Genomic DNA, 72089 nt, shown 5'->3' on the forward strand with positions numbered 1-72089 from the left:
TGGTGTTCGGAGAGATCTTCATGTTCTCCAATGTTTTCAGGAAGGCCGAATGGGATTCCTGACTTTGAGAGGGTGGTCTGTAAGATGCTATAAACTGAAAAGCAGTCTTGCCCACTGTTAGTTGCACATGGATGGTCTCCGATACTTCTTGCAATGCCACTAACCTGGAGGTGTGGATATCCTTGATAAATATGGAAACTCCCCCTCCTTTTGTGGTTCGGTCCGGGTTTTGGGGCCGAAAAGCATGATACGAGGTATAGCCTGGTAGTGCTGGGGTGCTCTCTGGAGCCTTGAACCAGATTTCTGTCACCGCACAGATATCGATGTTCTCCATACTGAGGAGAGCTTCGAGTGCATGCATCTTGAGGTTAAGACTTCTGGCGTTTAGCAGCATTACCCTTAGTTTCTTGTTCCTTGTGCTGTCTATGGGGGTGGGTTTGACTTTTGAGCCTTGCCTCACTCACCAGACTGGATAAGAAAACGATAACAGTCTGTTGCTTATCTGAAGCCAGGATCTGCTGGAATATACTTGAGCTCAAGTCACTACACCACAAGTACCAGTATGATTCTATTATACTCCATGTGAGTGTAAATGACCTGAGATGTACCTCACTGGACTATATGAAGACAGACATTATGGATCTCACTGAATATTTATCTCAGGCAGGAATGTGCCTTGCACTAAGCAACATTCTACCTCCACCAAGGATGATGCCACAGTATGCATGAAAAAATGATTGACTTTAACAACTGGCTTTGTTTCTGGAGTTATTCCAAGGAGATTCAATATTTGTCAGCATGGGAGGCAAAGTTAGTAGACTACAATGCTTTGCCATGGATACGTGCTAAAACTTTATCCACTCCCTTAGAGCCTTTTTTAAGCAATGCCACATTGACGAAACTACAAATGTAGTAAATAAAATCCAAAGAGAAAAGGTGTCACTGCTCAACACTAGGAATCTAAACAAGAAACTCCACACCCTACAAGCTCTCCTCTCTTTGGAGAATATCGACATCTGTGTCATTACTGAGACATGGTTTAAAACCACAGGAAGTACCCTGGCAGTGCAAGACTTCAGTGCCTTCCACACATTTAGACCGTCAGTCGTTCAGACAGGTATAAAAATGGAGGAATCTCAGTCTACATTAGCAACAAGTATAGTTCTAGATTGGTTTAACAGGATGATGGCCTGGAGCTCATCTACATGCAAATTACTATAGATAAAGTCCCTTACCATCTATGCACTAAGAATCCCATATAAGACAGCATCTATGCACTAAGAATCCCATAACTCATACCTAGACCTACTGGAGGCACTCACCAGCCAACCAAATACCCTATTCATGGGAGACTTCATCTACCTTTCTACAGACTGGGAAACATACATTTTGCCTCCAACTTGCAGGCACAGCATTTCCTGGACTTTATTAACACAATATCCCTTGACCAGTTAATGCACACCCCCACCAGACATTCAAACATACTGGACCTAGTACTCAGTAATATAGGAGAGTGCTGCACCCCCCCCCCCCACCATGTCACATTCTCACTGGTTAAGTCAGATCACAAAGTTGTCTCCTTTGAAATAAAAATTAACTTGGAAAACCAAGCAAAACCTGTAACAGTTTGGAACTATTCTAAAGCAGGCTACCTCCTATTAAGTGACAGTTTGCCAAAATTCAATGCCTCTCTGAACCCCAAGTTCACAACATCCTGTATGGACTTGTTCACAGAAACCCTATATAACCATATAAATGGCTGCATAGAGGCTGCTGTACCTAACTGACAGAAGTAAGCCCAAAACAAGCCCCAAAAACAAACCACTCTTATGGGATCTAACCTTAGCAGGGTATATAACCAAAAGAAAACAGTCATGGCCAAAATCAGAATGCATTCCATAATGACAAGAGCTCATTAAATATACTAAACAGGAAACTAATAGGACTAATTAAATCCAACAAGGCCAATTACAAGGTCAAGACACCCTCTCAGGTTAAAGAGAACCACAAGACCTTCTACAGTTATGTTCAAAACCTTAAAAGTAACACACTGTAGTGTCCTAACTGGGGGTAAATGGTACCACCTTCACTGAGAAAAGTGACATAGTGAATCTGCTGGTTGACAAATTCAGCTGTAATCCCCCCCACTTGCCTTCTGCCACCTGCTGTGAAATACCTACTAGCACAACCACCCAAAGTATTAGCAGGGAACAGGTCATGGCAGTGCTTGCTAAAGCCAAAAGCACATTATCAATGAGCCTAGATAATATCCCAGGTTACCTCCTAAATAAAGATTGAAGCATGGGTGATGTGGACCACTTGAGTCACTTTTCAACTACAGCCTCAAAAACAGGCTATGTACCAACAGAATAGTGGAATGCAATTGTTATCTTGTTTCACAAGTGTGGACTAGCAACCGAACCTGAAAATACAGACCCCATTAGTCTGACTAGTCTTATATCCAAAACCATGAAATGAATTATTATGGAACTGATCAACAAAGATAATGGTAACCTATAGAAACTCAGCCCATCCATATTTGGTTTTGTCAAATAAAACTCATGCCTACTTAACCTGGTAGACTTCTTTGAGAGGGTCACCAAGGCAATGGATGAGGGTAAAACAGTGCGTACTGCCTAGCTAGTCCTGACTAAGGTGATAAATACAACACCCCACTCAGGTATTGTTGACAAACTCACTAAACTAGGCATACATCCCTACATATCTCACTTACCAGCAGGCTCATAGATAGGACCCAAGACGTCAAGACTGGTGAGACCACCTCCACCAAGATTATAGTTATCAGCAGAGTACTTCAAGGCTCAGTGCTAGGCCCACTCCTGTTTGGCATCTACTTTTCTGTGGTCAAGGCTAATGTCAAGTGCCCCTGGCTCACAAAGTTTGCAGATGGCTGCAAATTGGGAGCTACCATAGATTTCCCCCATGGCACTAGCATCCTGCAAGAGGGTCTAATACAAAACAAATGTCTGGTACCAAAGCTTAAGATTAAAATTTAGTGCATTATACTGCTTTCTGCGAAAACATTCACCCAGGTAAATTATTCCATCTGTAAAACACACCTAAGACATGGCCTGGTAGTTATGGATCTGGGAACATATGTAGACAGCAATCTGGCCTTTGACCAAAGCATAGGAAGCAAAAAAAAAATGTATATTGCCCAGCTTACAAGTAAGAGTATAGTATCCAACTCCAAAGGAGTTACAGCACCACTTTACTTGGCCCTTGTCACAGCCATCATTGAGTACAATGCCCCCTTTGACATGTTCCTCACCAGGAAAACCCAGGTTATTAACACATTCTCCTATACAGGTTGCCTGAAAGCCCTGTCTCTATACTCAGTCCCCACAGATTACTGAGAGCAAACTATGCTTGGCATATAAGGCATCCTCTGATCCAGCCCTGATGGCCCTTTTACACATCCTTGAAATGAATGGCACCAGAAACATTAGATCCAAGGATTTAAACTTTGCTTTTTACATAAATGGAACATACTGATGAGACAGATGTGTGCCTCAAAGGAACCCCATGCTGTGGAATAGTCTCTCCATCCATGTGAAGAAAAGTCCATCCCTAACCCTATTTAAATTAAATGACCATTGGATGGGAAATCAAAAATTCACACCAGGTCTGGCCCCCGTGTCTCTGATAGACAGAGGCCAATAGTAAATATTCCTTAACTAACATACCCCCCCCCCCACCATTAAACCTTTAGCATCCTCCTAACAAACATATCCCTCTAAACAGACTCCCATATTCCATGAGGAAATAATTGTGTTTGGTTGTGGGGCTAGGTTTATAAAGGTCCTGGTGGTCATGAACCTATGATGCACACCCTGTAATGTGCCGAATGGGGAAAAGGAATTTTTACACATTCTAAGTAATAACACAGCTGAGAAACAAGAAACACAACGACAAAAAGTTAGAACGGATAAAGAAACAAAAATTGTGGAAAAACTGAAATATGTAGAAACACATTGTGCATACTTGATAACATCAATTTATTATGTTTTAACTTGAGTTATGAGTGCAGAAATTGTGCAAACAAAATCTACATCAGGTTTGAAATACAATTCAGCTTCTTAAACGTTACAGTCTGATGTTTTAACAAGACTGCCATCTGCATTCATTAGATGACTGTGTCCACCCAGTTCCAGTTCTTCGTCTCAGAGGTAGGTTAAAGTACAAAAATACATGACTGTCCCTGTAGTTTCATTGTCAGGAAATAGCTGCAACAAGGGCAACAACACCAAGACCACAGCTTTGAGGACAAAAGGCTGGGTCAGCAGGTCCAGCAGGTACAGATGAGGAGTCTGATGAAGAACCAGCAACTGTGGATGATCCTGGCAGATGTAGGTATGCACAATATGCCATTGTTCTAGCTAAGAGACAAAGGATAGCACAGATATTCACTACCAAAGTGAAAACCTAGAAGTTAAACACATCCAGATATTAAAAGTGATGCCTGAAAAATTCTTCAACCTTTATTTATCCATGTAATGGTTGTGTTCTTTGAGCATCAGACAGAGTCAAACCCCTGAAGATGCATCTTGTAGCAGGAATATTAACCAAGGTGAGTGCTAAACCTGTGAAAAAAGAGATATATAAATGAGTGCGCTCATATATGTCACTAAGATGAAACATGGCTCATCTCTACAGTAATGTCAGCAGTAACTCATGACTGGTATATGCTTTATACATTTTCATAGATTTATAGACTGTTACTAGGCTAATGACCTGGGGGGGCCTATTAAGCCTAGCCAAGTTTTCTTGAAAGAATAATGATGTCCTGCATCCAAACAGAACATTAAGGGTCAGGCATTTATAAGATACCTCTGTCCATAAGGAACATGGGTACCAGGCCTGGTATAAATTTCATATTCACCCTCCTCTTGTCTAGGTTCTGCTTAAACTGGGTAATAGGCAAACTCAGCTTCACATGGATGGTAAGCCGGTTCCATAGGAGGGGCAATCACTGGAACACATATCTGGCTCTCCATCATGTTACAAGACAACATTCAGGTCCCTAGGCTTTGTATTTCTGGTACTCTTTGACTTAAGAATATGTATGAGATTCATAAGTGTGGGGTTTGTGGAAAGCCAACCATAAATCACCCCTTAGCAATCTATAGGAGACTGAGTAGAGGGAAAGAGCTTTAAGGTGCTCTTCATAAGGCAGGTTTATTATGCCTTGTATTCTTTTTGTAAGGAACCTCTAAAGTCACGAAATCTGCTGCATATCCCTGGTCAGGTACATGCCAAAGGGAGCATTGTACTCTATAATTGGTCTGATAAGGGTGGAATACAGTGGAATTATGACCTCACTGGACCTAGATGCCATGCCCTTACTTATAAGTTGCACAGCATAAAAGGACTTCATTGTGACCATGTGGTTGTTGAAGGTAAGTCTGCTGTATGTGTGCATACCCAGATCCCTGACCAATGGGTCGACTCTTAGGGGTGTATTACCAACATGGTAATTAGCCAGGATGGTTGATTTCCCAAAGGGTATGCATTTCACTAGAAGTCATATATTTCATATATGATTCTGTCCAGTACTATGCCTCATGCATTACAGTTGTCCACTGTAGATATCCCACTGACCAGGGCAATTTTAGTATCATTTGTATAAGTTTATGAACAAGCCATAATTACTAAGTTGTAGGACCGCATTATTAAATTTGCAGTACAAATACAATGATGATCAAGAAGTGCATGCAAAATCATTTACAAGTGATCAGAAAAAGGACAATAAAAAAAGTTTCTGTAATATATTCCATTAAAGCAAGCATTAGCTTTCCACTCTGTGCATCAGACATAGGCAACCATAAGTCACTAAAAATGTGCAAAGGACAGGGCACAGTCATCATCAATTGCACAGGGTGAGAGGTGGAATGACAGGTAGCCAAACCTGACACCAAATTAGTGAGTGTGAGTGAATGAAAAAACAGTTAATCAGCAAGTATCCATTGTTAGGGACAGTAACAACTCATTTATATTATTCACATTTGATGTTTTTGTACACGTGTGTTTGTGTGTGTGTGTATGTGTGTGCGTGTGTGTGTGTGTGTGTGTGTGTGTGTGTGTGTGTGTGTGTGTGTGTGTGTGTGTGTGTGTGTGTGTGTGTGTATGTGGTGGCAAAATCAAGTTGATTTTTACCGTGTGTGGGTTGACATGAACACAATCAAAGCACTTGTGCTAGTACTCCATCCTAGCATCTCAGACCAGTGTGTCTGGCATGATAGAGTAGTCAGTTCACAATGGCAACCCCTGACCACAAGAACTTCCTCTGCCAGGAGTTGCACAGCTAATTCCATGGCCCTCGGTAGAAGTCAGGGTGCTACCTGAACATGAACAATGTCTTCTGGATGAGCTCTCATCATGGCAACATTTATAACCCATGATTACGTTACCTACCACATCTGGGTGTGAACACCTCTGTCACTGGTAGAGCAGTGCAAGTACTGCCACTGTGGAACAGGTATTTGCCATAGCCATGTCAGTTAACACTGAATGATGTAGCTGCTGTCTGGCAACATGGATGCTGAACCTCTCCCTGTAGATGCTCCATTACAGACACTGCATAATCTAGTGTGCAATTCATTCTGCCCAGGGACTCACCCTCAGATGTCAGAATACAGAACATGCAGCAGTCAGACTATCTCTTCCTAGGCCCTGGTGGAACATATTTGTGTTTCCATGATAACCTTACACATTCTTTGCATGGCAACTACTGACACACCAACAATGTGGAAGGGTGAACAGCAGGCCTTCTTTGAGAACGTCTACCAACAGTCCTGTGTGGTACTTCACCATCACAATGGCTACGAGGAGACTCAGCCAGCTCTGGAACTGGAATAATCACACTACCCTGTCCAGCCATGTCACCCTCAACCTATCCTATCTCTGATATCTCCGTGTCATGGATATGCATTGTCGGGTATATATTACCATGTCGAAAGATGTGTTCGCCGAACATGTCTTAATCGACACAGAACTATTGACCTGTTAAAATCCCAAATAGCCACTTCAGCGAATTTTTCCCAAGGGAAAAAAAATCACTCGGCTGTACACAAAAAAAAAAAAAAAAACTTTCAAACCCTACATGGGGGAGGGGGCTGTGCCCCCTATACCTCCCTAACTAAATATATCAACTCTGAGATTGCACTACAATGGGGAAAAGGGCAAATCCCTGATGACGGCAAACAATTTTTTCCCCTTGGAAAAAATACACTGAAATGGACGTTCGGGATTTTAAAGGGTTGATATTTCCATGTTGATTAAGACGTGTTTGGAAAACACATCTTTTGACATGGTAATATAGACCCTGCATTGACATACTGACAGTGATGGGAGTAATGTATTACAATAAGTAATATATTACTGTAATATATTACAATTTCTAGTAACTAGTAATATAACTAGTTACTTTTTCAAAATAGTAACTAACTACTTTTTTTAGTAACTAGTAACTTAAATGTGAGTTACTTTTCAGTTACTTTTGTTTAAACCAGTGGTTCTCAACGTGGGTGATATAGCCTCCTAAAGAGTGATGTAACTTACGGGGTCCCTAAATAGTATGGATAGTACTCAGATGTTAGGAGGTAATAGACACTTTGAAGTGGCAATTTGGATAAAAGATTACAGCATAATGTTGGCACAAACTCATAGCATTCATAATAGATCATTAGAATTAGTCTGGAGCAAAATTTACTGCATTTTTTTAGCACTGCAAGGAGGGGAAAGCTAATGATGAGCAGACTCCAGCCCCGCCCCGGTACTGTGGGACTCTCACCCACTAAAACATCCCCTAACACTAAGACAATTCTAGCCTGCTAGAGATCATATCCTTACCTTGCAGTATAATAAATGGCATTGGTTCTTCATACCACCATCAGTCGGAATCAAACTCATCAGTTGAACACCCGATGCCCCAACCAACTGCACTAAACAGGACTCTTCAGGTGGATCTATGATCAACCAACTTTTGTGTTGAGAATATTTTATGTTCTATTTAAAATTCTTTTTAGGTGCGATTTTTAGTTGCTGAAAATAGACAAAATGTGATAGGTTTTTATAGGTCTTGTGCTGCTGGCTGATTTGATTTAATTATTATCTGTGACTCTCTAGCTATAAAGACTAGTTGTCATCTTCTCCTTTCGGCTGTGCCCATTAGGGATCACCACGGTGGATCATCAGTCTGCAGAACATGTAGCAGTGGCATTTTACATTGTTGAGTTGCCAGCCCAGCACTTTTACATTATTGAGTTGCCAGCCCAGCACTCAACCTTTTTCAGAAGGCATACACATGCACACACTCACACCTAAAGCCAATTTAGAATGTCTAATCCACCTGCAGCATGTCATGGGAATGTTGGAGGAAACTAGAACACCCTGAGGAAACCCACTTGAATACAGGGAGTGTAGATCATATTGTGTGTGTTATACTTTTAAAGCCATTGTAGTTCATGGGCACATGCATAAAAAGTACTGATCATGTGCAAGCAGAGTGCCACTCTGTGTAAGCAGCTAGAGTGAAAGCATGTATGTGTGTAGCAGTCAGTCAGTTATCTAGTCTAAGTTTTATGTTCCAGTCATCCATCCTGATGTGTTTGTGTGTAATAAATATTTTAAATGAGCACCCAAGCCTTATCTTCTTATTTGAATACAAAAGACGAGTGACGTTGTCAGAATGGGATCCGGAGTCAAAACTTCTAAAAAAAATGTGCAGTCAGAAATGGAGGCATATACAAGAGTGGCTCAAACAACTCGCAAACGACTCATAAACAGGTCAGAAAATATTTCCAGGTTCTTAAACTCATTTAAATGATTTTCCCTCAATGAATATAATGCAAAGCATTCCAAACTAATTACTGAATAAACAAAATGTTCAAAATTGCAATGTTGAAAAAAGTACGTGAAATAATTTTGAAAAAATTTGAAATAATATCCGAATCATATAAAATGTTCAAAAAAGAGAAAACAACTGTATTTTTTCACAATCTACTATTTTTTTGCATTAACTAAAGCTATTCAAAGTATCTAAAGTATGCAAAGTGTTGGCAGTGTGTGCATTATCGCAGTACAGTCTTTTCAAAGAGTACAGTTATTTCAAAGAGTCTGTTGTACAGCTGAATATAATTACAAGTACCTGGTGTGTGCTTCACACTTAATTGGCATGGCAGAGGGATTTCACAGACCTGATCCTCTTGTTAATAATATTGCTGAAAACTGGAGAGTGTTTGAGCAAGAATATGATATTTTCATACAGGCTGCTTTTTCTGATAAAGACGCACATACAAAAGTATTTATTCTGCTCAATTTAGCTGGGCCAGAAGCCACTGAGAGAGAACATTCATTTGTGTATGCACCTCCTGTTATGCACAGAAGGGGGAAGATTGAAACATTGTGGTACAGGCTGAAACGCAAGAAGACTCTGACTGCTTAAAATGTAAATTTAGAGAAATGTGCAACCCTCAAATGAACATTACAGTGGAAAGGCACTATTTTACACAAAAAATCAAAAGTCTGGTGAAATGTTTGCAGCATATATAACTGACTTGAGAAACAAGTCAAAAATGTGCAGATCTGATGATCAGAGAGGTGAGTTGATAAAAGACAAACTTGTGTGTGATGTTAATGATGCAGTGAGAAAGATTTTGCTTTGAGACAGTGACTTAACTTTAAGCAAAACCACAGAGATTTGGCAGATATATGATCTTATAGAAACATACAGCTTCTTCCAGCATGAATGTTGATAGTATGCAGCACACTACGGCTGACATTTGGACCCATCAGAATCTTAGTTTCTTTGGTGTCACCGCCCACTGGATCGACTGTGACACACTTCAAAGAAAGTCAGCTGCTTTGTTATGCCGCAGATTACAGGAAAGACATACATACGATCTCATAGCATCAATTCTTGAGAGCATTCTCATAAAGTACAACATAGATCAAAAGGTGTGTGCAACAATTACTGACAATGGCAGTAATTTTATAAAGCCTTTCACTGTCTTCTCAGAATGTGAGAGATCGGAGACTACAAGCATTCTGTCCCACAATGAGGTTGATGATGCTGAAGTGATTTACAAGAGCATGACAACTGTGCTAAGTCAGTCAAGGCAAAGCGAGAACATCTATTCACTGCCTCCCCATCTGAGATGTGCAGCACACACATTGAATCTAGTTGCCATGCAAGATGCTGAATCTGCTTGTAATGATGCACAGTATAAAAAGATCATGCGAAGCACCATGGCCAAATGCTATGTTGCTTGGAACAAGGCTAGTCACAGCACCCAAGCTGCTGAGGTGGCTTGAAATAAGTATGATCTGGCACTGATTATTCCCAATGTGACACGATGGAATTCCACTTTCTACCCGATAGAGAAAATTCACCTCATTGCAACTCAGGGTGAAGGCTTGCTGAATGAGATATATGAAGAGATTGCAATTGCCATCTTCAGGCCTGCTGAAATTACTTTGTTGCTGAGTTTGTGCAAGCAATGCAGCTCCTGGCAATGGCTCTGGACATCCTGCAGTCAGACCTGAAAAGCTTCATAGGAATCCTGATCCCCACCATTATATGCCTGAAAAACAAGTTGCCTGAAGTCAGGCAGTCTGTGAAGTTTGTTGTGCTGCTAGTTGATGCTCTTCTTAAAGGCATTGAGGCTCAGTTCAATCACCTTCTGAAGCATGATGAGCTCATTCAGGCTAGCATAGTGCATCCACAGTTCCATTTACGATGGATGGACACTGAAGAGCAGAAACTCAGAGGCAAGGATCTGCACCTTGATGCCATGCAGAAACTGGATGAACCTGCATATTGGTCATCTGAAGCTTTTGCATTAACTGCCAAAGACAGCTTCTTCAGCTTCAGAATCAATGCCAGCCCATGTCAGCATATCTTCTCAGATGGACATGTATCTGTCTGACCCTTCCAGACAAATATCTTCTCTCAACAGTTACCCTATAATCAAGAAGATATTTCTGAACACTAATACAGCTCTGCCATCTAGTGCACCTGTTGAATACCTGTTCAGTCTAGGTGGACAAGTGCTGACTGCAAGAAAAAACAGACTCACCGATGAACACTTTGAAAAATTGCTCCTTTTTCAAGCCAACAGAAATGTGCAGTCATTGTGTAGTCATTGTGAATAGTTATATAAAGTGATATTTTGGTTGACATTGTGTTAACAGTCTTGTTAGACCTATATGACATTTTCTGTAAGCATTTTTGCATCCTTAGCATTAGTTTTAGCAGATTAGCCTAATCTACATTGTTGAATATTTGATGGGTTGTAACTTGTTATGGGTCTTGTGTTGCTGGCTGTGTGTACTTTGGTTTAAGTATTAAATTGTGACTCTTTGACTATAAAGACTAGCCTGTGGAACTTTGTAAACTGCAAAATGCTATTCATCATTATTGTAACACTGTGTATACAACCTTAATACACTCGTATTCATGTACAGTAAGCATGTATTCCTCACACACAAGTGCTATGTGGGTAAATCTGAACATGAGAATTGATAGACTATACTTATGTAAAATTAACTCAATAGTAAGTAGTTACTTTAGTTAGTAACTAGTAATAGTAATATATTACTTTTTTAGAAAAGTAATAAGTAACAGTAACATATTACTTTCACTTAAAAGTAACTAGTAATAGTAACTTATTACTTTTATAAGTAACTAGCACAACACTGCATACTGACTGTGTCCAAAATATGGGCAGGGGATTAGGGAACCACAGCTTCAGTGTCAGACTGAACCTCTGCATTCCCTTATTGTTCTTATTCATTGATGCCACCATCATCAGAATATATCCAGTACTCACACATCAGGAGGTAGGAGTTCCACAATGCTGGTGGCAGCCTCACTTGTGATAACAAGTAATTAACACAACAAAGAGAGAAACAGAATAAAAAACTGATCCAACTAATGGTATGCAAACCTGAACTTAAGCAATAATAGATGCAAGTTCAATTAAAAAAAGAATCAATGCAGACATAAATCAACTTTCTATACAGTAATAGAAAAAAAAAAAGTTATGGACATAGCATTTGCAGGTGGTCATGGAAACTAAGTACCAGATGTGCTTAGACAAATAAAATGGAGAAAAAAGAGAGACAATAAGCATTATAATGCAAGTGACTCAGTAAACAGCAACATCAACAACATCTGCATATTAAGAAAGATCTTATTCACATTCTTTTCTCCACTTTCATTCTCTTCCCCTTAGCTTTCTCTCTCTATCTCATTCTATCTTTCCCACTCCCTTCTCTCTTGTGTATCCATCTCTCTCTCTGTCTATATATGTATATATATATATATATATATATATATATATATATATATATATATATATATATATTTCTATATACATACATATAAGTATCTATTTATATGATAATTATGAATATATTACTAATATGGCATACCTGGAACTTCACCATTAGACATTATTTGCCATTGTCCACCTCAGCACCTATGTCAACCACTATTCTGGAACCTCCTGATGAATTGTTTGGATCCTTTAACAGTGTTCAGGAACTCCTTCATTTCATTCTGTGGTGGCTCAGTGGCACAACCACCACCAGTATCTTCTATTCCAGCACTTTAGCAGCAGCTCTGTTTTTAGCTTTGGTGATCATGTCACTGGCCTGATGTCTAATGGTGCCATAATCACGGCCATGGCTACCCACAGTGTTGACATCATTGACCAACTGCAGCCAGATACAGTCACGGAAGGACTTGTTTGCTTTGACTCTCTCTCTAATATGTGGGATCCATATTGACAGTCTGCCTGCTTTATAACCTTATTCTCATCATTTGAGAATAGCAGTTTACATGTACCAGATACTTTGGGAGCTATATCACTGTATGTGATGAAAAATAAGACAAACAAATATATGTGTCAGAAAAATCAAACAAAATGAGTGACAACAAAAGAAATACGGATGTATACAGGTATCATGAACAGAAATTAGGACTGCACAAAGTTAATACACAACTAACCCCCTTGTCAAAATAAATAAATTAAATAAATAAATAAAAGCAATGGTAAAACTCTTTAAGGATGACAAGAATGTATAAGTCCATAATTCATGGCAGCATTATCAAAATCTAAATAACAGAATAACAAAACCACAGTCTGTGGGACAGACTCCCCATCCACATAAAACAAAATTCATCCCTGTCCATTTTTAGGCACAGTTTAAATCCTAGAGCTATGGATGGGAAATAGAACATTTACCTCAGTACTGACCCCTGTACTACTAATGGACAGAGGCAGCTCCTAAATACTTTATCACATGTATGGGTCCCCTCAACTCATCTATGGTATGATCCCAGTTATTTTCATTAGGGGTAATATATAATTATCAGCCATGGGTTGGATAAGGCCAGTCTATAACCAAACAGGATAGGTTATTTTGAGCAAAAAAGGAGAAATTGGTTAGGCTTAAAATGGCATGCAAGGACAGCTAGCCTAGCACTTACCTCTGAATATATGAACCTATAAAATATATGAATTAAAATGTAGGAAGTTAAATGTTTACCATTTGGGATAACCTGTTCATGTCAGGCATATATCATAGGCTTAACACATTTGTTGGACTATAATGTAACTTTGCCATTGCTACTAGTCATATAACAATTTTTATAACATGTGTTCACATTCTCAGAGAAATGTTGTTATAAAGGCAGGCAACATTATTTAAGTTTACTTGAAAGAAAAAAAAATGCTATACATGTTATAACAATGCCAACAGATAAACTGCAGACAACACTCAATGCTACAAGAAATGTAAGACATCACAAATGTTTAAAAAAACAATTTGAAACTAAACATCACATACCTTTATAGAATCTGTGTGAATGTACCCAAATAATTGCAATTACAGCAATGAAACAACAGTATCGAAGTCTTTGGATCCAAACAGTTTGCCCTACTATGATACAAGTGCCTTACCAACATGAAGAGCTAATATAGTGTTGATTCACCCCATGAGCAGTGTGAATGTGCAAATCAGGTGTCAGTTCATTATCATTCATGAATCATTAAATCTGTATGAAGTGCTGGGCAGGCAAACATGGTGTGAGAACATGCATGATCCCATGTTTACGCCTTAGCGGTACAAAAATGAGTCCTGAGAAGTGTTGCTTGTTAACAGCTTATAAGTGTGAATGATTAGTATTGCTGCAGGAATAATTGTGTCTCACTCTCCTGCCACTTTGAGTGCATCAGGGAGAATAGTTACCACAAAGTTGTGATTATATTGACTGAATTAGGAGATTTTTATTATTAAATGCTTATGACATAACTGAGCCTCTGAATAAAAAGGTATCTGCAATTCATATGAAGTACATAACAGTTAAATATGCAAATACATATCAAAATAAATCCAAATGACATTGCATTCATGTTAGAGAAGTATAAAGAAGAGAAATAATGCTCAGAAATGAAAGGGAAGAAAATAGCTGCAATATTGCAAACATTTGATACTATTGTTATAGGAAAGATTAGCTTAACTGTTGCATATATCCCATTCATCTACACATCTACTGAGAATTTAGAAAGGACAGATATGAAAAAAATGCTTATCTTGGACTTTTAGTGTAAAGTGATACAATGTCACATCTTGAGTATATGTAATCTACTTTCTCATTGTCATAATATGTATGTGGCACGTAGTGAAAATAATCTCAAATGTGTTATGTTAATGTCATGTTTTTTATGTTCAAATCTAGTGAGGGTGCTATTTTTTTGAAAAATAGTGATATTTAATATGCATATTTTCATGTTATAAAACAACAAAGGTTAAAAAACATCACATAGAAACGGTTTTAAATAAACTTTCTTTCTTTTTGGCTTCATCCTTTGCATGCTGCTTGACATTGTGCATCGGGGGCTGTCAGCACTCACTAGGAGTGAATGATGTTTCACTTCCCAAGACAAAGACTTTAATTTTGGAATGGCATCAGTAGAGTGAAAAAGCCTGGAACCATTGCACTCTGGACAGTACTGAGTGAAGAAACTGCACCTCTCAACTAGCTATCTCTGTGGCACAAGCTGTAAATGTATTTAGTTGGAAGCAACAGCAGAGGAAATGGTGGGTTCAAATCTAAACTACTGATACTTTTATTTAATTGGAATTGAACACCCTAAGTTTGTGTGATAAATACTAAATATGTTACCTATAGTACTTTCAAATTGTTGTTACAAATGTGCTTAATGGAAATTGAACAGCCTACGTATGTGTGATAAATACTAAATATGTTACTTATAGTACTTGCAAATTGTTGTTACAAATGTTGGGTTGTTGAAACTTCAGCTATTCTTGTGATTAATAGCAACATTTAATATGCATGATATAAAAATGACAGTTTGTAAACTGTGATAACAGAAAATCAGTAACTTGAGTAGTATGAAACTATGCATAACATATGTTAGATTACTTAACCATATCTCCTAAGTAGTAATCATGACTGTGATACACTTCCTTTACAAGTATGTCATCATTACTTGTATCTGCTGTATCACAAATGAACTAAAATAATCTGCTGTATATCCCTTTTCAATATTTGACATTACCTTAAGGCATGATGATGATGATGTGTGACAGAAATGCAAGTTATGATGTGACAAGCAGACATTAAAAGGATGAATGTAACAGGTTAATGCAGTAAGTGCTCTGTCCATTGTTAAATATACCTTATAATTGCTTTATTTTGCTTATAATGTTTGTTGTAGTTTGCAACAACACTTCATGTCTGAAGGCAAAAAATGAAATATTTAATTTGTGCTGCCTTCAGACGTGCACATGAACCTGGTGAAGGTGCTTTGCCATCAATACACTGGATATTATTGAGTGAAGAAAATGCACCTGACAATTATCTATTTTTGTGGCACAAGATGTAATTGTAGTGAGTTGTGCAGAGTTGTTATCTGGTTTACAGATAATTTTACTGATGGGGTTAAAATAAGTATTGTCACAAAATTTTCATTAATGGTGTAACATTAAATTCAAATGAAAATCACAGACATGAATTTAGCAACAGAACTATCATTATTGATTACCTCATAAATCAAATATTATGCATGTAAATTATGTTAAGCATAACAATAATGATAATTAATTTAAAATGCACTTGCATATGTCTAATGTGCACAAATGAGGTTTGGCTACAAACCAATTTGTCCAGGAATATTTTCAGAATGGGGTAAGAAAAATATATTAGTGGGATTTAAGAGGGTGGGGGGGGTGAAAGGGTTAAATGGAAGGAGGGGTGGTTGGGAGGAAATGAGGTAAGAGTAGGGAGAGGGTTAAGGGGTTTAGGCAAGTGTAGCTGGGTAAGGAATAACATTTTTGGCGTGTACTTGCTACTGCAAGTTGTACATCCATGACGACCTGTAGGTATCTTGAGAGCAGGTACTCCTTGGTGGTGGTGATTACATTTGGTTTTCCTCTGCTTGTTTCTGATTTTCTCTAAATTTGTGTGCAAGGAGATTTTCCTTTTATGATAAGATTTTAGGTTCACAATGGCTGGTATTTGATGGGGGTTGGGGACAGGCATTTCACTGGCTTTAGGGCAGCTGTGTCTGCCATGCTGTTTCCTTTGCAGTCTCTTTTTGAAAAGGTGGAGCATTTTCTCAACAGTTCCTTTAATACCCAGTTTTATGTTTTTTGGTGGTTATGGTTGGGATGCGGGAGTTGGGTCCTATCAGTTTTGATCTCTATTCCGCAAGGGTAGAGAATATGCTGTGAGCCATGTGGCTTCTTTAGTTTCACATGGCAGTGTACATTCTGTGCTTTCCTGGACACAAATACTGCTTATTGAGCATATTTGATAAAGAGAACTTGTAAGGTACTTAAATGTGCATGGGAAAGGAGTTGTGATACTGATTTGGTATGACTTGTGCGAGAGTGGAATTTTGTAGCGGATTGCTACTCTGCCACAGCTGCTGGCTCTTGATACTTGGTTGTTATTTGTGACATGGTGGTTGTGGGGTATTAAACATATGTTATTTCATGGTTTGTTTCCCGTTTAGTGTATTTGTTGCTACTTACGTACTTTATCAGCAGATTTTATTTGTTTGCTTCTGCTAACTTCAATATAAAGAAGGACACAGATTTCTGGGGCTGTGAGTTGCCTGCAAGTGATTACTGTTGGTCGCGCATGCGCATAGCATGGCTAGGGAGGTCGGAGGCTTAAATGTTTTACTGCTCCTGCTGAAGTGATAGGCAGAATGTACATTTTCTGCATTTTGCAGTTTTGTCAACAAAGTGGGGGGGTGTCCAATGACTACCAGCCTGCAACTGTATTTCCATAGTATGTTCAGATTTTTCCCTGTATTTGCTACATTTCTTGTAAAGCTGTGGTTTCGATGAATCATTCAGGGTTAAAGTCATAATAAGGAAAGTCATTGAGTTTCGGACATTTCAGAACATTCATGTTAATGCTATAGCTGTTCTATTAATCTCTAAGTTTGTAAGAGCAATATTTGAAGCGTCCCCATTTTGGGCCTTTGTGTCCCCATTATTGATGCCTTCAAATTCTGCTTGGCAAAAAAAAAAATGAATCAATAAATAAATAAATAAATAAATAGATACAATGACAAGAAATAAAAAATAAAACTAAATAAATAGATAAGAAATTAAACAAAACATAGAGAAAATGGAGAATGTAAGGTGCAGTTGTGGGGAAGAATGACAGTCTAGCCTTCTGACAAGACTATTTTTGTGGGCTATGAAGCAGCCCACATATTGGCCATTCATTGTGCAGACGTGGTGTAACATTATCGCCATGGGGAGTGGGGTACTACAGGGCATATCTTGAAACCATCCCCAATTTGACTAAAACATTTGATCGGTCCCGCTTAACCTCTTTTATTATTAACAAAAAAAAAAGATGGTGACAGAATTACACTATAGCACACAATTGAAGGTTGTTTACAAAGCTACATTATTTATATGTGGGGGGTTGCTCATATTTTTGCACATGTCTCGAGTTGCTTGCACAGTTACGACTCAAGTGTTCATGATTAATGCTGGAGTGGTCCCGGATTTTGTTGAGAGTTATAGCCAGGGGTCTGTGATGGTATCATGCAGCGGAATTGGTGCACATGTCACTTTCACCAAAACAAAGGTGAGTTTTGGGCAAACAGCAGTGAGTTACATATATTAAAATAATGACAGTAACTGCCATCATTAGGAAGGGAAGTAAGTACCTGAGCATTTGAGCAACGAGAGCTGATGTTGGTTTATGATCAGGAAATGGATGGTGATTGTTTCAAGGATAGCTTAAAATGTAATTGACTCTGTATGGCAAGGCAAGAAGACTTACTCAGCAGGTGTACTGCTCATTCAGACTTTTTCAGTACTGCTGTTGCTGACTACTTCTGGCAGAAAATGTCCTTTAAAAAATAAAAAAAAACTTTTCTAAAAAGGTAAGTAGCATTTGGGGTGACTGTTTGCATCATTCCTGGAACTGTCCACTTAGAGGTGAAATGAGTTTGATGCTTTGTATAATATAATGTAATGAGGGGACAGAAAGATAAAGAAAAAAGTAATAATAAAGAATTTTGACTTATCTTTCTGGTTCATTTCTCATACATTAAAGAAAACTGTGAAATAGTTGACGGTTCATTGAGGACTAAGGCAGGATTATGGCAGACATTTGATTTTAGACTCCATTTCCTTAATAATTTATGTCCAATGGAAACCTGTTATTGTAAAACTGATTGTCTGGCCATTTTCTGAGTTTCTATGAGCGAGTTTGGGTGGTTTACAGCTATCAGTGGATCTTTAATGGGTTGTTGGGCACCCGCACTCAGAGGGTCATATCATTCTTGTGAAGGGGGCATTATTGGACATTGCATTTGGGCCAGTTCTTGCTCTGTATAGATATAGAAAGTGTAGATAAATATTGTGTTTTATGAGTGTGATGCAGTTACGGAAGAGGGTTCCGCTAATGTAAATATGATCAGCAGGTCTGCTGTTCTCTTTGTTAAGAGGTGTGGCAGTATTTCAGAGTACAGATGCTTCAAACTGCCAGTTCATACATTCCTTGACAATTCCCTTAATTCGGTGTTTATCTGGAGTCATGCCTTGGCAGCTACACTGATTTCTACACCCAGTGGGGTTGGTATGCTGTTTTTGTGAGGAGTGTTGGAGTAGCTCATGGCTTGTACCTGTGTTGGTGCTATGCTTCTCAACTGTCCCTGATTTATAGGGATGTCCCTGATTTTGACTATATTAAAAAAAAAATTAGCTCAGTCCCTCTTAATCCCTTCTAATGTTGGTGACTCTTGGAAGAAAGGCAGTGGATTATAGTCTGTAAATAATGGAAGTAATTAAGAGTTAGAGATTTAATACACAAAAGGTATAGTAATTAACATTCTTTATTCTGCCAAGGTCTCAAGCTAATAGTATGAATATTTTAAAATGTCCCAGATTGTCCCTTACATTTTCTGGGTTTGTCCCTTTTTCTGTTGAAATTTGGCCCTGATTAGTTGAGAGTTATGGTTGGTGCACAGACTAAATCCCATTAAAAAAAAAAAAAAAAAACTTGGTGGTTTACCCAAAGCATATTTCATATTAAAAGACGTAAACTCTGATGCCTTATTGTGTTTAGGGAAATCAAAATCAGCTAAATTCAGTGTCCAGGGCTTCAGCAGGTGGTACCTTCTGCAGGTTTGCCATGTTGGTCAGCCGATGGGGATTAAATAAAAGAAAATAAAAAATACGGGGGGGGGGGGCAAGATATAGTTAAATATGGTAGTTCTGGTTAGTAGGCAGGTAGGCATAATATACATTCAGTAACTAAAATCATACCTCTTAGCTGTACAGATGTTCACAGAATATCCAGATTTTATGGGCCAGTAATTAGTGGCAAATTATTAAACATTGGAATTATAACAGACATTTAAGATTCAGACTTCAGCAATTTCATGCTAATGCAAAATCTGCATTCACTGCATGGGGTGGGACACTCCCATAGCTATCTTGCGATCAATGAAGCTACTCTGTCCCGTTTGTCGAAGTCCCTAATTTTAACATGAATTTTAGTTAAAAATAGTAGCTTTGCCCCTTGTAATCCCTGCTATGACTGGTTATTTTGGAGACAGGGCAGGGTATTACACTTAATTAATGGCAATGCTCAAGGAGAGGCAGATGAGCTGTACCCATTTTCCTAACCTTTCAGGGTTTTAGATGGTAGTACTTGGATCTGATAGTGGCTTATCTAGATGGTAAGGGGTGGGTAGAATAAGGTTGCCTCAATGACATTAAGTAAGGACACCATTCTCATCATTGGCTAAGGGTATTAGGGCCTGTAGATTAGAATGAGTGTTGCCATTTATAGGGAGGTGCAAAGAGAAGGAAAGCAGAATGTTGTTAATGGCTTGTTGACTTTAATTGGGAGGTCACAGAGCAGTTTACTTATAGAATATGCCTTTACAGAAGTAAGAATTCACTTTGAATGTGAACTGCTGTGGCTCTAACTGGAAAATTTCCCTGGGATGTGGTACACCTGACAGGTATGCGTGTGTTATGGAGATATTCTGTCATACTTCAGGCATCTTGGCTGTTGGCTGGGTGCAGGTTGCACTAGGGACTCTTGTAGAACAACAAGTCGAAGGGTGAAGCTACCAAGGTCCCAGTCTCTGGGGGGGGGGGGCTTGTGGGTAAGTGTAGTGGCAAGACAGTTGATGAACAGTGTAGGCCACTGCCATGACTTCTTGCTGTTAAGGAGGTGGAACTTTGTTCGGTGTTTAATGTTAAAAGTTTTGGTTTATGCATGTGTAGAGGATTTACAGTTTGGTGAATGCATGTGTAGAGGATTTACAGGTTTCTTTCTTTTGCAGATCACGATGAGGTTGCAGATGGGGAAGGGCAGAGTGGGCATCAGTCAGTGGCCTGAAGGAAGTGGAGTTCCAAAAGGTGGCATTTTTTCAGAGGAAGCTGTCCTTTAAGTAGGCACTGCTGCTGTCATATACCAGGTTAAGAATTGAGTGTGGGCAACGCAGAATGGCAGCTGTCAGTGGCCTGAAGGAAGCAGATCTTAAAGGTGAGAAGAGTAGCATGGGCACTGGCCAGTGATCTGAAGGAAGCAGGCTCCGAAAGGAGATGGAGGTTCTTACAGTAGAGGTGCCAGTCACTAGAGTAGTGTGCAATGATGTCCTAGACAGGGGAGTGCAGAGTATGTAGAACTCAGTGGTTTAAGGAAATGCAATTGAAGGTAATGGTTCTGCTAGGGTGGGTTATTATATTTTGCTTATATTGCATAGTGGGACTTTGGGAAGTAAATTTCAATTTTTACTACATATTGAGTGGTAATAGGGTTACAGCTAGGCAGGTCAATGGTAAGTGTCCTTGTATGGTTTTGCCTGGCATTGGGTAATTCTTTGGAATTCACATTGGCATGTAAGGTCTGGGACTCATTAGGATATTACTAGGAGTTAGGGTACAGGAGAATAAATTAAGGTACATGAGTTATACAAAATTATGATTATTATAGTATTGGAGAGGGATCGTTGGATTATTCTAACCATTTAGTCAACTGGTGGTTTTGGGTATTTGTATGACAGGGATTGGGTTGATGCTAGGGATCCAGTTTGGTTTAAGGTGGATTTCGAATGTCAAATGATCTTTAGCTTAGTCCTTCTTTTATAGGTGGTTAGGTTAGAAAAATTTCAATATGAGGGAGGGGGAACAGCCAGGTCAGGCTGATGGGTGGAGAAGAAGGACAGACGTGCCCTCTTCTGTTCCCCCTCTGGTATTTGGATGGCCATTTTAATGAGTGGGGAGAAGAAAGTGAGGAGTTGGAGACTGCTAGACAAATAAGCAAACAGAGGTAAGGACCCTGTTTATTTGGTTGGAGGAGTAATTCAAAAAATAGTGTATGAGGTGAGTTGTTGGATGCTGCTTCATAAGTAAAGTAAGTGAGTAGATGCATGGATGCTGCTTACTGGGTCAGGATGAGTAAGGCCACACTGTTCTGACTTAATTGGTTGGAGGTGTAATTCAATAAATGGGATATGAAGAAAGTTGTTGGATGCTGCTTCATAAGTAAAGTAAGTGAGTAGAGGTATGGATGCTGCTTACTGACTCAGGATGAGTAAAGTCACACTGCCCTGACTTAATTGGTTGGAGGTGTAATTCAATAAATAGGATATGAAGTGAGCTGCCAGACGCTGCTTGATATGTAAAGTGAGGGGTCAGGATGACTAAGGTCACACTGTCCCGATTAACATTACATGGATGTTATGCAGTGATTAAAATAATACTATGTTCATCTGTAATTAATAAATATGTTTATCAAAGTTATGTTATGGAAGTTTAATAAAGGTCATCAAATGTCATTCGGGGTGATGTGTTTACTGAAGTGGACTGGGACAATATTTATTTACAATTAGTATGACTCATCACATATAATAATTGTGTAAGTAGAACAGTATGTCATGTAAGTTAATTATGGAATGCACATCAGCATGTAATATCAGAGGCAGCTGGTGGCTTCAAATCAACGGGGAGCTGCAGGAGACAGCTGAATGGGTGTGGCCAACAAAGGGGGTGTGGTCAACTATTAAGGGATGGGGCTATGTTAAAAATCACAAAAACTGTGACTTTAGTTAAATACGCTACCCTGGGTGCCAAACCGTCATAATGAGAGTCCAATCAAGACAAAATGAAGTGTAGAAGAAAAAATCTTTCAGTGCATTGGCTACATGCCAGCTTACTTAATATTGAGATGGAAACAAAAAGGTTATGAGGCATGAAAAGAGAAATTACTTTTTAAATACATTACTGGAATGCCAGTCAAAATCAAGTATAAAAAAACAAGCAGCACTCAACTCAAATCACTTCTCCTTGCACTGCAGTTCTAATTATAATTTATATTCAGATTTATAAAAGTACCAAGTAACATGCTGAAAGTAACAATCTCTGTGATACCCCCACTTGTAAAAATATTTCTTAGCCAAAAAAGACCTGCTGCCTGACAACAACTACCTACTTGTTTCATGGGGAAAACGTGATCAAAGTAAATGAATAGCAAACAAGAAACAAGCTCAAGATAAATTGCTTAAAGAATTACAGCACAGGTTATGAACCACACATGATAGATTGGCATTCTGTTTAGTTTATGGGTAAATAATGAAAACACCAAGTCACCACCCAACTCTCTCCAAACGAACAACACAGCAAAATTCCAAAGCAGACAGGAACACTGGAACACAAAGATGGTGAAAAAACCTTCTTTAATAACAAGTCCTGGTACCTCGGTTATTCGCCTTCAGTGGAACAATTCACCATACAAAAAACATCTCCTTATATATTCATCAATTAAATCAATCAACCCATTAATCAATTAAGGTGAAAAATCATTTAAAGTGCAACGTCTTCATTTAAAACTTACATTATATTTAAATAAGTTTTTATGTTCAAAATACATCAACACATTATTTCAAATCATGAACACCGATAAAAAAACTTGTTATTAAAGAAGTTTTTTTCACCATCTTTGTGTTCCAGTGTTCCTGTCTGCTTTGGAATTTTGCTGTGTTTTTCATTTAGTTTATGGGTAAAGTCTGCAAGTCTCCAACAAATGTAGTGAGCTTCTGAAAATACTGTAATCCTGCCCTTTATTACAAATACTGTCATATGCATTTCAATACCTAAGGCTTATACACAATCTATTTATGTAAATATTCTCTGCATGGCAACAACAAAAAGGCTTTCAATGTTGGTAATTCTTTAACAGTATGCTTATTAAAGCTTATTTGCTTCTTATAATGTCAGACATGCTTACCTGATGGTCATTAAAGCATTGCTACTTAAACACAGAGCAACAGGCTCTGCAACAACATGTATTTTCTGAATAAGAAGAAGCATAAATCAACAGTATAAAAATATAACAGAAAACCAGAACATTCTGCAAAATCAAGGACAGATGAAAAGCCACTGTAGTACTTGTGCCTACCTTGGATGGGAGGATACTCTGCAACACTTACACTGCATAACTGCTCCTTGCCTTGCTTGGATACATCCAGAGTCACTACGTGGGGGAGTGGGGTGCAGCAAGTATGTCACAAGTTGAAATGTCTCTGGCTGACGGTGATGGCCCTGACACATTTGTCATACCTCTAAAAATACGAAGCAACTGTGGTTTGACTCACTAGATGTTTAACTCCAAAAAGTAAAATAAAAAACGACCAGATGAAAAATGCTTCACTTTATTCAGCAAAAATAAAGCTTTCATGAATAACCCTTCTTCAGTATTTGAAACAATGTTTAAAATACATCCATTTTATACGTAACAAGCAAATAAGCGCATGACACAGCCAGCCAGTAACAATGAACAAACAATTAAACAATTAACAGTTAATACACACTTAAAAATCTTTTTCTCTTCCTTTTAAGTAAAAACATAAAAAATGTAGGCAGCAGTATTCTAATAATAGATAAATAGGAAAATAATATTAATTATACTGTTTCTGTTTAGACACTAATATAGGTTTGATAGTTACCATATTATTAAGGCCAGGCAGCTTATCTGCTTCTAGTCTAGTGATCCATCTATATTCTGCAAGTTCTATTTTATTATTAATATCTCCTTCTCTTAAACTTTTATATATTACCTCAGCACTTTGAATTAAAACCATGAGATGAACCATTTTCTATCATATGTTTGGCTAAAGCGTTGGTAACTACTCCTCTCCTCACCTCTGACCTGTGTTCTATAATGCGGTTCATAAGCCGCCTTGAGCATTTGCCCACATAGAATCCTTCACACTCCATGCATGTTGCTATATATACTATAGCAGTTGTATTACAAGTAGCCTGGCATCTAATTTCATAATTCACATTAGTTACTGGATGTTGAAAAACCAATTTATTGCAAATATTTATACAGTAACTACAATTATAACAAGGGATTGTACCAAACTTGTATGTTACTGGAGTTAAAAGATTAACATCAAAATCCTTATAGCATAATTGTCTTTTTAGAGTATTGCTATTTCTATAAGCAAATCTGGGCATAGTGCCAAATAGGGTAGCCACTTCAGGTGAGGACATTAGTATACGTCAATTTTTTGTACTATTGCCTCCATTTGTTGTCATAATATTATGTGGTGACATACCGCAATACATAAGAATTATTTTTGATTGATTCCTCAGAGTGATTATAATCACTGAAATACGGGGGATGCTATTAAATTTCTGTCTCTTAACACATTTTTCATGACATTTAACAACTGTTCTTTATTATAACCTCTATTCATGAATTCTCCTGATAAAATCTCCATCTGTTCCTTACATTTTATATCATCGCTGTTTAACCTACTGATCCTTAAAAACTGACTTTTTATAATCGCTTTAAATACATGTCTAGAGTGCATACTCTTTCTATGAGTATATTTGTTGACATGAACAGCCTTTCTATGCACAAAAGTTTTCATCTCATTAGATTCTTTATACAACTCAACATCTAGATATGAGATTTTATCATAAGAAAAATGATTCAGAAATTCATTGAATTCTAATAAACATTGTTCATCTCCTTTCCATACCATTATGCAATCATCCACAAAATGTTGATAAAACAAAACATTTTCCTTATATGGATTCAAGTCACTCAAAACACAATCTTTTTCCCATTGACTTAATGTTAGTATAGGTGTTAGCCATGGGAGTAACCATGGTTATACCTAACTGTAAAAATGGTTGTCCATTAAATAAAAATAAATTTTTAGTCAGAACAATCTCAATCATACTGCAAAGGTTTTTTATTTCTCTTCCAGACATAGTCATACTATTACATAAAAATTGTCATATTGCATTGATCCCATAATCATTGGGAATTACTGTGAATAAGGAGTCTATGTCTAATATTACTAGCATGTATTCTCTTTCAGCATTGCTTCTATACCAAGCATATAATTTCTTTAAAAAAATCCTCTGTATCTTTTATATAACTGGGGCAAGTTGTTAAATATTTGCTCAGCACATTCTGTACGTAAATTGACAGAGGCTCCATTATCCACCCCCTCTTCGAGATGATAGGTCTCATAGGTGGTTTCGTAATTGACTTATATAATTTGGGAATTCCATAAATAACAGGTGTAACTGGACAACTTACTGTAAAGTAATTTAATAAATCATTTGAAATATCTCCCTATGTTTGTAATTCATACACAAACATATTCACTTCAGCAACTATTTTTTTCACATCATGAAAATTAATTTCTTTAAAAGTTGTTCTATCACTCAAGAAATCAATCATTAGTTCAAGATATTCAGTCTTATTAAACACAACAGTTGCTCCCCCTTTATCGGCCTGCTTAATAACTATATCTTTACTCATGCATAATTATTTTAAGGCCATAAACTCTTCATAGGACAAATTATACTGATTAGCCTTTTGTTTGTTAGCAGAAAATTCATTATATAAATATCTTAAGTCCTCTTCGCATACAGACAAAAAAACGTTCAATATAGGAAAATTGTTCAGAATGAAGGTACTAGATTTTCTCAATTAATTAGTCTGTCCATTTTCTATATCCTTAAATATCATTTTTAAACTAACATTCCTTACATATACCCTCAAATCACTTAATGCTTCTACAATGGTGTCCTTACTATTAGGAATAAATTGTAAGCCTTTATTCAAAAGGCTTTCGGCTGCAGATGTTAAATTTAAGTCTGATAGAGTAACAATTGAGCTCTTTGGCTTACCAGCTATCTGTGTCCTTGCTTGCTTCATGGCAGAGGGCTCTCATTCTTTCTCTTTGTCACTGAGAAGTTCACCCATTGCTGGGAGCATCCCCATGATTGCAACCTCAACATTCAGTAACTAATGTGAATTATGAAATCAGACATCAGGCTACTTGTAATTCAACCACTATATTATATATAGTAACATGCGTGGAGTGTAAAGGACTCTGTGCGGGCAAATGCTCAAGGCAGCTTAGGGACCACATTATTGAACACAGGCCAGAGGTAAGGAGAGGGGTAATTACCAATGTTTTAGCAAAACATATGATAGAAAATGTTCCGTCTCATGGTTTTAAGTTCTTTTAAGTTTTTAAGTTCAAAGTGCTGAGGTAATATATAAAAGTTTAAGAGAAGAAGATATTAATAATAAAATAGAACTTGCAGAATATAGATGGATCACTAGACTAGAAGCAGATAAGCTGCCTGGCCTTAATAATATGGTAACTATCAAACCTATATTAGTGTCTAAACAGAAACAGTATAATTAATATTATTTTCCTATTTATCTATTATTAGAATACTGCTGCCTACATTTTTTATGTTTTTACTTAAAAGGAAGAGAAAAAGATTTTTAAGTGTGTATTAACTGTTAATTGTTTAATTGTTTGTTCATTGTTACTGGCTGGCTGTGTCATGCGCTTATTTGCTTGTTACGTATAAAGTGGATGTATTTTAAACATTGTTTCAAATACTGAAGAAGGGTTATTCATGAAAGCTTTATTTTTGCTGAATAAAGTGAAGCATTTTTCATCTGGTCTTTTTTTTTATTTTATTTTACATTTGTCATACCTCTCAACCTCAGAGCAAGAAATCTGGATAAAGCCATAAATAGAAGTGGGACAAAGGCCCAAAAATAAGGACAATTTTAAAATATTGCTCTTAAAAACTTAGAAAGATGATAGAACAGTAGGTCTTGCGTTAGTATAAATTTTCTGAAGGGCATGAAATCTGAAACTGAAATGTCTGTCATTATTTTCTAACTTCAGTCTTCAATGATTTGACACTAATTTGCCAAAAAACCCCACAATTTTATGAAAAATGGACCAAAAATGTGATGCAAAAATATAAAATAGCCACACAATACATCTGGGAAACTGTCAAAGAAGGGACACTTTTTTTAATAATAGTACTGTTAACTTGAGCAGCTGACAAAATAAGAGAATCTACATGCATTTCTGAATGAAAGTAATCTATAACTCTGATCATTACAATTATTTATCAATTGTAAACCCTCCACGTTTTGTTCCAAATTTGTCATTTTGTGGAGGGATTATTAGGGGGAGAGCAACATTTTGAGCCAAAATTGGGGACAGTTGAGAGGTTTGAATATACCTAATTCTATAAAGCAATTTATTTGCTCATACCTCTCAACCGCTTAACGCAGAAAATCTGGACAAGGCCAAATATATTGAGGGAACATACAAACAGTACTAAAAATTGCTCTTGTATAAACTTAGACAGTTGACAGAATAACAACTCTTGCTTTAGTATGCATTTTTCTGAAGGGTATGAAGTCTGAAACTCAATGTCTGTCATTATTAAGTGACTTTATTCCTAAATGATTTGCCAGAAAACCATAAATGTTATGAGGAACAAACCAAAAATAAGAAGCAAAAATCTATTCACTCTGCGAAAATCTGGACAGTTGAGAGGTATAGTTCAGCCGGGGCTGAGTTTGCTGCCCTTCCCCCCTCACAAAATCATGGTCGAATGGGGCTTTTCCCCCTGCAGCTATTCTAATGTCCCATTACTTGGCTATTTCGCCCCATTTACCATAAACACTGTAATGTGCATATTGATTTACTTCTACGATGATTTGGATTTATTTAAAAGTTTTATTTTACATTTTACAGCACAAACACTAAGAGACATCTACTAAACAAAGCAATGCAGTTTCACAATGAACATAGACTTAGTATTAAAACTTCTCTGCCCTTGAAACTCATATTCATTGAAACAGCATCAAAACCCACACTCAAAGAAAATACATCTGGCCAGTGGCAGATAAAGATTAACTTGGGCTGTTTTCAAATCATAGGCCCCTTGTACAGGAAACATACATGTGTTCATTGATACACCTTCCTGATTGTATTAAATTATATTCCTTGTATAATACAGTACAGTTGTTAGAAGGCATTTTAAATGTATTGTTTTGAACATTTTTCCAGTAAACAATGAAACCAAATGCATGCACCAATAATGACAAAACTGCCCAATTCAGAACATTTCCATCATACAAGTCTACTCAAACTTCTACAATCCACTAGTATCAGTAAATATTTACAATCTCTGCAGAAGTAAAAGTCATCTAAATAATTCCACATTAAAGAGATCTGTAACTAATGAAGAGGTTGCTGCTAGCATACAACTTTATATTTCATTGTTTCATCTACAAATAGTGCCTGTTGCTCTTGAGGAATAAATTGCCTATGCTACATTAAAAATGATAAACTAGTAATATTGCAATAGGGAATGGATGGCCAACTGATAACATGTTCATTCTTACTATGTATCTCCATCAAAGAGGACATTCTCAGAACTGCAGCATCCACTCCCTTTAAAAGTACAACACAGTACAGTATCACATCTATATACTGTGGGAGTAGAACCCACAGTCTTCTGTATCAAAAGCAAGTACACTATTTGTTGTGCTATTATAATACAAGCAGCTGTTGCAAAAGCAGCATTAAACTTCTCTTCAAGCTCTCAGCTCCTTGCAAAAATGCACTCAACACTCAACTGTATCTCTCAAATTTGAAGCACAAAAAATCTGGAAAAAGACAAAATTTATTGGGGGGGGGCAAAAGCCCAAAAACTTGGGACACATTTTAAACATTGCTTGCATAATCTTGAAAAGTTTCTAGAATAAAATGATGTGTTATCACCTTGCATTTCACTGCCAAGACTTGAACTCAGGATCCTATGTACTACAATCAGAACAACATACCCCTATGCCAAATCAGCTGTTTCTTAAATGACAGGTAGACTGAAACTTAAATGGCTATGATTTAGTGAATTCAGTTCTCACCATAGCTCTTAACTTCTTAGCACAAAACACCTAGGCAAAGCCAATAATGGGGAAATACAGCCTCCAAACATATTCAGTGAATTCAGTTCTCACCATAGCTCTCAACTTGTTAGCACAAAAAACCTGGACAAAGCCAATAATGGGGGAATACAGCCCAAAAAATAGGGACAAATTTCAAATATTGATATTATAAACGGCAAATTGCTAGAATAAAAGGCTTTTTGTGTTACCGTGTACTTTCTGAAGAATATGAAGTCTGAAATTAAAATGCCTATCATTATTTAGTGAATTCATAATCCAGAAAAAAACACAGATTTTATGAAGAACAGAACAAAAATGAGGCAAAAATTTCACAAGTGGTGGTGGGTAGGGAATTTAAGCTCTTGCTACCTACTCCCAAGGTGCAGGGTTTGAGCCTAGCCACCAGGTATATTTCCTGAATTCTTTCTAGCTACTGGGGCATTTCACACACACACACACAGAGTGAGTTCTGGACTTGAAAAATGATGCAGGACTCATGTTTGTTTTTATTTTTTTTTATTTTTTATTCATTTCTTTTCTTTTGTAAAGCTGGGGGGGCTGCAGTGCTGTAGCCCACTAGCACGAGCTGCCCCTGTGTAATATTCAAATCATCCAACTACATATATATCACATTATTTACAAACACAAAGATTGCTTTTACCTAGAACTCCAGTACCATTATTAGTTAAAATCACAGATATGCAGGCATAAGTACATTTCCATTCAGTTTGAAACTTGTATACCTCAACTCACAATGTAGAAAAGTCAATTCTTCTGTGGCATTGATAGTTAATAATCAACATGTTAAAATACCAAAAAATGGCTATGGAGACAAATACTTTTGCAGTTCAATAAAATCAATAAAGTCCAAACACAGAAAGAAATCACAGAGTAAAACCCAGTTAGAACGGTCATAAAAAACAAACTCCTTTCATCAAGTATAAAACTTTAATCAAATATAAACATTAATCAAAGTACATCAGGAGAGACTGACTCATGCATGTAACAAGTATAAATGTAAGCTAGATCTTACTTTATAGGGCATCATCCATATCACCTTGAGCAGGCATACCTAACCTTTATATGAAGCATACATGCCTGCTCCAATAGCTCTTGATGATTGCATTAAGCAATTAGTACATCAGCTTAGTTGTGTGTGGGTTAAATTCCCAGCAGAAAAGTTTGCTTTTCTTACTGGATAGTACATAGAAATTATTTACTGCAATATTAAATGACAAATAAAAATTCAGTTTTTGTAAATAGGTTTATTAACTTGGACAGCATTTATCAGGCATGCCATAGTCAAATAACTGTTTCCATTTTATTTTTAAGAGCACTGAGATAGCTCTATTTTATGACACACTAATGCCTTTACATCATATCTGGATGTGGTAAAAGTGAATATAGTTATGTGTCATATTTGTTTATGTCTTGAATAAAAATATGACATGACATTGATCTTATTATCTCTGTTTTGTCTCCTCAACCCTATCTCTCTTGTTTTTTGATGGATACTTTGCTGATGCAAGCCAAATGAATATCAAGGCAGGGAGCTAGACCAACCACTGGGGTTTGGCTCAGCATACTTCCACAGGTGGTTCCTGTAGCATCTCCATAGGCAACACAGACACCCACCACATCTGAGTTGCAACCTGTCCACTCCGACTGCATTAGGTAGCTCTGTACCAGCTACTGGTACAGTAGTACCCGGCAAGAGTAATACTGAAAGTGGCCATTTTGTCATCCATAAGGAGCTGACAGGACTGGTGGAGGACATCATGCTGAGGGTCCTTGGAGTCCAAAGCAATAGAGTAGAAAAGGTCCTGTGTCAAATTGCAACTTTGACGCCATACCAAGCACTGACCCAGGGAACTGAGACAGAAGACAGTGGAGACAGTTCTGAGGATGAGGAGTAGATCCTTACTGTGCTTAAATTGGATGCAGTTACACCTCCGATGTCCCCTACCTATCCCCAAACATGGTGTCCCCCAACCTTTTGTGTACATCACCATCTCCCTGACCCACTTATTCCTTAGCACCATCCACAACAGTCCCATCTCAAAAAAAAAAAAAAAAACACCCCATACACAACTCTCCATTTCACTTATGTGACTTCTTGACACACCTGATTTGGTCCGGGTTCCTATCAGCATCTCGAATGTTGACAATATGGCATTCGAAAATGTAATAGTTTGATCATTTCAGTTTGATATTTTGTGATTCCAACTGTTACATTTTCAAAATGCTGATATAGACCCTTTGGTCCAACTGGCTATACAACATTATTCTTTTCTCACCCAGCCCTGATGTGGTGACTGTCCAAATTTATCAAATGCTATTTAAAAGTCTGCATTTATGATGTGAAGAAATAGATACCTATGGTGCTCCCCACCATCATACTGCACATTCCTCTATTCTTTCCCCTGTGTCTTACCTTCTGCTTGCCCCTCATTTTCACCATGGTCCTATCAACCCTTTTTCATACATTTACTCTGGTCAAAAAGTAGAGTCACACAGAACATGCATGGCCAGAAATGGCCAGTAAAAACATAGACTTCAATTTTTGTCCTGAGAATTTGCATGGAGGTTGGCATTGTGCACATACTTCTCAACCTCTTAGAACAAAAAATTTGGACAAAGCCATACATAATGGGGGGGGGGGGCAAAATAGGGTCACTTTTAAATAATGCTCTTACAAACTTAAAAATGTGATAGAATAACAGGTTTTACATTAGCATGAATTTCCTGAAGTGTATGAAGTCTGAAACTTAAGCATATTTCATTATTTTCTGACTTCAACCCTCAATGATTTATCAAGGATTTGTCAGAAAACCACAATTTTATGAGAAACAGACCAAAAATAGCAGGCAAAAATCTGAATATTCTGCAGAAATCTGTACATTTGTTAGGTATGATTGTGCACCAATGCTGCAAAAACTGGTGAGTTTTTGCCATCACCCTAACTAGTCCAATTATCTTTGTATATGTGTTGAAACACATTGCACTATAGAAATGCAAAATAAAGGCACCACATTAAGACAGTCATCGTAACATTTATTAGGCTGCTGGATGTCATGAAATAAAGCATTCTTACATGGTATGTTGAGATAATTCACACATCTGTATGATTTTTTTCATTCAGGGTTCAGTTCCAGAAGTATGTCAAAGTATCATTTAATATTATTTTATACTAGTCTCATGTGTGCAATATCAAATATATTAATTTCTCTCAAATTACAACATTTTATAAACTAAGCAAAAAAAAAAGGAAAAATATAGAAGATAATTTTAACAGTGGAGCACTAAAGCATTTGTGAACACATTCCAGTCCCCAAAAGGTGACTTATTAACCCACCATTATCATGCTTCTGTCTTAACATGCTTGAGCCCTACTGGAAACGCTTTATTGTAGTGAGCATGACACAATAATAATAACAAAGCTGAGTAACATACAACAAACATGGCCACAGTGGCTCATAAGCAGAAATGTTTTCTATCTGTCTTCCTGTTCCCCTCCCTTTCTCTCTATCCCCTTCTGTGTTATCAATCTGTGTTCTCAGCATTTGCATGATTTCTGGCACTGAGCAACAAAACTAACTGAAGGTAAATGGCAGTTCACATCTTATGTAAAAAATGGTGAATTTTTGCCTTAGACCACACTACTACTCTTATTTTCACACACATATGCTTAAGTCTGCTGCATTATAGCAAAACAAGGTAAAAGTACTTTGATGTCTCTTACACTCTAAAAGATGTTACTATTTGTCACTTACAGTCTTACACTGTAAGGGATGTTACTATTGGTCAGTTACACCCTAAGGGATGTTACTATTGGTCACTTACACACCCTAAGGGATGTTAATACTGATTTAACTGTGATGAAGGCTGATGCCGACATACCCCCTTTCTTCTACCTGTTGTCAGTGTCCCTTAAAATGTGTGATTTTAACTGAATAAAGTGTATGTTCCTGAGAGGAGAGCTGAGATAATCCTCCAGGCTGTACACTAGTAGTTTATGTCAAAGGTTCAAATCCAGAAATATGCCATACAATTATGTAAGGTTTTTCCATATTAACAGTATATGTTTAACTGTGTGCTGCATAAATTAACCCACCACTATGCTCTTATGTCCTCATTATATTTCCATTCTTCCACTGCTTTCTGATCCATATTCAAAACATTTTATTGTATAGAGCAATACCTCAAAATGTACAGATTTTCAAAGGATGTCCACATTTCTGCATTTTAATATTTAGTGTGTTTATTATAAAATTTGTGAATTTCTGACAATACTTTGAGGACTGAGGTCTTAAGTAATGCCGTCATTTGATTTTTCAGACTTTATATTGGTCAGAAAATGCATGCTAAAAGAAAACCTATTGCTCTAGGAACTTTGTAAGTTTACGTTTATACGTTTGTAAGAGCATTATTAAAAAAAATGTTCTTGTGTCTTTTTCCTCAGCATTTGTGCAATGCCTAGCACCGAGCAGCACCTGTACCTTATGGGAAGTGACAATACACACTTGTGAGTTTTTGCCATTCAAATATATAACCTAATTTTCATAAACCTACTTCCTTTCCAGGCAATGTTCTTCCTTTTTATTTGCCACTCTAGTGAAAATATTAGCCACTTTCTGATTATTTCTGTTCCATTATAATTTTGCTTCATTTTCCATGAATACTTCACTTGTCCAGGATTTTGCATTGTATTACTATTTTCCTCGTTTCATTTCCCTAATTCTCAACTCACATTGAAGTACTACTTTTTACTTTTCAATACTCAGCATGCAATACAATTCTTGTATATCTTCAAAGTCCAGTGTCTTTTGCACACCCTATTTAAATAACCATTTTGGTTTGTCTTATTCAGGTCTACTTCAATATTTCCATTTTATATTACTTCTATTCATCTCCCTTTCCTTCTTATATATATTATTTTAACTTTATGGTCAGAAAACTATGCTTCCATAGTTTTACTTATTTTTAGTCTTTAATTATTAAAAAAATCTGTTTGTGTAAATATCATTCTCCTAAAAATACACTTGTTATTGTATACACATGATGTGTAACAGCTCTGCTTCAGTCTTTTCATACATCATCTGTATTTTTCCATTTCTTTTTTATTTCTTTATTTGATTTTGTTTACCATCGTAATGCACTGATCCTAATGGACCTTCCTCCAACTAAGCCTAGTACTGTAAGACTCAAATCTATAAGAGGGACAAATGTTTAAAAAGTACACATTCAGAAAAAGAAAGAGATGCACAATATTCAATTTTTTTAAAGAAAAGATGAAAAAAGTTCCATTTGTAGCATACTAGACAAAAGTAAAGGTACACATAATTCACAAGAAATGCATATTTTAATAAAGCTATGATATTTACAATATATGCAATGAAGGATGAATAATGGCTGAGGTATAGCAGGAGGGAGAAATTAAATAGAAAGGAACATAGTCAGGATTGGGTTTGGAGAAGCGCTGAGAAAGAGTAGTGCCAGCAGTGTGGAAATGAATGGGCATTGACTGTATACACAAAAGGGACAAAAGAGTAAAACAACTGTTGGGGTTATGTAAGAGAAAACTAAATACGATGTGAAGTTTAAGTAGGGCAAGTCTTTCTTTACAGAACACTTACATGTGACGGACTTAGTGAGATGATGTTTTTCAAAGCTGCATCAATCAAATTTCTGGGTACTCTGTCATTTGGGTCAATGACAAGTCTCTGACTTTTACACAGGAATTACTTTCGGTAATTAAAAGATCTGGCTTCTCTCAGGTAATTTCTTCCACTACCCATCATCAAAGGCATACCGTGTGGACTTGCCATTACAACATGGTGCATCTATTTTTGACTTGGTGGAAGAACTGATCTGCTGCTCTGACCTACCACCTTCGCTTTTTCTCAATGCATTCCCCCCAATTACAGACTCAAAATTTTGAGATAGCTGAATACAGGAAGTAGGAACTGGTATGCTGTAAGTCTTTCATCAGTACTTTAAGACTCCTAATGTACAGGCTGTGGAATGAGTAAGTAAAACTGCAACATTTCATTAAATACCTAAACCAGTTTGAAACATGTCTGTTCATGGTCCACATCCGCTGCACAGTTCAGATGTCTACTTCATGGATTCAAATTCCACGTTCGCAGAAGAAAACACATAATCGGTCTCACAGATGCAAAAGACATTTTTTGTCTTCTGTGTCTGTGCAATCGGATGCAAAGGGTATTCTTAAAGAAGAATGCTCTTAAAAAAATAAATGTAATTTTTTTTAAATTAAAAGAAAATTAATCACATGGTATTTTTTCCAGACAATATGCTGTCCAGTCCATTTTCTGGACAGCATCCCTTAATTCTGGACAATCTGGAAGAATTCCTGATGGTTGGCAACCTACAATAGGCACATATGGACAGTATTGCTGATATACACACACATAAGGTGATAGGATCAAATGTGATTCAATATCCATGCACATTCTGATGTATATTAATTACGATGCATGCATGTGTGTTATACATGTGCTGAATGTACTAATCAATCATGTCATTCAAACACATACAATTACATAACAAGAATTAAAACATGCCACAGATAAATGGACAGTCACCACAAATGAGGGCTTTGTAACTATATGCCTGTATCATCTATATAATGAATAATGTACTGAAAGCATCATGACACATAAACCATTAACATGAGACATATCTGTTCTGAATTTGATCAGAATCAGACCTGTTTTATGTCTATATTCGTTATTTGCAAGATGGCTGGCATGGAGCACCACTGACTACCAATAATTCCTGTTATAAGTTCAGCACCTCAGCCTATAATTATGCATGCGCTAATACTTTGCCATCAATTGCAAAAATGAGATTGTCAGAGTTGCACTTTATGGAGTGATTTAGGCAAAAATAAATTGGCTTGTATTACTTCAGCATGTTGTAATGAACTATTCTACTCAAGATTTTGACTGAACACTTCATTTTGCAAAATGATGTCTCAACTCCAACACTTAGACTTGGAAATGATGTACAATGGTTTGGGACTTTTTCACACATACTTCATCAGTGGTATTAAGGAGTGCACTGTCATATTTATAATCTGTTTGTATTTAAAATTGTTCAGACATAAGGAAATACAATTGAAAATGACACAACAAATGATTATTATTTGCATACAAGCATCCTGAACTGAACACTCATGGATGCTTAGTTGTCAGTTCACTGTTTCACAAGTGTGATTTTCATCAAAACACCATACTGTGAAACAGGTACATGTCTCTCACTCTACCACAATGTACATGAGTGACAGTATAGATAGAATTACGTAATTACTTGTGATCAACAAATTGCTGTTATGTCTGTCTGTTAAGACACATGTCTTTTCACCCAAACAGGTGATACACTAGCTTCTCTGCAACACATTGATGTAGTAATCCTTACAATTTTGCATTATCACACATTTGGAGTCAGACTTCTCATGTGGTGCTTGCAGCTGATACTGTGTTCTCTAATTTTGGCAAATAGGTAGGTAGATATTTTAATACAGCACTGGCTGACTAGTGTGTGTGTGTGTGTGTGTGTGTGTGTGTGTGTGTGTGTGTGTGTGTGTGTGTGTGTGTGTGTGTGTGTGTGTGTGTGTGTGTATGTGCATTAGTACTGCTAGGTAGGACTGGATTCACCCACACATCTTATGTATACTCTTCCACTCAGTAGAAAAATTTTAACTAGGAGAGGGCTCCCCCATGACTTTATCCCATTTTTACCACATACATCCTCTCTGTAACATACTGATAAGGTCATCCTTACAAAACTGAACTGTCTCACTATAGACATTAGACTTCTCCTGTGTAGTTTGCCATTGATACTGTGGTCTCTAGATTGTATACCTAGATAGGTAGGTGGTTCAATTATAACAGTTTTGAACTTGTGAATGCATAGCTCTAGTGTCAAGTAAGTATAGTTTCAACAACAGATGTGCTACACTCACTTCCACTTTGGAGAAACATTTAAACTGGGAGAGGGTTCCCCCATCAGTTTTACCACAAACATCTTCACTGCACCACACTAATGAAGTCATCCTTTCAAAAATGCACTGTCTCACTGCAGAAGTCAGAATTCACCTGTGGCACATCTGGTTGCTACTGTGTTCTTTAAAGTGTGTAAGTACATAGGTATGTGGTTTGAATCTAACTCTGGATAAATATTATGAGTTGGTGTGCATGTGTCTGTAATCTTAGGTCAGATTGGCTACTTCAAAAGATCTTCTGTGTCCACTTCCACTTAGGAGACATAGTTACACTGGAAGAGTGTTCCTTCATCAATCCATTGCATTTTAGGCCAAGTGACATTCCATGCAACACAATGATGTCATTTGAGTATTGTTATCAGTCTTCTCCTGTGGTGCTGGCTTTTAAACTATTTTGTCTAAGTTGTGTGACCAGATAGGTAGGTGATTCAAATCCAGCACTGCTTAAATAGTATGGCTGGGTGTATGTTTCTGCACTGTCATGTAGAATTGGCTTTATCAAAAGATCTATTGTGTACACTTCAGTTTACGAGACATATTGACACCAAGAGAGGGCTCCCCATCAAATTCTAGCACCATAGGCAAAACCCATTTTTGTCAACATACTGATAAGGTAATGCTTTCAAAAGTACACTATCTCAGAGTTGGAATCAGACATTTCATGTCATTCTTGCTTTTGACACTATGTTCTCTAGATTGTATAAGTAGATATGTAGGATGCCTGAGTCCAGCAATGAGTGACTATTGTGAGTGTGTGTATGTCTCTCTCATCCTATGTACAAATAGCTTCAATTACATATACATTGTTTAGGTGCCCAGTGTTAGTGGGGGCTCCCACAATTTTCATTCCCTTTTAGCAGACACATCACCTATTGAAACAATGCTGAATATCATCCATTCAAATGTGCACTGTCACAGCTTTAAACAAACATCTTGTGTGGCACTTGAGATTCATGCAATGTTCTTTAGTGTATGACTTTAGTTAAGTACTTATCTCAAAACCAGACATTACTCCTTAGACACAGTTGTATCAGTGTGTTGAATGGACACTAAGGTAATAATGTTGTAATCCACATATTAGATATATACATGTATAGCTAGAGATTTCTTTTTGTTTAACACTAATGATGCCATTTGTTTAAATGTTCCTTTTCTAAACCTAGCAGTAAGGAATTAGTCTGAATCAGTGATTATCTGTACATTGTAAATTATTCTGCTTTTACTATCTCAGTAATGTTTGCAACACATATGTTTAGGAATACCTACATCATACAACATTTTGTGACAAGGAGATAGATCACGCCACTATTTTAACCAAGTTGTAGGCACACATATGCCTTGCAGCAATAAAATGATGTAATGCCTTCAGATACACACAATCTCACAATTGTACTAAGAATACTCCTATGGTGTGTTCAGCTGACACAATATCATATGTCTTATTTTGTCACATAGATAGGTGTTCAAAACCAGCAATGGATGAATATTATCAGTGGTTTTCAGTATACTACTATGCATAAATTACATCTCCCACAGCTGTAATGTGTGCAGTTGCAGTGGAAGAGGCGTCCACATTACTTTCACCTCAAACAATTGCTTTGCATGGCAATGATGTGATGTCATGAGAGTGTGTCCTGGTGAACAACACTGATCTGTCTCAGTTTTGTGGTAAGACTTCACCTGCGACATATGTGGCTTATAGACATTTCGGTAGCTTGTGGACTTATATAGGTGGCTTTTCAATTTCAGCAAAGGACAAAATCATGTGAGTGTACTCATGTGACACAAACACCTTTAGTTAGTTCTATCCATGTTTATTTTAGACAAACACCTTTCAACACATTTGAGGATTTCATGGCAATCAAATCAGCTGTGATTGTTGGGGTGAAAGTCTTCCTATGGCACATCCAATTGTGACATCCTCATATTGGGCCAGTAATCAAGGAGCCTGAATCCTCACCACTGACACTGGAGAGGGGTATGCACTTGGAATATAAATGGATACACTCCGTATTTTCAGATGAAGACCTCCCTGCATCAAGAACAATTTCCCTTAAGAGCACACAGGGAACACACTCAGTCCAGGGTCTGGATCTCTCTATCTTTCTCCCTCCAAGTCCCCAGTAAGATTCCCCACTGGTACAGCTGTAGGGTTAGGTCCTCAGCCAAGTGTCCAAGACAAGACCTCCAGCACCCTGTCTGTAAGCCCAGTGCCAGGTGCCCCTTCTCCAAGTAGTTCACACACACACACACACACACACACACACACACACACACACACACACACACACACACACACACACACACACATGCCTGGGAAAGGCTGGCACAGATTAACGTGCTGTGTCCCACTCTGGCCAGGGCATAAGGTAGTTATCACCACCACCAGACACTCCACAATCAACTACCCTAATGCCATTAACAAAGAGTAATATTAATACAAATACAAATGGTAGCGGCTGGCCAAGACAGCTTGGCCATCTGGAGTGGTCCACACAGTGTCACCAAATAAATGTAAGCACTTTAAAAGGTTAAATATTTTCTGCAAGGACCAGTCACAATAAAAGTTTAAATATATTTAATAATGAATAATAAAAGAACAAGAAAATACTAACTATATAGTTACAGTAAACCACAAAGTTCAAATCACTGGGAATATTGAAAATAACATTGATGGACAGACTCATACAAATAAAGAAAAACAATCTCTAAACTAAGCTACACTGTATTCCTGGTTGACTCTAGGAAAATTACTATTCCTAATGACTTACTTGATAGAGCAATGCACAATGAAATATGTGAGCAGTCTTTCTAGTCAGGTTCCCCAAAACAGAATACTCAATACTCAGAGATTATTCCCGGTAAAATATAATATCCAAGATGGATTGCAGAATGACCTCATCTGATCATCTGACTCTAGATTCTTACACTATCACCCTTTGAAGCTGAGATAGGAATTTAGCAAAGATAGCTGCAATACACATCTAAATGTTTATGACAGTGCCTCGGGTTTCCCTCTTTTTACTGAGCTAATGGAGAAAGGCTTCTTCCAGACTCACTGTGTCCAGTCCTATTCAGCACTATTGTGCAGTGCTGTTTTAATGGCTGAACAGCTCTTTACAGTTGTGTGAACATTACTAGAGATATGTCCTTTTTATCACTTAGAGAAATCTGTATTGGATAAATTAACATCAAAAGCCCTTTCTTACTTCACACCTTGAATTGTGTTACTATGAACATCTCTGTAGAGTGTGTAGTATGACTGGCAGGGCTTTCAACCTGGTAAGATCTGCCTGTCAGACAATTATGACAGACTGGAGTGACTTAGGAAAATAATGCTGATATGCACAGTAACAGGGCCACATTTTTAGGTCTTACACTCCATATTAGCAGAGCCATAACAATTAAATTACAATAGGATACTGACATAATTATCTTCAAGTATGTTCTTTATGACACATTAGGCTGCCTCTTTCTGTGGCATCAATGGTTGATATACATCTCTTTCAGATCTGCCCTTGGTATGTGTTCGAGTCTGTCAAAATGTAAATGCATGTTTAGTATGCTGATGAAAGCTCAGACATATTATGTATTTCCCCAATATTAATGATCTTTATTGCAAAACTTCATACAATAATTTACATGCAAATGTAATGCTTTTTGTCACACTCTAAGGCTTTATAGGGGATGAGAGCATATACATCATTTCTTAATGCATGCCATGCTGCAAGGTAATCACAAAGTGTCTGTGGGCCTATGTTATTATACTTTTGGGTGTTTTTGTGTTGGGTAGTTTTGCAGTCTTTGCTGGACTTCCTCACAAGCCTGTCCAGTATAATAATGTAGTAGATGCATGCCATTTAGCACAAAACATATTAAGTGATTAATGTCCTGAGATAGTTCTTGTCATTTTTTTCTTCTTTGACAAAATGTAGCAGAATTAGCTTATGGATGGTAGGCTTTGCCAGTGTCTGCACAATGCAGTTAAAAACTTATGGGGAAAGGATAACATTTGTCACAGGCCAGTGCACATTTGGGGTAAGTGCTATGCAAGTCTTCAACAGGTCACTTAGAGATACGTGTTAATGTCTCACTCGGGTGTGGTGCCTGTTACTGTAGCATCATACAGGTCTGACTAATATTTTTAACAAGGCTCACTTCAGGGATAAATATCAGTTGCAATATATTGCATTCACATCTATACCTTGAAACGTTGATTTAAGCCAGCATGTATGGTGTGGCACTTTTTTTTCCAAAATCTCTTTATTTGAATTTTCAGATATTAACAGCGATACATCCAATCAATACAAAAAGGAAACCTTCAAAAAACTAATAACACAAGACATATATATACACTATATAGAATAGAAATCACTACATCATCAAATGGAGTATAAAAGGTTTTTAACATCACTTAAGAAAGTGAGGGATAGTATAAGTGACATATTTTATGAAGAAGATAAATACAGAAATTCAACCACTTATTATACTTAATGTAATTAGGGAATACAATTAGATATATAAAGAGTAAGAAGGGAAAAAAGAGAAAAAAAAAGAAAGAAAAAAACTAAAAACTGGTTATAATGCAGTTATTGCATAATATAAATGTGTCTTATCATGTCAGTGTACAGACTATCTTTCTTTGTTAAGAATTACATCTAGTAAGTAACCCCAATATTTCTGATAATAGTGTTTCTTTTTTGTTTTTGTATAAACTAGTTTGTGAGATGAGATATATTTAATAGCAAGATTGCTAAAGCCTTCCCATGTAATTGGAGATGTGACATTCCAATTTTTAGTGATATAAAATTTAATAAGGGCACACATCGTGATAAGGACATTTTTTTATTTTTGGAAGTTGAGTCATGTTAATGTGCAATATAGCTGTCTCCCATGACAGGGTTGATTTTTCATATCCCATCTTCCCTAACCTAGCTCTTAAATAACATCACCATAGGTCATGTACCCTGCTACATTTCCACATGACATGGAGAATATCTGCAGTTTGGTTTGGGCAGTGAGGACATATAAGCAAGAAGTTGGAATTGAACTTATTTAGTTTTGATGAGTTATAGTATACATTGTTATTTATCATAATTTGCGTATATATCAGGTTCTTAAAAGGAATGAATTTTATCGTATTCTCAATGGCCAGTCTCTTATTTTCATCTGTCAGAGATTGTTTTTTTCTTGCCAGTAGTTTGAAAATAACAGAGAATTCCGGTGTTTTATGTTTGTTACAAGTTTATATGTCCTAGAAATTGTTTTCCCTTTCATCTTGAGGTTTTCTAGTATTAGTTTTACTAAGTTAATATCCTGGAAAAACAAAGAAAGCTAATATCCTGCAAGTCGACTTGTGTTTGTGAGAATTTAGCATTTATGAGATAATGGATTTGGGTAAGAATTACAGTATATTTCCTAGTAAGATTTAGTTCTAGTCTTATTTGTTGTATATTAGATTCTCTCCATTGGTATATTTCCCATACTGTGAGATCTTTTATCAGAGGGTAATTTGTTAGATTTAAGGGTTTATTGTTTATTAGTAGGTTGGGATTTAGATGGAGTGGTTGTATAAAGGCAAGAGCATCTAATAATTGCAATGATTTAAAAAATTTCTGTGTAGTAAGAATCAAGTATTTAATTAGTGGGTGTATATTCTTCGTGAATATGCCATTTTGATTTAGGTTTAAAAATGGTAGAGATTTGCTGTTATACCCAAGGGATTTCAGTTGTTCACACCAGATTTTGGTCCATTGGGGTGTCCAGGTATTTACATACGGCTCATGGCTTATTATCTGTATTAGTCTGTAGGCAGTAATTATACTATAATAGAGTTTGAAATCAGGTAACCCCAATCCCCCTTTATCTTTGGTAAGTACAAGTTTGTCATATTTAATTCTAGTGGATTTGGTGTACCATAAGAATCTTGATATAGCTTTTTCTAAATCAAGGAAGAATTTTTGGGGAATATTTGAAAAAGTAGCATTTAGTTGAAAGAGTATTCTTGGTAAAAGGTTCATTTTAACAACACTAGCTTTTGAGAGTAATGACATATTAATATTCTTCCACCTATTGATATCACTTTCAATGTACACAATAAGTTATTGTTTATCATATCCTAAAAGTCAGGAGTAAATATTATTCCTAGGTATTTTATCTGGTAACTTATCTTGATCTCACTCATGGGAAAGTAAAATTCCTTATGACCTATAAAATTCATGGGAAATATGTGGGATTTGTTTAGATTTACATTATAGTTAGAGATTTCAGAGAACTCATCTATAGCTTTAAGTCTTTTTGGGAGGTCAGTAGTGGGAAGTTGAAAATATATATTTAAGTCATCAGCAAAAGCGGAGAATATAAGAACTGTATTATAGATTCTAGGTATGTGATGGAAAGTTTTTTTGTGTGAAATAAACAGAAGGAGAGGTTCTAGATAAAGATTAAAGAGGCATGGGGAAAGAGGGCAACATTGTCTTGTACCACTGGATAACAGTATAGGATTAGTTTTGAGCTTATTTATCTGAATAGTGGTAGAAGCTTTCTGATATAGAACCTTAATTATCCTTATGAATTCCTGAGGAAAACCATATAAAGGCAATTTATTAAATAGGAAATGCAAATTAACTCTATCAAGAGCTTTGGTTTCATCCGACATGAGGATATATCTGGGGCATTTGTCACTGTTAAGAAGTCTGATAATAATATCCAAAAGGAGGGTGTTATCACTTGTTTGCCTGTTTATCATAAAGCCCATTTGTTCTTGGGAAATGATAGAGGGGAGTACATCCTTAAGTATATTTGCTAAAACATGAGCTAGGATCTTAATGTCAGTATTTATCAGGGCTATTGGTCTATATTTTGCTGGATCTGTTGGGTCAGAATTCGATTTTGGAATTAGCAATGTTTTGGAGTTTTTTAAATAATTATCTGTTATCCCATGTTGTATTATAAAGTTGAAAACTTTTAATAATACTTTGGAAATAGGTTCCATGAATAGTTTATAAAATTCAAAGGTGTAGCCATCTGGCCCAGGGGATTTACCCGGTTTGAGTTTGTTTATTGCAGGTTTTATCTCATTTAATTGCAGGGGTGTTTTTAGGAGATTTTTTTTTTTTTGATCTTCCGCAATTTGTGGAAATTTTATATTATGTATAAAATCACCAAAATTGTCTGTAGATGGTGATAAGGGTATGTTGTATAGTTTCTTATATATGTCTTCAAAAGCATCTGCAATATATTGGTCCTTGTACTTCACCAGTCCTTCATACACTATTTCTTTAATTCTCGGTGGGCCATTTTTTATGTTAATTAGTCTAGCTAGGAATTTTGAAGGTGTTTGCGCCTATTCTGAATATTGATATAGTGACCTTAATTCAACAGGGAGATATTTTCTAGATAGTGTTTGTGTAATTGCTTTTGCCAGTCTATTACTTTTACCTCCAGGTCTTTAGAGTATTTTTTCGGAAGTTCTAATTCAGCAATATTTATTTGAGTTTCTAGTTCCTTTTTAAAGTTATTGTACTTTTTTTGAACCATGCAGATTTTTGGATAATTATACCCCTAATGGCCGCTTTGGTAACTGCCCATTGTATATCATAAGGAATTTGAGTAGATATAAAGTCATTTTGAAGTTGGGCTATGACATTCTGGATTTCCTGTACTGTTTCTTGGTTTTGAATGATTTTAGAATTTAATGTCCAATTATTGAAATAGGGAACATTTTGTTTATATATTTGAAAAATGTATTAAGAGACTGATTTTTGAATGGTCTGAGATAGTTCTATGTGATACAGCATAATTTAGTTTACTCAAAAGCAATGATTGGGAAATTAGAAAAGCATCTATTCTGGACCAGGTTTTATGAATGGCTGAGAAGAAAGTGAATCTTGATATTGTTTCATCATATTGGAATGTAATATAGGGGTCAGTTAGTTCAAAAGTATTTTGGAATTCTTCAAGTGCTATAGCGGTATGTTGCAACTGCCGATTTTCATTATGTGATCTATCTTTGTCCAGATTTAATAAAACATTCTAGTCCCTACCAATGATATACAAATGATGTGGGTGGTTAGCTAGCATGATTAAATCTTTTTTTTATCCACTATCCCTTTAACATTCCATGAGTCTGTTGATACCATGTCTTAATTTACTTATGATGTTCATTGCCTGATAAGCAGAGAAATAGTAATAAAACTTGCCTGTTAGTGTGTTAAGCTTTAAAACTGATGCAGTGACTTCTAAACTCCTATACCCCAAATAGGCGCCTATCCACCCATCCCTCTGTATTGGTAATTGTGCATGAGTTGAAAAGCAAAAACTATTATTTGTATTAGAGTTATATATACATTTAGCAGAGGGATGTCAAAAGTACCGAGAATGTTCCAAATGTGAACAATCATCAGCTACAGACTGAGCACAGCCTGCTCCTTTTGTTATTTACAGTATAATGATTTTCTGACCTCTTAAAATATTATGTTAGTTATTCAGTTAAATGGTATGTGTACAGTAAGAGAAAGTAAATTCTTAGAAAATGTTTATAATAAGAGGTAATAATATGTTCTAGTTCTTAATATTTCAAAAGTTATTAAAAAGTTTACTAAATAACATTTTATATAGAACAGATCTAAAAGAAGCTTACAAGAAAAGGCAGTACTTTGAAGTTCCAAAACAGTTAGAGTAATTATGTTATAAGGAACTAACTATATTCTTTAAAGCTACTGGAAATGTCCTCATTTATATCTATACTGGCAATATACATACAACAGCATATGTCTTTGTTATCCAGATATACAAAGAATAAAAATATGATACCATATTCCAAAACTTGAGATAGCTCGTGTCCATATCCACTCATTTGTTTTCAAATAGTCCATGTCACCTTCTCACATATGCATGCAAGAAAAGACTCTTATCATTTAGTCATAGACTCATTCAAATACAACCCAGTGAACGTGCGTTTAGGATAGTGATTAAGCAAGGTATACGAACTTACTAATGTAAAAGTAATATACTAATTTTGGCTATTATAAAACAAAAGTCACAACCCAAATTGCATCACCCTGTTTCAAAGCATCATTCAGAAAAGAAGATTATCCCTCCCCCAGGATTTGTTAGAGCATTTCACATATATAGTTGTATAATACAAGAAAGCATATCTGTAATCATTTGGGAGCATTTAATACTTAAGAGTTTATAAGAGACCCATTGATCCAGATGTCATTTAACAATCCTTGTTTCTTGACCTCTGCAGTGACTTAAAGAAAAGCACCTTTAAGTCATTTCTTTATGTAGCCATACTTAGGTAGTTTTTAAGAATTTATAAATGAAAGGCAGTTACTAAGAGACAGTATCCAGTGCAGCACAAGGTTTTGTGATACTTCAGGAAGGGAGGCTGAAATATTTAAAAGCAACTACATCCTTTTCTTTTCTAGTATTTTCCAAACGATTGGTATTTTCTTCTATCACCTTCTTCTTTGTAATTATAGCAGTGTAGAGGCTTGAAAACATACAATTTGAGGTTTCTTTGATGAGAAAAGCAAAGTTTGGTTAAAAGTTGAATATTCATTGTTTGTAGAGCTTTCCTGACTTGATTTAGTGTCTTTCCCATTCCCAGAGATGCGCTGGGGCTAGAAACAAGTCATTAATGACGTCACTAAAGTTGAAAAGTGAAAGGATCATAGTGCTTACTGATTTGAAGAGGATTATGGGAATCGGAATGCTGAAATGCTAAAACGGACTTCCAGGGCTGTAAAAATAAAACAATGGTTTCATTTTTAGCTTATTTTAAAAATAGAAACATGCAGAACACCTTGCTGAAGCCCTCCAAATGTTGTTTTGAGTTCAGAGAAAATGAATTGGGTTGTTTCAAGCAGGATTAACTTTGAAGAGATGCAGAAAGGTGGATTTTGCTTGCTCAATGGTTTCAAGGGATATTTTTTCTTCTTTGTGGTAGAAAATAAAGATGCAGGGTATTTCATTTGAAAACTAATCTTGTTTTCAATAAGGTAAGCACAATATTTACTAAGTTTCTGTCTGTTTTATTTAATTTCCAAAGGGAGATCTTGAGTTATTGTGATTGTATGTGCTCTCCATGTAAAGTTCTTTTTAGCTTTGCATGCTGCTAGTATTTGTTGAGCATGTGCTAAATTAAGCAGTCTGACATATATTTGCCTTGGAGAGTCACTTGTTTGTGCACACCTTATAGCTCTGCGGGCTCTTTCTATTACTGTATCATCCAAGAGATCTTTATTATTCAAGAGAGAGCTTAGTATTTCTTTTATTATTTAATTAAGTTGTGTATTGTCAAAGCTCTCTGGAATTCCTTTTTTTATTACGCCTGCTTCTGGCTTCTAGATCTAACATTTTTTGTTGTAATCCTTTAATTGTGTTGTTGCTGGTCTGAAGCCTTTGCTGAAGTTCATTTATTTTTAGTTCCTTTTCCATTACTTTGGTTTCATTTTGCTCTAGTCTAAGCATAATTTGGTTCCGAGTAGAGCCAAATGTAGTTAGGTTATTTGCAAAACTTTGCACTTCTAATTGTATGGGTTGCAGAGCATTTTTAAGGTCTTCCAATGTTAAAGATTGTTCCTGTTTTGATCTTAGAGGCAGCTTATTGTTGCAGCTTGTTAGTTATTTCTCTTTTGGGAGTGACGTCTTTCTCAGGAGTAGTAATCATAGATAGTTTAGTTTTTGTGGTTAAAATTTCCATTTTATCTGGTTGATTCTCCATTCAACTTCCAGACTTAGATGCTTGTTGATAGTGTAGAATTTTTTAGTAGTAAATCCTGTTTTGAGAGATACTTTCTCCTTATTTTTGTGTTAGGCCTGTTAATCTGGAAGAATCCACACCATGAGGTTCAGGGCTCAACTTCCATCAAGCAGATATTTTCCTTCAAAAAGAAAGACTTTCAGCAAAAATATAGATGAAAAAAGTAAGTACTCGCATTTCTGCTTTAATCCATTGATGTTTTGTGTTTATTTTCTTCGAGCGATGTGCCTGCCTGTGGTCAGATTAGAGTTTAGGTTGCAGGAGCTGCACTGTTAGAGTGCTTAAAGGCTGTCCACCATTTTGGAATGGTGTGGCACTTGCAAAATGACATGTGTCATATCATTGTTTATTGTAACACAAATGCATCACTCTCACAAAATTGTAGCCTGATATTTGTTACATTTGCCCATCAGTTGATGTACTAGTGACATGATGCTAACATGGACTTTTCTGTTGCCAAAGTCTTGGTTGAGCTATATACACATTTGTGGCATACACATAAATACACCCTGGGAATGCTGATATACATCATGACATTCAGAAACACAACCCCTTTTTGTTAGGTGATTGACTACACTTCAGTTGTACCTTGCTTTATTGGCCTGTTTATATATTCTACATTACATCCGCGGTGGTATGGCGGTAGCGTTGTTACCTCACAGCAAGAGGTTCTCCCGTTCGATTCTCTGCTTGGCTTGGGAGTGCCTTCTGTGTGGAGTCTGCATGTCCTCCCCGTGGTTGGGTAGCATTCGAAAGACATGCGTGTGTAAATGGGCATGCCTTTGTTGAAGGTTGGGCATCGAGCTGGCACCTCGGCATTTTGTAAAAATCTACTGCCAATCATTAGCGGACTGGAGTTCCGCTGTGGCAACCCCTTACTGGGAAAAAGCCAAAAAACAAACAACAACAAACCATGCCTCATTTTGCATGTATATACTGTATGAAACATCTGCTACAGTTAAACAAATGGTAATATGTATATTAAATCATTATTCTGTTTATATACTGGTCAATGTGACACATCTGTGTATGTGGCATGACCTTCTATATTTTGCTACATACATAGACCGCATGTATGAACAGTTACAAACTTACTACAACTCAGAACATGCATTTTGCTAAAACATTGCTTTTTTCATTATTTATTACTGTTAGTGGAAGGATTGCACAGGTGACCATGATTCTTGTCCATATTTCAACATTGTCACAGCTGCGTACTCTGACATTACCATTATCAGTATTGTTTCCTACATGCACATCATGCAATGAAAGATTTAGCAATTCTTTAACCTGTATGTATGTTATGAAATCAGCCATATGGATGTCATGAATATGTGTTGATCTTTTGACCTTTCCAATGGTTACAAATGACAACAAATCAAAAAAATGTCCCTTTCTAAAGTGCATAAGGCAACACCTGTAGGGTTCATTTATTTTATGTTTTATATGATAGGTGGGGAATATACCATACTGTTGGTGACAACAGATTACCTTCTGAATACACATCTGATATGCAATGACTGCAGTATATGCAAATACCCCCTTATATATATATTGTCCTTGCTTACTGTTAACTCAGCATTTTATATACATTTATACCACATTTACATTACACTGTAGGTTTGTGTCCTTCTCACATCCTCTGTCTATCAGCATTTCATTTTTATTTATGCATGTGTGTCTATTATTTGTATACATGAAAAAATATTTAATTGCTACTCTTTGTCCAGTAATTAAATTATATCCTCATTTAGTTTCCCCTGCCTCTTAATTATTTAATTCAAGTTGCCCTTGCCTCATACTGTGCCGTCCACCCCTGATCAGTTTGCGTAAATGTACAACCTGCTGTTTATATTGTGTGCTTAAGCCTCTGTGCACCTCTTCATGGCTGCTAACAATTGTTCTGGCAGAAAATAGGTGCTGGTAAATATGTAAGACCTGCTTAGCAGCTTTCAGATTCAATGAGCATCACTGCTCATTGCTTTAACGCCAACAGAGTGTGTAGGAGTACTGTGATGTATACACAGAGTATGCAGGAGTACCGTGATGTATACACAGAGTTTATAGGAGTACTGTGATGTATATAGAGAGGGTGTAGGACTACCATGATGTATATGCAGTGTGTAGGAGTACAGTGATGTAGTCCTACAGAGTATATAAGAGTACCATGATGTATACAGAATGTGCAGGACTACAGTGATATACACACAGACTGTATAGGCGTACTGTGATATATACACAGAGTGTGTAGATGTACCTTGATGTATACACAGAGTGTGCAGGAGTACCATGATGTATACACAGAGTGTGTAGGAGTACCATGATGCATACACAGAGTGTGTAGGAGTACAGTGATGTATACACAGTGTGTAGGAGTACTGTGATATATACACAGAGTATGTAGGAGTACTGTGATTTATACACAGAGTGTGTAGGAGTACCATGATGTATGCACAGAGTGTGCAGGAGTACCGTGATGCATATAAAAAGTGTGTATGAGTACTGTGATGTATACACAAAGTGTAGGAGTACCGTCATGTATACACAGAGAGTGTAGGACTACAGTGATATACACACAGACGGTATAGGAGTACCGTGATATATACACAGAGTGCGTAGGAGTACCGTGATGTATACATGCACATTAATGAATCCCCAGCAATGCTTTTCAGGGAAGGATTATTGCAGATATTAGATTTGGGAACCAAGTCCTCAAAATAGCCAGATTTTACTATGGCATATCTTTATTTGTTAAAAATCAATAAGCTACATAAATACTATAGAAACTAGGGGCACATATTAATTTTATATTTTCTACAACTGTTTTTCATCCCCAAAAAACATTTTCCCAGTTTCAGGCTATTTTACTAGGAAGGATAGGTTCTGTCTCTTGTACCGATGTGCCAGGTTATTTAAAATGGAGTAGACATGGTTGCAATATGATACAGCTTTTAAATTTCATGTAGAAGTAATCTCTAGGTTGGGTCTGTGTAATAACATTTATTAACGGTAGTTACATTTTAAAGTTAGCGTCCAAACACAACTACTTATGTTTTAAAGATAGATCAAGTAGAATTTCACATTTATATCATTGCAAGTGTAGTTTATATTTGTCCATAAGTACTTCCACCTTTTGCACAAAATACCAAGGAGATTGATTAATACCCAAATGTTGATGCTAGGATTAGAATATTGCCTCTCAAATGTAGCATTTAAGTCTTCCCAAAATATGAACATCTGACAAACTGTTATCAACAAATTTGTCACTTCATCAGTGTACCTACCTATATGGACATTCACTGCAAAACTCTGCAAAGGCTTCCTATTACTGTTCAACTCACCCTTTATAGACAGTAAATTATGAATAGTGTTCTTAAGCCTTAATTCACGTTATAATGATGTTGCTGCCTTAATGGCTTGGGTCATGACTGCAAAAGGTTGATTAACTAACATACCTGTATAGTTAACAAAATCAAGTAAATAAAAACATTTGCAAGGAGTGAAAGTCTTGCACAATAATATGGCATCATTGTCAGAGATTGATGGAAATGAAATGTCAGTACTGCAAGAAGAAAGGGCAGATCTGGTTCAGAACAGGTAGCAACTGCTTTCCAGGTTTCACAAATATGGACTAAATGGGAACCAATTGAGTCATCTGTCATTTTAAAGCTAGATGCAATGTTTAAAATAAAAAAAAGTGTGAGGGTCATTGAACACAGGAGTGTTGATTTCTGGCCTGACAGGTTTACTTCAAGTGTGGGCATATTTTGTTGAAAGGAAATATGTAAATAGGACAAAAAATAATATCAGGGGTTTTTGATATAGTAAAAGGAAAAGGGGGTGCTGCCATGGTTCAGTAGATAGATATTATGAAGTCCAGTTTTTGTTAATTACAAAATCAGTACTGGCGTCATCACCAACAATCAGTGGACCATGTTCAGATGATTTGAAATATGCATTTTTAGAAAAAAAAAAATCCCTGTATTAAATTAGGGATTGAATGCAGTAATGCTCTTGCTAGACAGAAGTGTCTGTGTGTGTGTGTGTGTGTGTGTGTGTGTGTGTGTGTGTGTGTGTGTGTGTGTGTGTGTGTGTGTGTGTGTGTGTGTGTGTGTGTGTGTGTGTGTGTGTATGTATGTTGGGGGGCAGTGCCAAAAGCTTGGACTGAAGGTTTATCATGTTTTTCCTAAAATGAATGCAGAGGGAATTATCGGAGAACTGGAAACACTTGCAGTTTCTTAATGATGACTATAAAGTGGTTGTAAAAATAATAATTAAATGATGACAGTTAATGATTTATAAGCTCATTACTGAATATCAGTGTTGCTGACAGCAAGGTAAAGGTAGTGAATCATTTCTATGTTTTTAAATACTTACTTCAGTAATAATGCTGGTCTAGTATAGTATTGACTCCCCTTGGCTTAAAAAATGCAGACACAGATGTAAATAATACTTTATTATGGCTATTTCTGCAACATCACAATTCTCCTTCCCATTTGTTCCATAAACCCCATTATGACCTATGCAAGATCTGTATTATTATAAATGGTTGCATATTAATCACAGAGCACATTTGTTGGGAACTAGAAATGGAATGTCCTGTTGGTTTTCTTTGCTTACTTTGTAAATTAATTTTCTTCTTGAATATCTTAATGCAGCTAGTTAAATGTTATGCCCATTATAAAGAAAAACTACTCCTAATAGGCAAACATTCTTATGACTGACAAGCACTGTGAAAAAACAAATCAGACTAGACAAACAAAAATACTATAGTGAAATTCAAACTAAGCATAAAACCAACCCACAAAAGTCTGGGCCGCTATAACAGTATTCTCCAACCAGGTAAATCACCAACTCCTCATCCAAACATAGACATCACCTCTATAAACACAGCCACTCAATTCAGTGAGTTCTTTACCAACTCTATATTAAAGCTGTCAACAGACCCACACTCCTCAACCCCCACTATACTATATAGCCCATCAAATAATGCCAACTCCTTCAACCTTCAACCTGTACCAACTTACACCATCTATAGACACCTAACCAAACTTAAACCCACCATCTTAGCAGTAGACAAACTACCTGCTAAATTCCTACAAATAGCTGCCAAAGCCATTTCATACCCAGTGTCTATAATCATTAACAGATCAATCTCAGAACAAAAGGTGCCACTTCTCTGGAAAATCTCCTACATTATACCAATTCACAAAGGGGGCAACTCCACTGACCTAACAAACTACCATCCTATAGCTATACTTTCCCCACTGGCTAAAATACTGGAAACATGTATCCACACCCAAATCCTAGCACATTTCCTCTCCAACAATCTTCTTGCCAAAACTCAACATGGATTCCACCCCAACCATAGCACTACCACTGCACTCATCCATTTTAGTAACCTAGTAAATATGCAACACAACAACGGCCAACTAGTGTCTGCAGTTTTCCTTGACTTATCAAAGGCGCTTGATACAGTCTGCCATACAAAACTAATAGCATCACTCTCAGAATTAAAACTATCTACCCCAACTCTATTATGGTTTCAGGACTACCTCTCCCAATGCCAACAAGCTGTTCAGTTTTAAAACTCCCTATCCCCCTTACTTCCAGTAAAACTAGGAGTTCCCCAAGGATCAATCCTAGGACCCCTACTTTTCACTATATTTACAAATAATCTTCACAAAGTCACCCCTCTAGCAAACCTGGTTCAATACGCTGATGACTCCACCTTAATCTGCTCTGCCCCCACCTTCCAACAACTTCAAATCAAAACCCAAGACGCCTTTACATCCATTGAAACCTGGCTAACAAACTCCCAGCTAATACTAAATCCTAAACAGACCCGATTTATGCTCTTTCATCCTTCCAAAGCAGCAGCACCTACTCCTTCATTCTCTATTTCTGCATCAGATAATACCCCATCTCCTCCATCACACAAACCAAATTACTAGGGGTCATCATTGACAATAATATGAAATTTGACAAACACATAGCCATACAATAACCAAAATCAACAAAAAACTAAGTACTCTTTACAGATGTTAAAACTTCCTAACCAGCAACAGTAAAGTTACCCTAGCTTGTACCGATCTTCTCTCTACCTTACTGTATGTTTTTCCTGCCTAATTAATCTAAACAAGAGTGATTTAAACAAGCTATCAGTATGTTACAACAAAATAGCAAAATTTGCCACAAACTCTTCCTACTGCACCCACCACTGTCAGGCCCTAAAACAGCTTTCCTGGCTGTTACTCCCTAAAACTTGGCTCTAAACCAACTTCTTCTAGCTCACCAAATACTGTACCAACCTGACAAAACTCCAGCCTTACAAGACCTGATCACTCTCTACTCCAATAACCGGGAACTTAGATCCACTAACAAGGCACTAATCCCAATCTCCAAAAGCCATTACAGCTCTGGTGACTACCTGTATTCTGGCAACATTGCCAAGACTTGGAACTCCCTACCACTACAAATCAGGTTGCAACCTTACCAAACCATCTTCAAAAAACAGCTTATTTACCACCTAAACAACTCCTGGACATGCAGCTGCCTAGCACCTGGCTGACATATTCTGACTCCTTTCCCCTACCCACTATCCAATCTCCTCTTTAAAACTCCCACAGATGCACTATATATTATCACACGTTACTTGTAACTGCCTAGCACCTGGCTGACATATTCTAACTCCTTTCCCCTACCTACTATCCAACCTCCTCTTTAGAACTCCCACGATGCACTATGTATTATCACATGTTACTTACCAACTCACTCCTGCCTACTCCCCGCTATCCTATCAATACCCACTAACCCTCCCATAGACTAAGTTGAAAAGCTTTCCCTTAAAATGTCACTGCACCTCATATGAACTTGTCTATATTCTCCTTTTTTAGTTTTTCCTTTCTTGTCTTATCTTCAGTACATCTTCAAGATTATCTCTACTAAACATACTGTATGAACAACCACCATATGTTACTACCCGCTGTACTTTTAACTGTATGTCTAAACCACTATGTTTATGTAAATATCTTATGCAATCATATGTTATTGTCTGCTATATTTTTATAACTGAATGTGTAAATATCTTATGTGTAGTATGTTAACAGTTGTTCTGGAGACTTTCTCCCTGGGCCTCCACTGAAAACGGACAGCTATGTTCAATCGGATCTCCCTAGTAAACAAATGTAAAATAAATAAATAAATAAAATAAATATTATTTATGTGGTACCAGCAATCTGAGAACCTTGGATATATGGATGATTTGATACCAACCTCTAAGTTTAGGGAGGAAATGGGCAGCTTCATGAGTAAATGATCAGTCCTTGCAAAATACCAAATTATCAGGGTCAGCTGCAAGGATTCTAGTTCAGTTGAAGGAGCATGTTACTCTCTGGAATACAGATCTCATATGACTCAATACTATGTGGATGGGATAGTCACAAGCTGTTGCATTACTTACAGAACAGAAAAGAATCACTGGATGGTCTGAAGAAACTCAAAGTCTTACTGCAAAAATGTATTTTTATTAAAACTGTATTTGCTGTTCTTGTTCCTATATTTGGTGACCATGTATTTGTTGCTCCCTTTAAAAGAGGAATAGCTGCTCTCCTTGTCACTTTGAGACTTTAGGTGACATTTTACAAACCACATGAAAAGGATGCTGTATGCTTAATGATGTCAAAGAGAGGTAACGATAAAGTGAAGTGAACCCATTTATTTAAATTCATCTCTTATTTCTACTTTAGATTTGATTTGATTATAATAATAATAATAACAATCTCATCTGGCTTAACTCCCACCAAACTGGCTCGGTCAAAGGGGAATCATGCCTGTTAAATCTTCTTAATTTCTGTGAAAGCAATATACAACCTGTTGACAGTAATCATGTTGTTCATACAGCTTAACTTGATCTGGCCAAAGCATTTGATACCATACCTCATGCCAGAACTGTAAGGAAACTATCATCCTTTAACATAGATGCTTAATGTGCTAAGACAGACAGTTAGCTGAAATACAGAAGCTGTATAGCTTGTGTGGCAGGTATCTGCTCAAATAGTACTACAATAGTTAGTGGAGTCTCCCAGAGTCTGTACTCGGCCATCATCTGTTTGGCATCTACTTCTCTGATCTCAAAAATGATAACTCAGCATCTGGTTATTCAAATCTGAAGATGGCTATAAACTAGATATAATTGTCATATCCACTTCAGACATCTTTCCATTTCAGACAGTGCTCAGTTAATATGTAAAGAAAATGTGCTTAAACTGAATGCTAACAAGTGTAGTTAGTAGTCTTTCTTTCTTTTAGATAACAGAAATTATCCACATCATAGTTTAGAGATAAAATCCCATACTAAACAAAATGGCAGTCAGGGTCCTGGACAGTTAGTGGACAGTTCACTCCACTTCAATCATCACATGAGAACCACAGTCAGCAAATCCTTGTACTTAGAACAATGAGTAGCCAAAGCTATTTCATCTCGAGCCAAAGATATTACCATTTCTATTTTTCAGCACTGATCAGACCCATTATAAAGTACAATACGTCGTTTGGTCTGTATTTTACTTGACATGTTAATTATCAGCACAGACTAAAAGCCCTGTGCTTGCACTCTGTGTATAACAGACTACTGAGGGGTGATCTGTGCCTTGTTTAATGCAATATTAGAGATCTGGTGGTCCTTATCCTCTTATATCCCAGTAAGTTCAATGGCTCAGCTAACACCATAAATAGACAGCTGAGCCTTCAGCAGTAGATTAAATGAGCTTGAAGGAGAGATAGATTTATCATCCAGCTCCTCACATTCTCTGGAATGAACTTCTTCTGCAGATTAAACAATGCGATTCAACAATTTCCTTCAAATTAAACCTGGATGACTGCAATGGATGGTCTCAAATATTCTTTCCTAGAGAAGGAGGGTAAAATATGAGGCTGGATATTGGCAAAGCATGCATGATCATAGACTGCAGTATCTCTGAAACTCGGGTTCCTATTACATTATCGAAGGATAACACAATCGAACGACCAAAACATAGAAACAGCCGCATTTCGAAGTTCGCATTGTGGGATCGCAGTACAGTGAAGATTGGGATATTTGCCCTTTCCTCACTGTAGTGCAATCTTGGAGTTGGAATATATATTTAGCGGGGGGTGTGGGGGATACAGCCCCCCACAATAAAAGTTTTGAAATGCGGCCGTTTCGATGTTTCGGCCATTCGATTATGTTAGCTTTCGATAATGTAATATGAACCCCTGAAACTCCTATGAATCACATAAACCAAACTATGGAAAAGGACACAAGCTATTTACAAGTCCTCAAATAGGATCAAATTTTGGCTGTTTAGTAAAGTAACTTCATGTTATGCAATGGATCTTGTATGACTAATGTCACATAACAGGTTACTAATTAAGAACAATGCTAAGTATAAATATAGTTGAGAGAGGCTGTGTACTTCTCCAGCTATACTGGTCAACAAAACAACTTAGAACATTTATGATACAGTATTGGAGGGTTTTAGCAGGCCTTCTCAGAGATGAAGACACCAGTGAGATTCTTATTACTAGACTTTAGAGATTAAGATATAATATTATGGAAGTGCTTGGAAGGTCTTTGATACCAGCATGATCACTGTGGCATCAATCTGTCATGATTTAGATCAGATTATAATTTATATGGTTCTTATCCTGTATAATTTCAGATCACAGATATTATAAAAGAAATTAAACAGAAACTGCTTTCTTGTACTTCTTGGCATTACGTCAATGGATGTACACTGGTTTCCTATGAGAACTTGCCTAGCATTAAGTTTTCCTTCATGAGACCACTGGTTTAATAATTTGTGTTAAGTGTTAGAGTATATAGTGACAGATGTAGGAGGACACTAGCTCTACTCATTAAGTATCATGGGGTGTTCACCATCCATCTAAGTTACCACATCAAGCAGATGGGACATTAGTTTTACATGGCATCTAAAAGATGGCATCACGGGAGTGCACCCCCCCCCCCCATGCTGCATTAATGTATTGCTAGTACTGGCATGAATCCAAATAGCAGGTGTGGGAAAAGAGCCCATGATCTTTTATTCATCTCAGTATAAAAGTCTGAAAGCTAAGGATGCAGTCTATATGTCACTGTCCCTATGGTTAATAGATGCTACTAGCATGTCATACAGATGATGATCTATTTAATAGTAAGCAAAGTGTTTTCTTTTTTTTTTTTTTTTTGATAACCAGGTAAGTTGGCTATGTTTTGACCATTTCTGATATGACCCAGAACACATGGTCACATGAGGAAGGATAAATAAAAAACATGGACATTTCTTTTTAGAACAGCCTGTCACATAGCAGAAAGATGTAAAAGAAAAAAAGAATGCATGGTACAACACAGACTATGACTGATGGCTAGAACTGAACCCTGGGTACTAGAGCTGTGCAGACATACACTCAATTATTGAGGCATTGCAGCTCTGACACAGCTTTCATCTGTACTTGTCAAGAAGTAACAGACAGATTTAAAGTTTGTTTCTGCCTTGTCTTTCAGTTGTACTTAAATTCAGCAATCTATGCAGATGTAGTAATTTGGTTTCAGGAAAGACACTCCTTGTTAAAAAGTACTTTAAAGTTCCACGTATAAAAATGCTTCAGGCTCATTCTCTGAGTTTACTGTTTGAAATGTCTGAGTATATAAAAGAAGGAGGATAGGTTTTGCTGCATTCTGAGTGGTGTTAGTAATTTTTTCCGCAAACATGCATAGAAACAGTCTACAAATACAACATTATCTCCCCAGACCTGTTTCAGTTTCAGCTTTGAGATTAGCTGCAGAAAGAGTGTTCCTCAAGGATCAAAGGTATAACCCAAAGTGATTAAAGCAATACAGCTACTGAGCTGGCACTGGGAAATTCTAATGTATAAGTGAAAATGAAATCATTAAAGCTTCTAAAGGTAATGCTGTTCAATGAAACTATATCCGATTAAAACTCAGTAATTAGAATTCATCCCTGTAAAAAGATCATGTCATTGTTCACTGCCATGTTATTAATTCATTTCCTCTGTCATGTGGGCTCTGAATGTCAAGAGAAACAAGCCTGGAGTAATGCACATTTTTAATCTTACGGTAGTTTAAAATTCCAAAACGATGCTTAATTTCTGGCCTTTGTGACAACAGTATGAAAGATAGCTTAATAAAGTGACAAGGATTCATTTCTATAGTGGACTGGTAATAGGTTTTAAATGGATGAATCAGCTAAACAATGACTTACTTTAATTGTCTGCATTCATTGTTTGCAGAGTATCAGATTAGAACAATTTTACATTTTTTTAAAGTTTTTATTTTGTGTGTATGTTGTATACATACAGCTGAACTTATATTTTATATGTTGTACAATAGGATTCAATGATTACAAGTGCTATCATTTTAATTTTGTTCTTGTATGACAAATATAAACAGAAGAAACAAACCACTAAATGTTCAACCAATGTGTTAAGTAACTTTTGCCAGGTATGAAGATGGATATGTTAAAAGGAACAGCTTCTTAGATGTTTGTGTTCAAGTCCATATTTGAAGGAACTAAAATAAACGTTGTTGTTATGTTGTCTACACTGGAGACATGAATATTGTCTAAGGGGTCAGATTAATTAAAAATAATAATGTAAAAAATATATACTAAACTGTGTTTTTCAAACTTGAAGATGTGATGTAAAAATTGAAGGAAGTACCAATTACCACGTACCAAGTACCATGAAAAAAACAGCTAAACTATAGAGTTTTCACTGTGTGATACCTTAAACCTCCTTTGATGGATGAACATGGGATATATGCAATTGAAAATACAAACGCCATGCAAGTACAACAAGGTGCAAAGGGCAAAAAGAAATCCAAACTAACGGCAGAGAAAATGGCCAGCACTCGAAGTCAGCAAAAATATCCTCATTTTTCTTCTTATTCAAAAAATATACTAGTTTTGGTAACCTAATGCCTTCATCAGTGTAAAACCACACAATACACTTGAAAGAATTAAATAACAGGACCACTGATTAAACTCCACCCCTGGTGAATTAATTATAACACTTCAATTATAAATCCAGGTGTAAACAATGACCCCAACCTCACTATCCACGATTATTCTTTAGTGTTTAATATACCATGCCAACCTAACTTATTACTTTTGGTATGGCAGTTTCTATCAATATATGCAATTGATCCATTAAGGGCATAGTGTTTTAGCTTCATGGCTTCTGAATGTTCATGACCTTTTATGTCTTTATGGATACATTCAGGCCAATAAAGCCAAGCCCCACTAGCTATGGCCATGCATGTCTCAGACTTTTTATTGACCTCATCAGCACAGCATAAGTGGATTGTTTGGTTATACTTTAAAAACACAGGATATTTAAACCCACTGACACCTATGGACATTAAGGTCTGCAATTTATAAATGGGACATACATACAGAGGTGACTAAAAAGAGACAGATAACTGGCAAAGCAGTGGTACACAAGCTAAAAATGACACAATGGAAAATATTGTTTATTGCAGATTAGTACTGTGCTCTAACCTTTGTCTGCATGCGTTTGACATGGACTTATGTCATCTCCTACTGCCTTAAAATGTGAGCAGGACAAGTCTTTAGTGACTAACATGAAAACTACAGACTGATGTGGAAAGCATATACTGTGGGAAAGGCAACAACATCTGTCTGAGCTCCAGACGTCTATATATGAGATAAGGGACTCCTTCTCTTGCCCCCCTCCCTTCCTTTCATGTATGGCATGAGCTAGTCAGGTACCATTCCAAGACAGCATAACCAGAAATCTGGTCAAAGTTCATCTTAATGTTACGTAACTAAATCAAAAAAGCAGTAAAGGGCTGCATAAATCCTCTGTATACCCCTCTAGGTCTTCTGTTATAGTGTTCACCAGGGCTACAAGCAAATGAATGAGGATAAAATACAAAATGTTAAATCTGATATGGAAAACATCAAATTGGTTTGTGGTAATCAACAGGAAATAAAAAATAAGATTATTTGTTTTTTTTCAAAAATGAATGAAATAGCCATAAAGAAAATGATCATTCTAAAGGATGTTTAGCTAAGAGAGTGCAAAAATGGAACTTTTGGAATCTGGATTCTAAACTTTCTTTGAGATTTGGTAAACCAACTTTTTTATATTAGAGAAATGTAAAAGGGTGTCCCCTTCCAGGATGGTATTGGTGATATCGATGAACCAACCAATACCGCTGCAACAGTCTTTTATCTGCTGGTCTTCAGTACAACAAACCATATTCAGTTTTGCAACAGGTTTGGTCAGACTGGACATCATCATCACTCCAACAAGTAGGAAGAAAGATGTTACTGTCCTGAATGCTAATGTTTTCCCCACAGATATACAACAGGAGTACTTGAAAGGGGTAGGCATTATACAATGTTTAAAGGGGGTACCTGGAAAGGAAAAAGTATTAATTGACTTGCATTGTTAAGTCTAATCATGTTTGGGGTGGTAAAACATTTACCATTCCGTAGAAAAGGTCCTAGTCAAAACTAATGTGCATTAAATGATTTTTTCTGAGACCTGGCTCTTTGGCTAGGAGTAGGCTAATATGTATAGATATGGAAACTCATATTAAGGGGTTTGTGTTCCAGTTGCCTTTTATGAAATGGAAAATGATCTTTATATATTAAGAGAGAGATAGATAAATGCACCATTTTTATTATAAAGATACATGTTGTGCACTTAGTGGAGAATGCAAGTGTGGCCTATTACAGTAACTAATCACGCCATCCCACTTTGATCTCTCATTTTAATTTCAGCTTTTTGGATTCATATAAAGCTAGTGCTTTAAAACTCAGTTACCTGTTGTCCTAAGAAGGATAATACCTCACAGAATAAACACATGCACACAAAGACATACGCGCACACTCAAACACACACGCACACACACACACACGCACACACGCACACACACACACGCACACATGCACACACGCGCACACGCGCACACGCACACACGTGCACACACGCACACACGCACACACGCACACTTGCACACAGACACACACACACACACACACACACACACACACGCACACTTGCACACACTTGCCCACACACTCACACGCACATGCACGCACGCACACACACACACACACACACACACACGCACACACACACACACACACACACACATACACACACACACGCACACACGCACACACGCACACTTGCACACATGCACACACACACACACACACACACACACACACACACACACACACGTTTTTTGGGATGCACTAAAGCTGGTTCTGTGGGGGGGAATCATATGTTTTGAATCAAAGTGGAAGAAAATAATGGGCAGCTTCACACTTTACTAAAAATAGCTTCATTTATTACAGATGGTTACGACTCTAAACATGAGCATAAAACAAGCCAGGGGTATAGAAGTGTCTGAGTATTAGAACTGATATTGGCCTTTGAAGATTTAGGGCTATATATGTTCAGTATTGGCCCTTGTACTTCAGGTTTACTAGCAAGATTCAGATAAATATTTCAAATCTTAAATAGTTCAATTTACGCAATCCCTAAAAGGAAAGTTTACTGACAACCAAAGGAAATTGTCACTTTATTTTCCAAATTCCCCAAGTCTTTGTATTGAGACATCCTCTTAGGCAGACAAAGGCTACAACAGAACTTAGAGTCATTGAGCGACTACATATCTACAAAAATTAAGATGAATTATTTTTTAATAAGAATGCAGAATTAACAGAAATATTTTATGCGCACCTTCTCAGAGTGATAAACCCATCATTGCAGAAGCAAGTTTGTTGTTATCATGGAAAAGATGTGCATACATAAGTTACAGAATCAGGAAAAACTATGTACAAAAGTGATTATGCAGACATGTAACACAGCCTGTCAGTTATTTGGCCCCAGTCAAATTGCTTCCTAGAGTGGTTTACTTAAACCAATATATCATTTCAACAAAAAGGCAAATACAGGCTAACATTAAAAAAAACTTAGATATATCTGAGCACAGAACTACTACTGATCTTTCCTGATAGATACCGAGAAGACATTTGATAGTGTTAATTAAGGCAGTCTTAATGAGGTCTGTATATTTTTTGGCCCAACTTTAATTGTGGCTATGCTACTAAGGAATTATATCAGAATGCAGAGTTATGAAGTTTTGGTAGTGGTTACCAGACTGGCTTGATCCTAGATGAGGTATCAGGTAAGGGATTTCTGTATTGTCTCTACTGTTTGAATTGTGTCTTCTTCAAACCCAAAGGAAAAGTAATAAAACATGCAGGAGGGATTAAGTTTGTGCAAACCAAGTTAAGTCTATACACAATATAGAAGGACTCATGAGTGTAACTGAAGGCTAAATCCAAATCAAAAGAGTAAAGAGGTGAGCAGTGAAAGTACCTTTGGTATAAGTTAAAATGAGCTGCACACCTATCCTTCATATTGTGTTTACGTGCGTGCATGTAGCCAAGTGTATGGGGGGGGGGGAACAGAAAGTGTTTTGTGTTTAGTGTACAGTACACACTTATGTAACTAAAACATGTAGAACTTTGTTACAAAGCAAAGGAAATGCTTCATGCTGCTGTAGTTATGCTTATGCTCCAGCATGTGTTTTAGGCAATGTTCGCTGGGCAATGTGAAGGGGGTAACACTCCACATATACAATTAATAAAGGCATTACCCATTGCACACTATATTTTCACTGCCACTGACATGCCCACTAGCCAGCATGTTCTTGTTCTCTCTAAATGCCTTGAGGGGTATGGATATTACCTGCCTCCCCAAGCACTTGGTTTTAAAAGCTGGGGGCATGGTGTTGTGTGTTTGACTGTGCCTACAGTGGATTTGTGACAGACATACATGTCTGTAGTTGAATTTTACCTCAGTCATGTTTCCCGAATTAAATCTACCCAAAGGAAATGTCTGAATGCCAAGCAACCTGAACCCATTCAAGGCACTATGGAACAAAGCTGCATCTGAACCATGTAACATTATTTCTGGATATAGACAGAGGGCAGTGTAAACAGTTGCTTATGTACAACTGTATTTTTTGAGAATTTTTTTTCTCCCAACTGCATCATTCTTGGCTTCCTACACAGTGGCCCATGCTAGGTCTGCCAGCCTACTGTGTAACCCCCCTGAACCATCTCCAATAGGGCTGAGGCTAGTACAGAACTTGAGTGTCCTGGGGGTCTGGTCATTTACATCTACTGGGGGATGACACTTTATAACCTGCCCATGTTTCTCCCCCATCTCCCTTTGGTCCCTATAGTAAATCTTAGGGAGTTTGTGTGCAATTAGGACCTGTAGCACATAACCCCACATCCACTGAAGTTCAACCTTATCCCTGCCCTAATGCCCCCTTTGGCCCATGTCCCCTACTGAGGCATCCTCTGGATCATCCCAGGAAATGCCCATGGAATTACCCACCCACTAAGGATGGTAACACCCATCCCTCCATCAGACATCTGACCAAGTAATTGAACCTGAGTCATCTGAGCTGTAATCAGTGCGTTATCCTTCTACATCACTGGGCCTTACTTATGTACAAATATTGCTGCTTCTGTTGGATTGTGTGAATTTTTGTACAAGATGGTAAAGTTTGAGCACAAGGCCAGTAATACATTCTAACTTTTAATGCAAGTCCTGATGCTGACTGCAGTCTGTTATTTTTAGCTCTATGTCCCAACTTGAAGTCATACTGCATTTGCATCATATGAGAGGGATTTAGTCTTATCAGCATGCAGTCCAGTTTGATCATAATTTAGGGCAGTCATCAATGTGCCTGGTATGGCATCAGAGAAACAGCCAATAAATACTATACCCATACTACAGGCAAATGTCTAATACTTAGCAGTCTGACACCTGTCTTTTATATAAATCATATAAAGCACTAAACCTTGCCAGATCATGGATTCATTTCTGGAAGTTAAGAATTAAGCAATTATGCACTTATCATTTTCAGAGTTCTTTGGTACTCTAATTACACAATCAGTTAAGTGTATGTTCCTTAGAAATTAGACCATCAATGACCCATTGTGATTATGTGCAGTATCACCATCCAGAATAGGTAATATTCAAGTAAACATTCTACTACAAACATTGCAGTATATGTAGTTCATCTGATCTATGCAGCTTTCCTCCTCAATAAATTATTCTTCCTAAATTAAACTATTTTCCCTTCTGCTTGCCACTCTAAGCCCTCCCAACTCATACTGTGGATTTACATCTAATTATTGTCTAAGGCACATGTGGCTGTAAGTGATAAACAAAATAGCACTGAGCATGTCCAGTGCCACCTGCTCTTAAACTCTGCGTTACACCATACGTATTCTCATTATTTTGTCTCCTTTAAAATGACAATATCTAGTAGAACTTAGAAAGGAATAAAATAATAACAAAAGATTCCAAAATGGCTTCTAGTGGGCATTATTCAGAACTCTTTACTCAAATGCTTGAAAAATAAGGCTTTTAAAAATGTATTATCTAACTTCACTTATTTTCATCGAAATGCACTTTTAATTTATGTTAACATTTTCTTAGAGTTTAAAAATTTCCTCACAAAGGACTGATCAGAGATATTAGAAATTGATAAAATGTCCTCATCAGTGACAGAATCTTGAGGAGCAAAATCTCTTTATACATTTAAATGAATCTACAAGAGCATTTTCTTTATAGTTTTAAATCCCCATAACAATGACTGGAAATTAATCTATAAAAAGTCATAAATACAAATTACTGTCAAAAATATCAAGTTGGCTAATGATTATTCATTTGAAGTACTAAATGAAAAGATTGTCTGCTACTAATAAATCCATCAAAATCAAAGAATATTAAAGTTTGAGTTGTATTCCTTAAAAAAAATCAATCTTTGTTTACAGTTAGGAGCCCCAGTATATGATTCTCTAAATTCATTAGTTCATCATGCCCAAAAACACAATCTGTTTGCTACAAACTGGAAAACTAGTAAAGTAAATTAACTTTTCATATCAGAAAATAACATTATTTCAGAAAAAAAATAATAGAGGCAATCCTATCTCAGGTAATTAGCCTTAATTAAAAGAACTTTTACTGACTTTTGATAATACAGTCAGATTAGTGTTTCTTCCAAGTACTGGAAAACATTCAAACAACATTTTACCAATAAAGAGATCACAAGAACTACAATGCATGTCTCAAAGTATGTGTATCTGTATGGTATTTTAAACAAAGCACTTTCTTTTTATTAGATAGTAATTACATTTAAATCGACAGAAAAATAACAAATTTAATACATAAACAGAAACAAATGCTTAATTACTTTCCTGTTATAAAATAATAGTTTTCACTGCTAAAAGGTCGAATTATTTGAATTTAACTCTTACTAGCATACTTAGATGAAATGATCAGTTTATCACGAGAGTACTAAACTAGTGAATCACTGTTAATCCATAGAGCAAAGGAAATCAAGTGTCATTCATCAATAAAATAGCAAAAACACATTTTTTAATGTTGTGTGCTTTCATCCAACAATAAAACATGCAGACTTCATAGGTTCATAGGAGGTTACTAGGCTAATGGCCCTAGGGCCTTTACAAGCATGGCCATGTTATACCTATGTTCCCTAACTGACCTTGGTTAGGAGGTTGTTATTCACAGAGTGAATCTATGATCAGCACTGACTGCCCCTGTCCATGAGGGACATAGGTGCCACCCTTGGGTGAATTTATGGTCTCCCATCCAATTGTCTAGGCTGCACTTGAATAGGGTCATTGAGGAGCTCTGCTTCATGTGAAATGGAAATTTATTCCAGAGGAGCATCAGTATCTGGGAGATATATGTGTCTCTCCAGCATGCTGTGTTAATGTCACAGGCTAGGTTGAGATCCCTGGAGCAAGTGAATTTTGTCCGATTTGATTTGCGGATGCATAGCATTTCCATTAGGGCAGGTTCAGAGACTGCTCTGTAGGCCAGGCACAAGTTGTCCCTCTGCAGCTTGTAAGATATAGAGTACAGTGACAGGGTTTTCAGTCTTTCCATGTAGGTCATGTTTTGGATGCCCTGTATTTTCTTGGTGAGAAACCTCAGTGGTCTCTCCAACTTCAGGTGTCTGGTGAGGTACATGCAAAAGGGTGCACTGTATTCTGTTAATGGTCTGATGAGGGTCGAGTACAGAGAAGTTATAGCATCCTTAGTCTTGGATGCAATGCTCTTACTTATGAGATGTGCAAAATAGAAGGCTTTCTTTACCACTGTGGACACATGGTGATCAAAGTTTAGATTACTCTCAACGTCTGTTACCAAATGTCATACCACTTGGGTTAGAGGGGATGCTGTCAATATTGCAATTTGTAGGGCATTCCTCTTTGGTAATGGGGACAATAACTCACTTTTTTGTATTTAGTTTTAGTCCATGTCTTTGGCACCAATCATTTGACTCTGTTATCCCCTTTTGTAATATGCTAACATCATTTGGGAACTCGATGATTACACCCAGTTAGCAGTCATCAGTGAACTTGGTAAGCCATAGGCCATCTACTTTCTCCTCGACTTCCAAGAAATAGATTCCAAACAGTAGAGGGCCTAGCACAGATCCTTGTGGTATGCCTCTGGTAAATGGTCTACTGGTAGAGGTGAAATCCACAACTTTGACAGTTATGTCTTCTGTCAAGTCAGTTGGCTACCCATCTAGTGACATATCGATTAATCCCCAGCTGGAACAAAGCCAGTACTCAGGCAGAGGTTAAACACAGTGCCAAGTGGTTCCACTAGGTCTTGTTCTAGATTATTTAGTAAGCAGCCTAGGATGTTATTTGGTCCCATAAAAGCCATGTTGTTGGCCTTGGAGAGCATAGATATGACCTGCTTTTTGGCGATACTAGGTCAAAGGCTTGTGTCAGGTATGGTTGGGGGTAACAGGGAGTAAAGTTTGCTCCAAATCTGTCAGCTAGCAGGTTGGCAATTTCCTCAGGTTCAGTATGAGAGGTTGTTTAAGCTATTAAATGTAATTGTAATAAGTTTTACATTGGACAAACAAAAAGAATGTTTAAGACACGATTGTTAGAACATCTAAGAGATATTAGAGTGAATAGAATGGAGAGCCCTTTGGCTCTTCATTTTAATAAATGTCATGGTGGATATCCAGTGAGTTTGAAAGCCACTATTTTGGAACAAATTAAAATGGAATGTTTTGATAAAGAAGCATATAAGTGTATGCTTCTAAGAAAGGAAATTGTGTTTATTTTAAAATATAATACATTGATGCCTATAGGCTTGAACACAGAATGTTGTTGGAAAAGTATTATATGAATTGTTGTGTGTCATTTTAAAGTTGTATTTATTTATATAATTGTTTAATTGTTTAATTGTTTATTTAATTGGAGCTGGGACTATATAAACTGTTTTTAAATTCTGTATGTTACTCCTTGAAGGCTAATTGTGGCTGAGACACTAGAGGAATAAATTATTTTTCAGTGGCTGCTGTGTTTTTCATTTTGTGGTGAAGCAATTCAGCTTTTTTCTTCGTTTGTGTTATCAGTATGAGAGGTACCATCCACTATAAGTTCGGCCCATAGTTTAGTGTTACCTTTTAGATTTAAGACATTGCTAAAGAATGCCTTTTGATTATCCTTAGCGAGGGATGCTAATTTAGCTTCATAACTAGCTTTAGAGGACTTTACAAGATATCTGGTTTGCTTGATCCAGCTGTGGTGGGTATTCTTCTGCTGAGTAAGTTCTTAGACATCAGCATCTTCCTTTTATTATATAACGTATTTGTACCTGAGGTCCACCAGGGAGGCCTGTTTTTTCGGGAGGACCTGGTTTTGATCCAGTCAGGTACAGCCAAGTGCATACATTAGTTTAGGTGGTTATACAGGACATTTGTGTACACCTCTGCATAGGAATCATTGCTGGTTGTGTTTGGAGAGGGTCTGAAACTTTTTATATCATCACCTAGTAGGCTGTAGTATGCTTTGGAGAAAGTTTTCACTTATTTTGCTCCTGTGGGTGTGTCAGGTCTAATCATTTCTTTGAATGAGATAAATTTATGATCTCACCTTACCAGGAAGGGCAACACACAGGGGTTAGTGCAGTGACCCTCCCCCCATGTTGCTGAGTACTAAGTCTAGCACATTTAAGTCCCTTGTTGGGGCGCAGACTAGCTTTTCGAGGGCATTTGTACTAACAAAATCCAGGAACCTCAGGGTGATCATGTTTGTGCTTGTGTAAGTCACCCAGCTGATGGAAGGATAGTTGAAATTTCCCATGATCAAAGTGTTTGGTTGTATAGTGAGTGACTCTAGTAAGTCCAGGTAGGTGATGTGCTTCCCTTGATTCATGGTGGGGGACCTGTAGCTATCAATGATGTGGTATGGTGTTTTACCTATAGTTAGTTGGACCTGGAGTAGCTCAAGAGATTCATGCTGTTTAACCAGTCTCAATGTGTATCTGGCTTTAATAATGATGGATAGACCTCTTCCTTTGGATCTTTCATGCATGTTTTGATGTCTGAATGTGTGGAAGACATTGTAGCCTTACACAGCCAGGGTGCTCTCTGTGGCCTTGAACCATGTCTCAGTGACTGTACAGATGTCAGCATCTTCCATGGTAAGATGCTTCTAGGGAGTGCAGTATCCTGTTTAGTCTTCTAGTATTAAATAGCATAACCCTGAGTTTGTCTTGGGTGGATTTTTTTACATTGGAAATTTTGTTGTTTTGACATTGCCTGTAAAAGGCACTATGGGTGGGGAAAGCACTTATGTCACTATCCAAAAGCTTAGACGAGACAGATGAAGACCATCTCTGGCAAAGCAGAGTGGTGTGTCAACCATATCTTCCCAGGGTGACAGATACTGTATCCCCCTGGTTTGACACCAGAAGCTAAGCCAATTGTTGATGTCAATCATTTTTGTCTAAATTGTGGCACCAACCTGGGTGAAGGTAGAATGCTGCTTAGAACTAGGGTCATACCTGCATGGGACACATAATCTGAGAGCTAGGTCATGTCTCTCTTCATATAGTCCAGAGAGGTATGTCGCAAGTCATTCACCCCAGCAAGTAATACAACAGAGTCATAATAGTAATTGTTGTTGAATGACGTAAGTGCTTGTGTTATTTGATGAATCCTGGCACTTGACAGACAGCTGACCATGACCTTCTCCTTGTCCTTCCTGGTGAGGGGGACATGTGTGTGTCTCACTATGGAATCACCTGTGACCAAGACATTTGGTTTTGAGATGTTTTGCCTTATGAGCTTATTTTCTGAGTCACTGGTGTGTGTGTGTGTGTTATTATGTGTATTTGATTCTATTTACTTTGCAGTGGGTACAAGTGGTTTGTGCTTGGGAGGTATTTGACCTTCTGGTAGGCTTCTATTGAGTACCTACATGTATGTGAGTTTATTTGTTGTAACTTTGTTTTGTGTGAGAGGTGATTTGTGTGTGCTGACAACCTGTTTGATGTCTAGTTTGTTGATACATGAGAGAATTCATTCCAAATTTATAGTGTAATTACATCTCTCACATATTGTATTTGTTTGTTTTAGGAGTAAGTGGTTGTCACTATATATGAGGCAATTGCTACATTGCCTCAGGATGTCCATGTCATTCAGGATGTCTGGAGAAATGGTTGGAAACTGATCGTCCATTATGGCAGGTTTTTACTGTAATTACTATTGGGGAATGGGCTAGGTTGACCAGATTTTGCTCTAGAATTAACAAAAGGGCTTATTCAGTTGAAGGATAGGAGTGAAAACTATGGCAATGTACCCAGTACACAACTGAGTTTCCTCCAATGCAGCAGGGAAGCATGGGAGGGTTCACTAACAGATGTCTAGGAGAAAATTGTCTTTCAAGGCATTTGTGTCTATGCAGGGCACCACTGAACCCCATTGCATGGTGCACAGTTACATCGAAATGGGGGACTTAAATACAGGTGAAATTAAACACTGGTAAGCTAAACTACCAATAGGAATGACCACAGTGAGCTTTCCTCCAGTAATCTCCAATTTAGATGAGGGTCAGATTACACACTTCTGCCACAAAGGTACAGGTAGGGCCCTCCTAATGTAAGATGGCTGGAATAGTGCTCAAGTTTAAGAATACAGTCTAGATTCAGCAGATCTGCTATGCACAAGTTACTTAAAGCAACAGAATATCTTTTTTAAAGTGCAGGAAAATACAGTCAAAATCAGCAGAATGAGGTGGCAAAATGATAAAGTACAGTCAGCAAAATGCAAAGAAAACTCAGAAAGTACTTTCTTTTTATTTTAACAGTAGAGGTTTTGGATTTCAGCAGAATCTCTCCAGACGTCTGGCAAATATCACCAAATTTTGAGCAGCTCCAGTTAGATAACCTGCAGAATTACTGCCCTCTGCACAAACTGGCAGCTCTTTGAGAAGTTGTGAACAGCAAGAGACTATGGAGACCATTTCTTATAGAGGATT

The sequence above is a fragment of the Protopterus annectens genome, chromosome 1.part0 (assembly GCF_019279795.1).
Source record: "Protopterus annectens isolate FY-2018-M chromosome 1.part0, PAN1.0, whole genome shotgun sequence".
NCBI classification, from domain to species: Eukaryota; Metazoa; Chordata; order Ceratodontiformes; family Protopteridae; genus Protopterus; species Protopterus annectens.